The sequence below is a fragment of the Lathyrus oleraceus genome, chromosome 2, assembly GCF_024323335.1.
Source record: "Lathyrus oleraceus cultivar Zhongwan6 chromosome 2, CAAS_Psat_ZW6_1.0, whole genome shotgun sequence".
Classification (NCBI taxonomy): Eukaryota; Viridiplantae; Streptophyta; class Magnoliopsida; order Fabales; family Fabaceae; genus Lathyrus; species Lathyrus oleraceus.
This window is the reverse complement of record NC_066580.1, coordinates 25,291,140-25,363,228: the sequence shown is the minus strand read 5'-3', so window position 1 is coordinate 25,363,228 and position 72,089 is coordinate 25,291,140. Positions and strand designations below refer to the sequence as shown.

Below are 72,089 nucleotides of genomic sequence, written 5' to 3'. Positions count from 1 at the left end.
GCCGGCGGACATGCAATGGCTAAGAAATTGTTGAGAGCGGGTTATTACTGGATGACCATGGAATCCGATTGTTTCAAGTATGCTCGGAAGTGCCATAAGTGTCAAATCTATGCTGATAAGGTGCATGTACCACCAAGCCCTCTGAATGTCATGAATTCGCCTTGGCCGTTTGCCATGTGGGGCATTGATATGATTGGGAAGATTGAGCCTACTGCTTCGAATGGACATCGCTTCATCTTGGTTGCGATCGATTACTTCACCAAATGGGTAGAAGCAGCTTCCTATGCTAACGTTACCAAACAAGTGGTTACCCGGTTCATCAAGAAAGAAATCATATGTCGTTATGGAGTTCCTGAGAGAATCATCACTGACAATGGTTCGAATCTCAACAACAAGATGATGAAAGAGCTTTGTAAAGATTTCAAGATTGAACATCACAATTCTTCTCCTTACAGACCGAAGATGAATGGTGCTGTAGAAGCGGCAAACAAGAATATCAAGAAGATTGTGCAGAAGATGGTCGTTACGTACAAGGATTGGCATGAGATGCTGCCTTTCGCTTTGCATGGGTACCGTACCTCAGTACGTACGTCGACCGGGGCAACCCCTTACTCCCTTGTGTATGGTATGGAAGCTGTCCTACCTGTTGAAGTGGAGATTCCTTCTCTGAGAGTTTTATTGGATGTCAAGCTGGACGAAGCTGAGTGGATTCAAACAAGGTTTAACGAGTTGAGCCTTATCGAGGAGAGACGGTTAGCAGCTGTATGCCATGGACAGTTGTATCAGCGAAGGATGAAGCAAGCCTTTGATCAGAAAGTGCGTCCTCGAAGCTATCAGATCGGTGATCTAGTTTTGAAGAGGATCCTCCCTCCCGGTACAGATAACAGGGGCAAGTGGACTCCTAATTATGAAGGTCCGTATGTTGTGAGGAAGGTCTTCTCCGGTGGAGCCTTGATGCTTACAACTATGGATGGTGAAGATTTTCCGTCTCCTGTTAACTCAGATGTAGTCAAAAAATACTTCGCATAAATTGACCCGCTGGACAAAAAGAAAAAAAGAGTCCAGACAAAAAAAGGGCATCCCGACGAACCAAAAAACAGAAAGAAAAGGTTCGGGCAAAAATTAGGGATAAAATGAAAAGAATTTGTACACCCGGTAAGTCGAAAACCCGCAAGGGCGGCTTAGGCAAAAAAGGGTATCCCGGTGGATTGAAAACCCGAAAGGGCGATCCAGGCAAAAGTTAGGGATTAAAGCGAAGACTACAGTCTGAGTTGTCTGCACTTCATCGAGCTTTGTCGTCTGCCATCTCGAAAGATGTGATCTGTCCAGTCATTCTTCTCAGAAAGCAAGGAGTTGGGAGGAAAACTGATGATCTGTGAGTTATAACAGAATTGGGAAATGGTGGATGCCGTGTTCACATTGCCATTAGGATAGATTTTTTCCTTTTGTGCGCAATTACCTCTTTCTAGGAATTGCTTCCCAATGTAGTTGCCTCTTCAGGCACGTGTTCAATCAATAAAAATTGTTATTCAGATAAATAGCTCTTGTTTTTATTTTTACTGTTTTGTTTGCAAAAATGTCCGAATTTTTGATAAGCATTGCATATAAGAACATGGAGGCTACACAATAACGTGCAGAAAGATAAAACATTTGAAAATCATTTTGAATGTCGAGGACACTTGAGCGTATCTTGTCCATGTATCCCCTGGGGGCATTTTGTTGTGCTGTTTTTCAGATTGGCATCTGTGAGGACGTTTCCTCAACAGATATTTTCCCCAAGCAAGTTTGGAAGCTACCAGAGCTATGTTCCCCCGCGAAGACGTCTGTGGATAGTGCCTTCTATTCCCCAACAGATCTAGGGATTGCCTACCCCCAGCAGGCCTGTATTTGCCGATTTCCTCCCCAAGTGAGGCAGGTTCATTGAAATTTATCTCCAGCATTTATTCTACCTGTGGATTGAAGGGTATCCCCAGCGGAGTTTACTTTTCCCCAGCAGCAGTGCTATTCTTCAACATGAGTGTGAAGTCGCTTTACCATTCCTCAAGCAGAGTTCCCTGCAGAGTATTTCCCCAAGAGGAATCTCCCCACAGAGTCAGAGTATCTGATCATTTCGGCTCCCTAGCCAGGGTTCATTTGCATTTCGCATGTAGTAATCATTGTATCCTCAAATTGCGTAGCATTCCCATTCAATATGGAGCATTACGCCATAGAAAAATTCAAACATATGCATTCATGTGTTAACTTCACCAGACCGTATCCCCGGCAGAGGCGGATCATTTCTTTCAACATCAGCACAGCAAGTCTGCTACAGTTGCTCTTGACAGCATTCAGGATTGATATCCCCATAGAGATTTATTTCCTCGCCCGATGGCGACAGAAAGTTTGTTTCTCCCCAGTGAGACCCCCAGCAAATGATCAGCCTTGCCTTGACATATTTAAGATGTCGTTCTTGTGATACCGGTAAGTGTCATGCCAACACCCGCGTGTGTTTTTATTTGGTGTCGGTAAACACCATTGTTTCGGTGTCTATAAACATCGGATATTTTATCCAGTCATCAGTAAATGTCTGGTCATTATTTTTGGTGTCGGCAAACACCATTGTTTCGGTGTCTGTAAACATCGAGTATTCTCTCCAGTCATCGGTAAATGTCTGGTCATCATTTTTGGTGTCGGTAAACGCCATTGTTTCGGTGTTGGTAAACATCGAGTTCTCCCCAGTCATCAGTAAATGTCTGGTCATCATTTTTGGCGTCGGTAAACACCATTGTTTCGGTGTCTGTAAACATCGAGTCTCACCCCAGTCATCGGTAAATGTCTGGTCATTTTTTGATGTCGGTAAACATCGAGTCTCACCCCAGTCATCGGTAAATGTCTGGTCTTTTTTTTTGATGTCAGTAAACATCATCTTTCGATGTCGGTAAACATCGAGTCTTTTCTGCAGTCGTCGGTAAACGTCTGATAATCCCCAGCCGGAAATCCCCAGTAAAGTCATCGGTAAATGTCCTATCTGGTTTCCAGTTGCAAATATTTGTATCTCCCCAATAAATTTCTCATTCCCAGTCATCGGTAAATGTCTGGTCATTCTTTGGATGTCGGTAAACATCATCTTTCGATGTCGGTAAACATCGAGTCTCATCCCAGTCATCGGTAAATGTCTGGTCATTCTTTTGATGTCGGTAAACATCATCTTTCGATGTCGGTAAACATCGAGTCTCATCCCCAGTCATCGGTAAATGTCTGGTCATTCTTTGGATGTCGGTAAACATCATCTTTCGATGTCGGTAAACATCGAGTCTCATCCCAGTCATCGGTAAATGTCTGGTCATGCCTTGTTTCCTTGTTAACAAAATCAAGATCCCCAGAAGTCGTCGGTAAACGTCTTGTCTGATTACACCACAAAGATTTTGTTCCTCCCCAAGTGGAGATGCCATCGGTAAATGGCCCCGTTTTCTTCGATATCGGTAAATATCGGATCCCCAGTTGCAGTAGCCATCGGTAAATGGTCGAGTTGAAGTTGATATCGGTAAATGTCAAGTTTCTTTGAAGCCACCATCGGTAAATGGTCTTGCTTCCTTTTACATCAGATTTGTTTCCCAACAGCCATCGGTAAATGGCCTTGCTGAAGTTGATATCGGTAAATATCAAGTTTCCAGTTTCTAACCATCGGTAAATGGTTTCGCTTTTCTGAAGTTGTCAATTGCAGGCGTCATCGGTAAATGACGTGGTTCTTCTTGTATCATATCCAGCTGTGCAAATTCTACGGTTCTTGGTATTCAATCCCTGTTTACCCTGAAAGTCTGACAGCCGTTGCTCTCATCCATTCGGGTTCCCAGCTGATTGAATAGGGGCAGCTGTAGCACCTCAAATTTGCACCTATCATTGTACATACATTTTCATATTAGGTCATAGCATATCATGGTCCATTGCATAGCATTGCATTGCCTCTTTTGCCTCAAGTGCAAGCCAATCAAGAAATCAGGTCAAACTGATCAGGAGATCAGTCAGTCAAGCAAGCAAGCACAATTCTCAAGGAGCCAAGGCCCTAGGGTTTGTCCAACAAGTTCACATGACTTGGAGGTCCATTTGAAGTGTTAAAGTCAAGGGTTGAAGGCTCAGAGGTCATCAGTTCATGCACAGACAGTCAAAAGTCAAAGAAAGTCAACAGTCAGTCAAAGCAGTGGATGGTGACCATTCTTGTGGAATTTGGGCACCATGATCAATAATCAAGAGTTCATACAACTTGGGACATCATTTGAAGTCAAGTTCTCAAGGAATTAGGGTTTGGAAGTCATCAGTCAATGTTCAGTCAGGCAGAAACCCTAAAAGTCAACTGTTGGTCAACCGTCCATTTAATCAGTGATTTGATGAATGGAAATGGTTTGGGAGATCTTATTCATGTCCAAATAGTCATCATATATCATGCCAAACACCATCATGGAAGAATTTGAAGCCAAATCAGAAATTTCCAAAAATGGAAACTGGACCTGTAACTGAAACTTACCAAAAATGGAAAGTCTTGATCCTCAAACTTACATCATGATACAAGCCTAAAATGAATTTTTGTCCAACATGAAAGTTGAAGATCTTGTTCTCCCATTTCCAAAAAGTCCAAGAACTCTCAATTCCCATGTGTGGTTGGCAAGTTATGATCGAATCGATTTCAGAAAATCTTGAACTTCAAAGGGCCATATCTCTCAAACCGTTTGGCCAATTTTGGTGGGGTTTTTTCCTACAAGTCACATTTGATCCCCTCTTTCCAAAAATATAAATTTCATGAGCCAAAACTTCACCAATCAAAATGGCATTTTTTGACCTATCTCATTTAAATGCAAGTTTGACCAATGTTTGACTTTTTGATATAAACATTTTTCTAACATTTGGCCAATTGGAATAGCTCAGAAATATCATTTAGAATGTGTTTGCAAGCTCAATTATGCAGTACATGAAGCCATTCTTTAACTTGCTTGAGTTGGAAGGAAAGTACAATGTCACCATACTACCCCATACATCCCACAACCATGCCTTGTACCTCAAAGGAACAGCAGCATTATGCAGTATTTTTTTCTGTCATTATGAACACATTTTGCAGCCATAACCAACAGTACAAGGAGGCCATGCCAAGTTGCTTGGATTGAGGAAAGGAAGTACATGTTCTCACCAAATGCATCTCATGAACCATACTTGTACCACTCTCACATAGCAGAATTTTTGGCCATCATTTTCTGTCTTGGACAAGCACATTTGGACAGCACAAACCAACATAACAAGACTTCACTCATCCTGGCTTTGCATTTTTTTTCTGTTTTTTTCTATCCAAAAAGCAACCATGACAGCAGACCCTTCATCTTCTTTCTGTCATGAGTAATGCCAATAGCAAGAGCAAAACCATTTTTGATGCATCATCCTGCTCTGCATCTTCAAAGAATCCTGTCCAAAACACCAAAAAGCCTAACTCATCCTAAAACTGCCCTCACCTTGCTATTTGATTTCCAATGCTTCTGTCCAAACACAATGAACTAAACCTGGCTTGACAACATATCCTGCATCATTTCCTGTCACTTGTAGACAACAGCTGCATAACACAAAGCCATGGCTCACTCATCCTAAAACTGCATTCATCTTGCTGTTTGCATTCAAAAGTTTTCTGTCAAAAGAATTCCCAAGGAACAAACCCTGCCATGCCAAGAGCAACATCCAACAGCAAACCAAACTTCATTTTCTGTCACTAACAAACTCTGCAGCTAACCTAACCAACAAACACAAACCATTGTGCACTCATTCTCCAAAAAATTCACTCACTTTTGCTCAAAAAACACATTTTATGCATTTTCCAAAATCTGTTCAAGAACTCTCAATGAACTGAACCTGGCATTGCTATTTCATCATCCATTTCATCACTGGAGAAACCTAGCAGCAGCCACACACGACCAAGCTCTCTCATTTTCTCTCAAGGCTATTTTTCACATTTTGAGATTTTTCTGCTCAAAGCTCCAAAACCCTCAAGCCTTTCTTCATTGTTCCATCATATGGACATCATCTGAAGCCTTTTGCAAGAACCATTCATCACCTGTGCAGCCTCCTTCTCACTCTGTTTTCACCAAGCTCCAACAATGGCAAAACACGATTTGGACATTTTCATGCATAGCTGAGCAAAAAGGCATCAAGCATCCATCATTACACACCATTGTCTTCATCTGTTTGCACTTGTATCACCAAAAGAAGCCCTGTTTCACCATTTTCTTCAGATTCAAGTAAGACTTCGAGTTCCACTTTTCTCAAATTAATGCCATGTGTCTTGTAGTTCTTCCCATGCTTGTTCCATTGCAACTTGAATCATGCTAAATGGTTGACCATGCTGTGTTAAATCTGAGTTTTCATTTTTGTGTACAAATGTGTTTTCCATCGATTTGCCATGCTTGCAATGATTTATTGAAATTTGATGCTATATTCTTGTTGCTGGATGTCTGATGATGCTATTGATATGCTTGCCATGGATTTCTGGACATTTCGAAATTTCAAGTTGCATGATGATGATGAATACTGCTGCTGTTTTAAAACCCTAAGGCTGCCCAGAAATATTGAGCATGATTGGCTGTTGATTGCTGTATGTTGCATGAGCATTTTGATTGTGTTGCCATTTGGTTTGTAGCATTTGTTTTGAATCCATTTTGCTGTGATCAACGTGAAACCATGCTGTTAAACCCTAGGGTTTTTAGAAACCCAGAATTTGAGCTCCATTGGCCGAGTCACTGTTCCATTGGAATTGGACCAATGAGAACATTCCATTCTCCTTGCCAAAACGCAGTGTTTAAGTTAGTGACGCGCCTTATTACCAAATTGCCATTCAGTCAACCATTTTGACCATTATGCCATGTTATTTGATCATGTTTCATCCAATTATTCACTCAACTTCAACAATTCATTTCTCCTTCATTATTCATCCAAAAATCATGAAAATTTTTCCATCATCTTCACATGGATGTCTAGTATTTGATTATGATTTTTAATTAATTTTTCATTGGCTGGATTTTAATTGGTAATTGTTTTCCTAACATGTATGCACATTTGATACCTTGTGCCAATACCTTTGTGAAATAATGAGAATGTATCCATTGCCCCTGAAGTTTTTTGTGGTGAAACTAGACTCACTCATCTTTGTTTTGATGTAGAGTTTATGCATTTATCATTTGTGGTTTGCTAGATATGAATTTTTGAACTAGGGTGTGACAATTTGTGTCACACCAATGTTATACAAATTCATGATTTTTGTTCACATGTCTCCTGGCCTTCAAATAACTTGAAATTTGGCATGAATGATCTCTTACATGTCTAGTTTGTGTGTGAATTTTCTTGGATTTAATCATGCTGTTTTCCATTTATTTGAGAATTTTCTTCCCTGCCTAGTCAATTGTTGACTTTGTGTGATACATGATGCCAAATCCTTTGTGAAATCCTCATACCATATTGAATGATCATGAAATTTCGTATGTGATAACTAGACATCTTGAGCTTTGCATTGGTGTTAATCTCATTCATTTCTCATCTGTTTTCAATTTGATATGATTTTTTGAAGTTGACCCATGTTTGTTGTCCTTCATTGTGCATACTTGAAATTATGTTGACTTCATGATTTTCATTGACTGCCTTCCTCTCATCCAAATGCTATGAAATTTGACATGCTTACCATGCTAGATGTTAGGATTGAGAGTGATTTATTTGATAATTTTTGAGATTGTTTGGGTTGACTTTTTATGCAAGTCATTCTGTTGACTTTTTTGTGCTTTCATTTGCCTTACTTTGACTTCAAATGTTCATGAAATGATAATAATGCATGATTTGAATGTGGGCCCAATTGTGATAGCTTCTTAAATGTTTGACCTTGACTTTGGTTGACTTTTCTTTGATGTTTTAACTTTTTTTCTTTCATCCTTGACCCTAGGCTAGTCCTAGTGGTCTTTTGTACTTACAATTGAGTTAATGTTTCAGGTTAAGCACCAATGGCTCAAATATCATTGCCTAACTTGTTTGTTTTGTAGGTGGCTTGGCTCACATGCCCTAAGCCTTGTGCCTTGCACATCCATGTGCCTCTAATTAACTGTTGGTGTCTGTTTCTTTTTGCTTTGTTTGAACTTACATACTAACTGTGCTTGACTGATTTCAGGTACTTTAGTTGCTTTTAGTTCCTTGTGAACTTTTGCTCTGCTTTGCTTGTATAAGCAATTTGCATTGAGGTATGTCTCTTTGTCTTCATGTAGTCTGGAAGACCTGGCCTGTTACTTGGCCAGGCAACTGTCTGAAGTCCTCCTTAAGAGGCAATGTTTGTGGATGTTTAATCTTGTCCTTGCATAGAGTCAAAGTCCTCCTAAGTGAAGAGGCAATTGGTGGAAGGTAGGGATATGCAATCTATCCCCCACTATTCAGTGTGTCATCTGCTTTGCTCACACCACTGTGTTGATGCATTACAGATAAAAACCCAAGATCTTGTACGATTGTACAGTTGAGTCAGTTTCAAATGTGTAGAAGGGTTCCCACTTTCTGAACCCACACATTCTTGTCTTGAGCTCTCCCAGGCCAGGGATAAGAGCTGTGAAGTCATATCTTCACTCACCTTTCATCTGCTTCACCTTAGCCCCTCAATGGCAAGGTTAAGAGCACATTCACCCAGTTCCAGAGGTTTGTTTGTCGAGGTTGATATGACCCCTTGACTAAAACCTAACCCTTGTTTGAGCCACTTGTTTGTGTATAGCGTGTGCTATCTGTGTTTGTAGGATTGTTTGACTTGCTTCCTGTGCAAGTTAGGATTGTTTGACTTGCTTCCTGTGCAAGTTAGGATTGTTTGACTTGCTTCCTGTGCAAGTTAGGATTGTTTGACTTGCTTCCTGTGCAAGTTAGGATTAGTTTAGACTTGCTTCCTGTGCAAGTTAGGTTTTGCTTGGCTTGCTTCCTGTGCAAGTTAAGTGTGTGTGGCTTGCTTCCTGTGTGAGCCATGCTTAGGATAGGTTGGCCCTTGTGCCATTTAGCTAGAAACCTTAACTTAGGGATGATTTTGCATGATAACATCTAGGCTCGAGTCGTAGTCTCCCTAGTTGTGTCTCCCTCTGTTATCTGGTTAGGCTAGTCCTTTATCCCTCCGTAGGGGAACTACATCGCCCTGATCTTCATACCAGATGAAGTATGTAGGCAGGAGATTGAGCTGATCTCTCCGGGCGCCCTTTTTCTTCTTTGTGTGTGTTGTTTGACAATTGCTAGGCTCGAGTGCCTGACTCCTTAGCAATTTGTTGTTTGTCTGTTTGAGTGTGTGCTTGACAGTTATAGGCTCGAGTCCCCGACTCCCTATTAACTTATTGTGTTGTTGTGTGCTTGGAAGCTGATGTAAGTCCATCGAGTGGCAGTTAGGTTCCAGTGTGCGTGTGTTTGGTTCGGATGCTGATGTAAGTCCAACGATTGGCATTCAGGCTCCACGTTTGCCTTTGCCTGTGTTTTGTTTGTGTGCGTGTCAGCCGAGCTACGAATGCTCTGATTCTTCTCTCGTCCGAGAAGATACGTATGCATAGGATGCGATATCCTAGCGAGCATGTGTCGTTTCCCCAGTCCGAACTACTTCGACTCTGATGTCTATGCCTGATAGACTAAGTAGGCCCAGGATGCGACATCCTGCCGAGTCAGTTTCAGTCAGTTTCTTTTGTCTCTTTCAGCCAGTGAGTGTGAGTATTTGAGCAGTGTTATAGCAACCAATTTCCTTCCTTTTGTGCGTGGATCCCGTAGAATACTACGGATGCGTAGGGGTGCTAATACCTTCCCTTCGCATAACCGACTCCCGAACCCATCCTCTTTGGTCGCGAGACCATGTTCTTTCCAGGTTTACTCTGAGCGTTTCCTTTCCCTCTTTTGGGATAAATAACGCACGGTGGCGGCTCTGTTGTTTCTTTCTTTTCCCGCCGGTTTTTCGCGCGATGCGACACTTGGCAATCATTATCCACCTGACCGTTTGCTCTTTTTCCGTTTGCTTTTTTTCGGTTCAGGCCTTTCTCGTATTGCTTTTTCCTTTTATTTTCTTTTCTTTCTCTTTTCTTTTTTTTCTTCTCTTTTTTTTAGCAGGATCGACCTCGATTCCTCTTTCGCTCACAATAAGCCTCGACAACTTACCGGACAGCACTCCACAAGTGTACTGATTCGGACTCAACCTCAGTCTGAGTTGTCTCAACCGATCAAACAACTTGGCCAGATCCACCAGATGCCCCTCTTCTGCTTGGGATTTTGCTATCATGTCATCAACATTGTCATACCCCAAAATTTGCCCATTTATCTTGCAAAACATTTCTCGAAGTACTCCGACTTATTCTGCAAGGCACTGACATTAAAGGAACAAAAGCCCAGCTCACAACAGGCCCAATCCAGAAAATGGCCCAAACTAGCTCGCTCGCTAGGCGAGCAATTCCTTCGCCTAGCGAATCCCTCGTTATGACACTCGCCCCAGCGAAGCACCAGATCCAGTAAAAGCCCAAACTAGCTTGCTCGCTAGGCGAGCAATTCCTTCGCCTAGCGAAGCTTGCGAATATCAAAATTTCTGGGCTTCATTCTGAGCCCATTAGGTCATCATAATCACTATAAATAGCCAAGCTTCAGCCACGAAAATGAACACAGAGAAAGATGAACGGAAACCCTGGCATAGAAACCCTGGAGCCTACTTTAGAGAGTTCCGAGTAAAGAAACCCTGAAGGCCGCTCCTCCGCTCCGAAGCTACCGCCGCCCAACTCCATCCGATACCAAAAGCGATCAGTCTCTTCAACATAGCAGCTTAGTTGCAAGCAGGTTTGCGCATCACTATTGTTTTATGCTGTCAATCGGTAATCTCTATATACATGAGGCATCATGATTGAAGTTTCGAATATGTAATTTGATTCCACATGCGAATTTAAATATGCTTGAATATCATGTTTGTCTATGCTATGCCTATAATCAAATGCCATAAAAGTTCAGGTTTCCGGAAATCATGCTGCTGTCAAACTCAAAATCTGTCGCCGCTCGCTAGCACGTCGCTAAGCGAGCCTGGAGCGAGCCCTCGCTAAGCCTTCGCTAGGCGAAGCAGGGGCGAATGGGACAGTGGCTGTTTCATTTTCTTGCTGTTCTATCTTATGTTCGTCTAATCATGAGTTATTATGATGCTGCGTCATTTGGCCTGAGTTCATGACTGTTGTGTTTATTTTATGGTGCAACTTTCAATTATACTTCATCTCGATGCTCTAATCTGTGTGTTGAATTGTGTAAAGGCTTATATGTTCTCGAAGAAATGGCCGGCTAGGTATTCCACCTTATGTGTGGGATACCCTTATGGAGATTCACTCTGAATTACTCAATTGATTTTAATGTATTAATTTTATGGCGAAGATCCACCCTAATGGCTTAATTGTTCTTAATGTATTGGTTTTAATATGGACCTAATTACCTACTTGATGACGGCTACCTAATTAATTGTAAAGCCTTGCCTTTAAATAAATGATCTCGGACCCCTCTTTGTTACCCTATGATATCACGGTATTATGGTCTTGTCCCGCGAATGTGGGGATGCACTTAGCAAAGACCCAAAGACCCTTCGGTTAAATCATCATAGTCCCTCGAATGTTGCCTTTGTCCCTCGATGACCCTTCGGTATGGCCTACGGTTAAATGATGATCGTCCCTTCGAATGCTAAGGTATCCTCACAACTGTTGCCTTCGATGACCAATCGACGACCCTACGATGACCCTTTTACATCCAAAGGATAAAACTACTTGCTTCTCAATAGTAAGGACAGTTTTACCCTCATAAGGATAGGAAATGCCCGTAAAGACCTCGGACAGGTATAACCCTTAATTGCTCATTCATAACCTAAAAATACTTTTCACACCTCACACATTTCAAACATCCCTTTTTTAGAAAAACACCACTTAGCATACATCCGTACTAGGATCATTGCCGAGTTATATTTTTCTAAGCAACTTTCAAAACTAAACGAGATAACCACTTTGTATACATTCATACAAGAATCATTACAAAGTTAAATTCTCCCTTTTAAAACACTTTCTACACATTTTTCAACACTTTTTTTTCAAAATGATAAAAACATAAATGATTGAGCAATTAAGAGCCCATGGATAACCATGGATACAAAGGGTGCTAACACCTTCCCTTTGTATAATGTACCTCCCGAACCTAAGAATCTAAATTAAGGTCTTTCCTGTTCTTTTCCACCTTTCCTTATTGGATAAAAGAAAAGTCGGTGGTGACTCTTGCTAACCGCGACATTGCGATTAAAAACACATAAAAGTCAGTTCACCGTATGACAGAACTGGCGACTCTGCTGGGGACTACAAAGAGAGGTCACCTTAAAAAAAAAAATCATTTATGTTTTCAATTGTTCCTTCTTTTAAGGGTGTTTTCGAGTGCAAGATCCTACACCCGGATCTAGTGTACCTTAGGTAAGTAGCAATAGATCATCGCGACTATCCGGCGTATACTGGAATGGTTAAAATGATGGCTACGGTTAATGTGACACTTTGGATGTCCTGATGTTCCTCATGTTTACTTGAGGAAAAATTTGGCTTTCGCGTGGTGTCATCAAAGCATTAACCAGACCTTTAGAACCCTAATTGACTCATCCTAGCCATTAGAAAGTAGTGAGATGACTGGCTTCGGTTCCGACTGAGGTTGGTTGATACTCGATACTACACTCTTTGAGATTGGACTTTAGGGAAGCTTTGGTCAACCACTTGGTGTTGCACTGAAGTGGACTTAAAGAAAGGTCGATGATTTGAGATCCTTCTAGAACCCGGTTACTATTCTAGGACAGGTTGAACCAACCAAACTTCAATGGGGAGGGTACTTACCTATGGAACTCACGCAAGCCTTAAAACCTAGGAATGATTGTTGTGTGATTTGCTTGTGCTTGTTAACCGCATAACATCATAACATCATGACATCATGGCATTGTACTAACCATTTCAAGGACTTAGGAATTTAGTTTTGCTCTGTTAAACAGGTTATGGCTTCCAGGAGGACTATCCAGATTAATCTTGTAGCAATCTCTCCTCAACTCAAGGATTTAGTGTCAGAACTTCCCGATCATGCTCAGTTCAACAAGAAACATGGTCATCTCCTCAATTTGGTTACCACTGGTTTCAAAGAAGATATGATGAGAGTTCTATTCCAGTTCTTCGATCCTAAACATCATTGCTTTACTTTCCCAGATTATCAGTTGGTACCCACATTAGAAGAATTCTCCAAGTTGCTTGGGATACCTATCCTTGATCAAATATCTTTCAGTGGTCTGGAAAAGATTCTGAAGTCTGAAGAAGTTGCCGCAGCTTTACACATGACAAAGTCTGACATTGAAACTAATTGGGTAACAAGAAGTGGAGTTAAGGGTTTACTTGCCAAATTTCTGATGAATAAGGCCCGAGAATTCCTAAAAGTTACGAATGTCCATGCATTCGAAGATGTTCTAGCATTACTAATCTATGGTTTGGTGTTATTCCCTAATCCAGACCAATTCATAGACATGAATGCTATTAAGATATTCCTCACTCATAACCCTGTGCCTACCTTGCTTGGAGATGTCTTGCATTCCCTTCACACCCGTACTATGAAGAGACAAGGGACTCTCATGTGCTGCGTACCCTTATTGTCTAGGTGGTTTATTTTGCACCTTCCTCAATCAGTCTTGAAGAATGATCAAAATCTGAAATGGGCTCAAAGGATAATGGCACTCTCCCATTCAGACATCCGTTGGTGTTCTAATCTTAGAGAAAATGTTGTCCTCATCGACCGTTGTGGAGAATTTTCGAACGTACCACTCCTGGGGATAAGAGGGGGTATTACTTATAACCCAGCTTTAGCCCTACGTCAGTTTGGGTATGCGCGAAGAGATGGTCCACATGAAATGATTATTCAAGGTACAGTGTTTGACTATGACAATGACTCTCAAGGTCTCCGTCAAAGGTTTGTACGAGCTTGGGGCATGGTGAAAAGAAGCACTTTAGGACAGAAAAATTCTATTCCTATGGAGCCTTATCTCAGATGGGTACGAGCCAGAGCTCGTGAACTTGTCATGTCATATCTTGCAGTCGGGCCATTGATTATTGAACCAGGAGTTGAAGGAAGTACGTCTCAGATCATTCCTTATCCAGATATGCCTATCGAGGTTGAGGAATTGAAAAGATCCTGGACCCAGTTGAGAGAAGAAAGGGATACTTTCGAGGCTCGGTTCAATGCAGAAAGGAAGAAAGTACTAGAGCTCACCAGCCAGCTTAATGAGGAACGAAGACTCAATGCATATCTTCGCCCAAAAAGAAGCCGTCCCTGGGAAGCTTGAGCTTTTATTTTTTGTAATGAACATTGAGTAAAGAAATTATTAATAAAAATCTCTCTCTTTTGGTAGTTTACGCAAAGTTAAATTCCAAAAGTCCTTGAAAACATTTCATGCATTGCATAGCATAACATAACATTGCATAACAGGTATTCCAAAGGACCATATTCTCACGGTCTGCTTCTTAAGCAGAAAAATGGCTCTCGAACAAACTGTCAAAGATCTCCAGACTCAGAATGCTCAATTCTAGGAGATGATGCTGAGCTTATCCAAGGGGCAGGAAGAACTGAAGGCTCTCTTGCTCGAAAAGAAGAAAGACCCGAAACCTGTGAGTTACATTAACCCGGGAAGGAGGCGTAAAGGACAGGCTGCAGGAATCAAGATTAGAATTCTGAATGGTCCAGAAGAGGGGACGGATTCAGAAGATGAGAATGTTGATCCTTCCAACCCTGAGGATGACGATGAAGACTATGAAAATGAGCAGTACTCTCCAAGAGATGATAAATATAAGTTGCTGGAAGAACGTATGCTAGCCATGGAGGGTCAGAAGGTGCCCGGTCTGGATTTCGAAAGTTTGGGTCTGGTCTCCGATGTGACCATTCCTCGCAAATTCAAGATCCCCACCTTCACGAAGTATGATGGGACATCTTGTCCTCAGATGCATCTGAGGGCTTATGTGAGAAAGATTCAGCCGCATACCACTGATAGGAAGCTATGGATCCATTTCTTCCAAGAAAGTCTGTCTGGCACTCAGTTGGAATGGTATTATCAGCTCGAAAGTTCTGACATCCGCACCTGGACTGATTTAGCAACAGCTTTCTATAAACATTACCAGTATAATTCTGAGCTAGCGCCTACTCGGCTACAGTTGCAGAATATGGCTATGGGATCTAAAGAAAGCTTCAAAGAGTATGCTCAGAAATGGAGAGATTTGGCCGGCAGAGTCAAACCCCCTATGACTGACCGAGAATTAGTAGACCTGTTCATGGGTACACTGACTGGCCCATTCTACAGCCATCTGCTGGGAAGTTCTTCATCGGGTTTCACTGAACTTATACTGACAGGTGAACGGGTGGAGAGCGGCATTCGAAGTGGGAAGATACAGGCAGCTACCTCTGCAAGCAGCAAAAAGTCCTATCATGGGAAGAATGAATCAAATGCTGTGTACGGTCAAAGGAGTCGTAATAAGAAAAATAGTGACCAGGCCGTTGGAGCAGTTACAATTGCAGCCCCGCCAGCTCAAAACTTCCAGCACAGACAAGACAGACCAAGAAGGCAGTTTACCAAGATCGATATGACTTTAGCACAAGCACTGCAAAGTATGCTAAAGGCGAACTTAATCACTCTCAGAGGTCCTCCTGCGAATGTCAACACTACTTCGCCTCGTTATAATCCCAATGCCAGGTGTGCGTATCACTCCGATAGCCCCGGGCATGATACAAACGATTGTTGGTTGTTGAAGAACAAAATTCAGGATATGATCGACGCTGGGGAAATCGAATTCGAGCCTCCGGAGACTCCTAATGTCATCACTGCACCTATGCCTAATCATGACAAGGCTGTTAATGCTGTCGATGACGATTTCCTCATCACTACTGTAGCGGACTTAACGTCTCCTCTCCTGGCCATCAAGAAGAAGTTGTTGCAAACTGGTTTATTTCTAGGTTGTGCTGAAAATTGCGATCTCTGTGTATTCCGACCCAATGACTGCCTGAAATTGAGGAATGGTATTCAACAGCTGATAGATGATCGTACGATTCTCTTCGAAAGGGTTCCTAAGGGGGAAAACACTGTTGAAGAAATATCTGTGATTGCAAGGTCCAAAGTTCCAGTGAAGATTACTGCTCCCAGAGTACCCGTGAAGATTACAGCTGAACCCAAGGTAGCTCCCCTAATCATTACTGCACCTGGCCCAGTACCGTATTCTTCAAGCAAAGCCATTCCGTGGAATTATGGGGGTGATGTTTACATCCATGGCGTAAATCAAGTTGGTAATTCTGCTAATCCTAATGACATTGTTGGGACTAGTAAAGTTACTCGAAGCGGAAGGATCTTCTCTCCAGAGATCTCACCTCCAGTTCCCGAAAACCGAGGGAAGGAACCAGTCAACCCCTCTCAGTCAGAGACACCGGTCGAAGTTACTCCTGAAGATGTTGCCAAACAGGAAATGGAAGAAGTGATGAAAATCATCCGCAAGAGTGATTTCGATGTGGTAGAACAGTTGGGGCATACCCCGTCTAAGATCTCGATGTTATCCTTGTTGTTATCTTCTGAATCTCATGCCCATGCCTTGATAAAATTCTTGAAGACTGCTCATGTACCTCAGGAGACCTCCGTCGATCAGTTCAAAAACTATGTTGCTAATCTGACTGTGGACAATGGCCTAGGTTTTTCCAATGCTGACCTGACACCAGCAGGGAAGAATCACAATAAAGCTCTGCATATCTCCATTGAGTGTAAGGGGATCACCTTGTCTCATGTGTTGATCGATAATGGCTCTTCTTTGAATGTGCTACCGAAAGCCGTGCTCGATAAACTTGACTGTAGAGACATTGAGCTGAAACCTAGTGACATTGTGGTGCGTGCTTACGATGGTGCGAAGAGTGTTGTCCGTGGTGAAGTGGTTCTCCCTATCAAGATAGGACCTCAAGTCTTCGACACTACCTTTCATGTAATGAACATTCGTCCTGCCTATTCCTGCTTGCTGGGACGCCCTTGGATTCACGGGGCAAGTGCTGTAGCTTCGTCTCTCCATCAAAAGCTGAGATACCCAATAGAGGGTAAGATCGTCACTGTGTGTGGGGAAGAAGAGTATATCGTCAGTAGTGTGCATACCTTCAGATACGTTGAGATGGATGGTGAATTCTTCGAGACTCCGTCTCAGTCATTTGAAGTGGTTCCTCCGCCCAGTCTTGTCCTTAAGCCAACTCCCCTGGTGCCCGAGGTTGTTCGTGCTCCTCCTGCCATGATTTCTCTGAAAGATGCTCAAGCTGTGGTCAAAAATGGTGGTTGTACTGGTTGGGGTCAGCTGATCAACGTACCCTACAAGTCTGATAAATCTGGGCTGGGATTCAACTCTGAAAAGAGGGTCAAAGATCAAATCAATGCCGTAGAAGATGCTGATAGCGACTGCGACCTGGATAGCTGGATTTTCCCAACAATTGGCGACGGACTCAATAATTGGAAGGCTGAAGACACTATCCCGATTACCTTTAGTCAAGAGTAATTGTTATTGTCTATTTAGTGCTGCAAATTTTAGTTTTTCATTGAACTTCTTAAGGCATTGTGTCTATGCCCTGGGCACAATAGCTAATTTGTTAAGGGTTTTGTCATTTTCATAAGCATATTCATATTCAATAAATCAATGGACTTTTTGCATTCAAATATTGTGCTCTTTATCTTTCTTGTCGTCTTTCAAACAAGTTATGCTTTCTTACACACACTCACGTAACAAATTGCAGATCCGTATCCACTCTGGATCCTATTGATAATAATTCCGCTACTGTTCATTATGACTTTGAAAATCCGATCTACCAAGCCGAGAATGGAAGTGAGGAGGATTGTGAAGTCCCTGGAGAACTTGCCAGACTGTTACTGCAAGAAGAAAGGACTATACAGCCGCATGAAGAGTCAATCGAAATGGTGAATCTGGGTACTGAAGCAGACAGAAAAGAAGTTAAAATAGGAGCAGGCTTGGAAAACAGTGTCAAATAAAGATTGATTCAGATGTTACATGACTATGTAGAGATTTTCGCTTGGTCTTATGAAGACATGCCCGGATTGGATACTAATATAGTGGTGCATCGGCTGCCGATGAAGGAAGATTGTCGTCCTGTTAAGCAGAAGGCTCGTCGCATGCGCCCTGAAATGTCTGAGAAAATCAAAGCCGAGGTTATGAAACAATTCAATGCCGGTTTTCTAGCCGTTACTTCTTATCCTCAATGGGTTGCTAATGTGGTACCGGTACCGAAGAAGGATGGTAAGGTGCGAATGTGTGTAGATTACAGAGATTTGAACAAGGCGAGTCCCAAGGATGACTTTCCACTTCCGCACATCGATGTTCTGGTAGATAACACCGCTCAACACAAAGTATTCTCCTTCATGGATGGATTCTCAGGATATAATCAGATTAAGATGGCACCTGAGGACATGGAGAAAACTACGTTTGTGACGCAATGGGGCACTTTCTGTTACAAAGTAATGCCATTTGGTTTAAAGAATGCAGGAGCAACGTACCAGCGTGCTATGGTGGTTTTGTTCCATGATATGATCCATCATGAAATAGAAGTGTATGTGGATGACATGATAGCCAGATCTCATGCTGAGGGAGAGCATCTCGATCATTTATACAAACTGTTCGAGAGGTTGAAGAAATACAAGTTGAGCTTGAACCCGAACAAATGCACCTTTGGAGTAAGATCCGGCAAACTCTTGGGCTTTATTGTCAGTGGTAAAGGGATTGAGGTTGACCCGGCTAAGGTGAGAGCTATCCAGGAAATGTCAGTGCCCCGTACAGATAAGGAAGTCAGAGGTTTCTTGGGACGTTTGAATTACATTGCCCGGTTTATCTCCCATTTAACTGCTACCTGCAAACCCATCTTTAAACTACTAAGGAAGAATCAAGAGATGATATGGAATGACGAATGTCAAGAAGCTTTTGACAAAATCAAGAAGTATCTCCAGGAACCTCCAATTCTGATACCACCAGTTGAAGGAAGACCTCTAATCATGTATTTGACCGTGTTAGAAAGTTCAATGGGGTGCGTGTTGGGGCAACATGACGAGTCTGGTCGAAAAGAGCATGCCATATACTACCTTAGCAAAAAGTTTACCGACTGTGAAATAAGATACTCACTGCTCGAGAGAACTTGCTGTGCTTTGGCTTGGGCTGCTCGCCGACTAAGACAGTATATGTTGAATCATACCACTTTGTTGATTTCTAAGATGGATCCCATCAAATACATATTTGAGAAACCTGCCCTCTCCGGAAGAATAGCGAGATGGCAGATGATTTTAACAGAGTATGATATCCAGTATACTACCCAGAAAGCAATCAAAGGAAGCGTGCTGGCCGATCATTTGGCTCATCAGGCGGTGGATGATTACCAATCTATGAATTTTGAGTTCCCAGATGAGGATGTCATGCTTGTTACTGATCATGAAAAACCGGGACCGGATGAAGGACCCAAACTGGGATCCCGATGGACTATGGTTTTTGATGGATCTTCTAATGCATTGGGCCACGGTGTTGGTGTTGTAATTATCTCTCCCGGGGGGTACCATACACCTTTCACTGCTAGACTATGTTTTCATTGTACCAATAATATGGCTGAGTATGAAGCATGTATTTTGGGACTCAAGGCTGCTATAGACCTGCGAATCAGGTTTTTGAGCGTGTACGGGGACTCAGCGTTGGTAATCAGTCAGATCAAAGGAGAATGGGACACTAAACATCCGAATCTCATCCCTTACCGAGAATGGGTGATGACATTAATCCCATACTTTGAAGAGATTACATTTGAACATATTCCACGAGAAGAGAATCAGTTGGCGGACGCACTGGCCACCATATCATCTATGTTCAGAGTCAGATGGGACGATGAAGCTCCCAGGATCGCTATTGAACGATTAGATGAACCAGCATATTGTCATGAACTCAACACTGAGGGAGTACAGGAGAAACCTTGGTTCCACGAAGTAAAAAGATATTTAGAAGCTCAGGAATACCCTGAAGGGGCATCCATCAATGACAAAAAATTCCTGAGGAAGTTCTCCGCTAAATTCTTTCTGAGTAATGGAGTATTATACAAACGCAATCATGATTCGACTCTGCTTCGCTGTGTGGATAAAAAGGAAGCAGAAAAGATTATGGAAGACATGCATGACGGTATTTTCGGGACTCATTCTAGTGGACATACAATGGCCAAGAAGATTCTGAGATCAGGGTATTATTGGTCTACCATGGAAGCTGATTGCCACCATCACTCCAGAACCTGTCACAAGTGTCAGATCTATGCGGACAAAGTACATGTGCCTCCTGCTCCATTGAACGTGTTGACAGCACCTTGTCCCTTTGCAATGTGGGGCATCGATATGATTGGAGAGATTAAACCTACGGCTTCTAATGGACATCGCTTCATTCTCGTCGCTATTGATTACTTTACAAAGTGGGTAGAGGCAGCCTCATTTGCTTCTGTCACCAAGAATGTGGTGGCACGGTTCATCAAGAATAGTCTCATCTGTCGGTATGGCATCCCTGAAAGAATTATCACTGACAATGGTACTAACTTGAACAACAAGATGATTACTGAACTCTGCACGCAGTTCAAAATAAAACACCATAACTCTTCTCCGTACTGGCCTAAGATGAATGGCGCCGTAGAAGCTGCTAATAAGAATATCAAGAAGATCATACAAAAGATGACGGTGACGTACAAAGACTGGCATGAGATGTTACCGTTTGCTCTTCACGGTTATCGCACTTCAGTACGCACTTCGACAGGGGCAACTCCATTCTCTTTAGTTTACGGAATGGAAGCCGTTTTACCAGTGGAAGTTCAGATTCCCTCTCTAAGAATCATGAAAGAGGCAGGTTTAGACGAGGATGAATGGATTCAGACTCGGCTCGATCAGATAAATTTGATTGACGAAAAGAGACTTGCGGCTGTTTGTCATGGGCAGATATATCAGAAGCGCATGACCCAGGCATTTAACAAAAGAGTCAAGAGACAGGTGTATCGAATTGGCGACTTGGTGATCAAGCGTATCATTCTACCACAAGGTGATTCCAGAGGCAAATGGACCCCCACATACGAAGGGCCATTTGTAGTTAAGAAAGTATTCTCTGGTGGAGCCATGATGCTTGCTACAATGGATGGCGAGGATTTCCCGCATCCCGTGAACGCAAACATAGTCAAAAAATACTACGCATAAAAAAGACCCGCTAGGTCGACGTACCTAGGCAAAAGTAAGGGCATCCCGGCGAACCAAAAGGGTTCGGGCAAAAATTAGGGATAAACATATAAAAATGTACACCCAGCAAGTCGAAAACCTGAAAAGGCGGCTTAGGTAAAAAAAGGTATCCCGGTGGACGGAAAACCTGAAAAGGCGGTCCAGGCAAAAATTAAGGATTAAAGCGTATGACTATGTCCCGTTCTCAGACAGCTTCATCCAAGTTCAAGGGACTGAACAAGCCAATCACTTCTATCCGACAGCAGGAGATGAGATGCTTAAAGACATAATGACAGTAGCGAAGCTAATATCAATAGGACTTTTTCTGCATAGCTTTCTCTTTGTTTTCTTGACAATTTCCTCTTACTAGGATTTCTGTCTCTTTGTACACAAATTGCCTGTTTATAGGCCCTTTTTCGAAATCAATACAATGTCATTTCCAAAAAGATGATTTTGTTTTCACTTTTTCTGTTTTGTTTGTGTAAACGTCCATTGATTTAATTTGAATTGATTTATGCATTTGAATATGATCAATGTTTACCAAAAAAATGCCGGCCTATAATAGTAATAGCAATTACTATACGACTTCAGGATCGAGGAGAAGGTCTAACCATGCCTCCCAATGAATCCGGTGCCAATTCATTCCCCGGCAACACCAGTTATTCTCCCGAAGAAATTGGCATCACTAGACCAACTGGTCATCTTTTCTACCCCGACCAAGCTCTGCCGAATGTTTCTACCATCAGATAAAAATCAAATACCCCCCAGCTGAGACAGGGTCGTCAGTACAAATATCTCCGACCAGAAGACTGGATTTATTTCCCCAGTAGAGTCCCCTGGAAGAACGTTTCAGACGCATATGCATTCATTACATCATTTCACATCACATACCTGCAGACAATGTTCACATTTATTTCATTCCGCATCATATACATTATGTCGTTTCGTAGCATGCACACGCATACCACGTTCGCAGGCATAAAGCATCTCATGCACCATGACATTGCATGAAACTAACTTGATCTTTCAGGTTAATTATCCTCCTGATCACATTCAAGATTCGAATACAGCTCTCGGATATAATCCATGTGACAGACTCTCTGACATTCTCCTAATGGTGGCATCTCTAAGCCCATCCCAGATATTCATTGCAAATACGACCACAAATATTATCAGATACAGCCTAACGTACGGTTCATTCTGATTCAGCCCAACATATGACTCCTTCAGCTCAGATACGATCTAACGTACGATCCATTCTGACACTCGGCAACTCCAACACGGTCTAACGTACGACCCATTTGGATCTTCAAACCCTCGGATACTGCCTAGCGTACGGTATATTCCAAGGTGTAGTCTAGCGTACGACTACTTTCTTCTTCAGATACAGCCTAACGTACGGCTCATTCTGCGACTCCAATACGGTCTAATGTACGACCCATTTGGACCTTCAAATCCTCAGATGTTGCCTAGCGTACGGTACATTCCGGGGTGTAGTCTAGCGTACGACTACTTTCTCCTTCAGATACAGCCTAACGTACGGCTCATTCTGCAACTCCAATACGGTCTAACGTACGACCCATTTGGACCTTCAAATCCTCAGATGCTGCCTAGCGTACAGTACATTCCGGGGTGTAGTCTAGCGTACGACTACTTTCTCCTTCAGATACAGCCTAACGTACGGCTCATTCTGCAACTCCAATACGTCCGTACGACCCATTTGGACCTTCAACTCAGATGTGATCTAGCGTACGATCCATTCTGATTCCACCTTCGTCAGATACAGCCTAACGTACGGCTCATTCTGCAATTCAGACACGATCTAGCGTACGATTCATTCTGATCTTTCATCCCCAGCAAAGTCATCCGCCTAATGAACAACTCACTCTAGTATTCGGATATGATCTAGCGTATGATCCATTCTGATCCCTTATCCCCAGCAGTATATAATGGATGATTCACTATACGGTCTAGCGTATGACCCGATATGACACCCATGTCTCCAGATATCGTCTAGCTTCCTGGATGGCATCTTTAAGCCCATCTCCATCAAGACTGGTTGACAAGTGCAAATTTTTGGGCATTCTAGTGTTCAATAATCTTCCACCTCCAGACCACGAACGGCATACTCGCCGTCCTAACTCTCTCGGTTCAAGAATATTGAACAGGGGCAGCTGTCATACCCCAAAATTTGCCCATTTATCTTGCAAAACATTTCTCGAAGTACTCCGACTTATTCTGCAAGGCACTGACATTAAAGGAACAAAAGCCCAGCTCACAACAGGCCCAATCCAGAAAATGGCCCAAACTAGCTCGCTCGCTAGGCGAGCAATTCCTTCGCCTAGCGAATCCCTCGTTATGACACTCGCCCCAGCGAAGCACCAGATCTAGTAAAAGCCCAAACTAGCTTGCTCGCTAGGCGAGCAATTCCTTCGCCTAGCGAAGCTTGCGAATATCAAAATTTCTGGGCTTCATTCTGAGCCCATTAGGTCATCATAATCACTATAAATAGCCAAGCTTCAGCCACGAAAATGAACACAGAGAAAGACGGACGGAAACCCTGGCATAGAAACCCTGGAGGCTACTTTAGAGAGTTCCGAGTGAAGAAACCCTGAAGGCCGCTCCTCCGCTTCGAAGCTACCGCCACCCAACTCCATCCGATACCAAAAGCGATCAGTCTCTTCAACATAGCAGCTTAGTTGCAAGCAGGTTTGCGCATCACTATTGTTTTATGCTTTCAATCGGTAATCTCTATATACATGAGGCATCATGATTGAAGTTTCGAATATGTAATTTGATTCCACATGCGAATTTAAATATGCTTGAATATCATGTTTGTCTATGCTATGCTTGTAATCAAATGCCATAAAAGTTCAGGTTTCCGGAAATCATGCTGCTGTCAAACTCAAAATCTGTCGCCGCTCGCTAGCACATCGCTAAGCGAGCCTGGAGCGAGCCCTCGCTAAGCCTTCGCTAGGCGAAGCAGGGGCGAATGGGACAGTGGCTGTTTCATTTTCTTGCTGTTCTATCTTATGTTCGTCTAATCATGAGTTATTATGATGCTGCGTCATTTGGCCTGAGTTCATGACTGTTGTGTTTATTTTATGGTGCAACTTTCAATTATACTTCATCTCGATGCTCTAATCTGTGTGTTGAATTGTGTAAAGGCTTATATGTTCTCGAAGAAACGGCCGGCTAGGTATTCCACCTTATGTGTGGGATACCCTTATGGAGATTCACTCTGAATTACTCAATTGATTTTAATGTATTAATTTTATGGCGAAGATCCACCCTAATGGCTTAATTGTTCTTAATGTATTGGTTTTAATATGGACCTAATTACCTACTTGATGACGGCTACCTAATTAATTGTAAAGCCTTGCCTTTAAATAAATGATCTCGAACCCCTCTTTGTTACCCAACGATATCACGGTATTATGGTCATGTCCCGCGAATGTGGGGATGCACTTAGCAAAGACCCAAAGACCCTTCGGTTAAATCATCATAGTCCCTCGAATGTTGCCTTTGTCCCTCGATGACCCTTCGGTATGGCCTACGGTTAAATGATGATCGTCCCTTCGAATGCTAAGGTATCCTCACAACTGTTGCCTTCGATGACCAATCGACGACCCTACGATGACCCTTTTACATCCAAAGGATAAAACTACTTGCTTCTCAATAGTAAGGACAGTTTTACCCTCATAAGGATAGGAAATGCCCGTAAAGACCTCGGACAGGTATAACCCTTAATTGCTCATTCATAACCTAAAATACTTTTCACACCTCACACATTTCAAACATCCCTTTTTTAGAAAAACACCACTTAGCATACATCCGTACTAGGATCATTGCCGAGTTATATTTTTCTAAGCAACTTTCAAAACTAAACGAGATAACCACTTTGTATACATTCATACAAGAATCATTACAAAGTTAAATTCTCCCTTTTAAAACACTTTCTACACATTTTTCAACACTTTTTTTTCAAAATGATAAAAACATAAATGATTGAGCAATTAAGAGCCCATGGATAACCATGGATACAAAGGGTGCTAACACCTTCCCTTTGTATAATGTACCTCCCGAACCTAAGAATCTAAATTAAGGTCTTTCTTGTTCTTTTCCACCTTTCCTTATTGGATAAAAGAAAAGTCGGTGGCGACTCTTGCTAACCGCGACATTGCGATTAAAAACACATAAAAGTCAGTTCACCGTATGACAAACATCATTTGATTCCACGATGAATCATACCATGAAGCAAAGTCACTCTGATACGTGGCACTGGCGTTCTGTTTCTCTAGAGGACAATCTTCTCTCCATGGTAGCTTGCGTATAACGACATTGGTACCCGACCTTGGCATATCCTGACACGACCAGGCAAAGGTATCCACATGCTCTTTCAACAGGGCTACCATTCTGTTCTCGACTCGCCTCTGAAGCGGCTCCAATTTTCACTTCCTTTCTGACCTTGGCGGTGCCTGGAATAACAATCTTGAATCGCTCCTCGTGCGGTTGAATCACCTTCTCCTCTTGTTTCAACAACCTGGCTAATTTCAGCAGATCACAATCTTCTTTGCCTTATTCTTCGGCATGATAGATCGGATTGTCGAAGTCATACAAAGGTGTAACCGAATTGTTATCAATGAGATCAGGAGGATAGTCACTTTTGAGGTCGGAACAAGACAAATCAAAAGGAAAGAAAATGAAAACAAACATTGCCATTTTTATTTTTTTATTTTTAAATTGCAAAAATAAATGAAAGACAGGGAACACCGCTTTTAATCACAAAAACATCCATTTATTACTGATGCAAAATGTTGCACAATGAAACACATGAGATGACCCTTACAATGGACCATTACGTTTCGGGCAAAACGTATGGCTTTCATGCAAACAAAATTGAAAAACAGAAATACTACACTTCAGGATGAGTGACAGTGGTAATCTTTGAGGCCTTCCAGTTTCCCGGTACGCACGATTTTATCCACGAGTCAAGCTCGCGGTCACGGTCAATCTCTTCACCCACTGTACAGCCGTGACCTGGATCCAGCATTCCGGCACTGACGAATGTGAATGGTTGACGACGTCCTCTGTTTTGTCTAGACGAGTCTTGATCTGGCTGATAGCCAACCCTGAACATATCCGCTTTCACCACAATGTCTATGATCTTCCCCCAGCCTAGGGCTTCTCCGTTCTTCACCACTTCCATGGCCTGTTTGTAAGAAGAAATGGACAACTTCTTCTCTTTGTCAACAACAACGGCGTTCTCCACCTTGACGGTTTCAACTGCCTGACTTGGCGTTTAAAATTTTTCACCGTCCATTTCTACTTCCGACATCTTCTGAGTCACCTCCCTCATCATTGCACACCCATTTGTGGCACTCTTTATCAGATATTTCGGGACCACAGACACGAGAGTTTTTAACTGATCCCCATCAGTCACATCTGTTCCTCTCTTGTCTTTTGACATCACTTTCACTCCCACGGGACCTGGCACGGGGTTAGGGTTAACATTCAGTGTTGGCGCCAAACTGATGGCCTTAGAATCCACCATGTCTTGGACGACGTGCTTGAAAGCTCTACAACCCTCAATGTTATGCCCTGGTGCCCCAGAATGGAACTCGCACCTGGCCTTCTCATCGTAATTTGCAGGCCTCTGATGCGGTTCTACAGGAACCAATATCCTCGGCCGAACTAACTCAAGATCCCTCAACCTTTTGAACAGAAGGGTATAAGTCACGGGTGGCTTATCAAACTGACGATTTGTCCCCTTCTTCACTTGGCTCTTAGCTTTCTGTACTTTCTGTTGAGGTGGCGGTTGCTGCTATGGTATAGGTGGATTACCAACAGAAGTGGTTACAGTGGCAACATAAGGGTGGTAACGATCTTTACCGTGTTCCTTTCGGGTAGGCACACCACCTAATTCAACCTCCTTCTTGAGCTGACCACTGTCGGAGGACTTCTTTACTACGGATGACGGACCCTTTCCCTGAACTTTCTCCTTTATCATCCAGCTCTCAATCCTCTCCAACCTCTCAGTAATTGCCTTCTGCCCCAAGGCGAGCCCCTGCACGACTTTGAACAAATCTCCCATCATCTCTTTCAACTCGAGAATGTCGGCGTTGGGTGGATCCATTAGCTTGGATTTGTTGAGTCTGGCCAAATATCTGAACGGAAGAGCTATGCACACCAGTTAGACACCTATAAAACAGCAAATAGGTTAGTATGACTCACAAATGCAATGTTTATCCGTGTGAGGAATGTCCTTTGATCCTAGCTTCATTGAGACGGATAATATTTCAACAACAACATTCTGACACCCAGATATCTCTCGACCAGAATCTCAATCAAAAATGGACCCTGAGTACGGATAGACATGGTTTAAATGCAGATGAATGCGAAATGGGACTTATGCAAATGCATGAATACAGGTCACTGTGCCATCTCCAAGTCGTCTGAAGACCCATTAAGTCTCTGAACCAGTCACAGTCATCTGAGGACCCATGTAACCATAAGTCCAACTTGGAAAGTTCCAAAATAAACGGAACAGGGGATATATCACCCTCATCACAGGACAATCTCTGGACAGGTAGCCACAAGATCCTCTGAACAAGTGCCCTCAAATTCAGCCTAGGGATCCGAAATAAACGGAACCCTCTGATAGATATCACGGAAAGAACTCCAACGTGTCAGAGATAGATATCCATAAGTCCATCTAAACCATAGTCACCATCAGTACCTGCAAATGATTCAACCCCTCCCCACTCACGGGTGTCATCTAGGCCAGGGTAAGGTCAAGAGAAACGCAGGATAAACAACCCTTTCATAGAATATCATCATGTACACACCCGAAGTATGTAACGATAATACCCCATCAGAGTCTGAACTGCTCGTGATATCAAGTTCCGCTAAGTGGCGCAATACCACCCGCTTCCCAAGAATCACTCTATTCCTAGGTTTCCTAGAGTTCACTCGTAGCCTGGGTATTGGGCCTTTTACCTCATGTAACTCCCACCCCAACAGAGAGATAACACAACACAACCAGATGAACAGATGAATGCAAACATAAATGCAAACATAAATGCAAATATAAACAAATAAATGCAATAAACGAAACAGCAAAAGCAACCAAACCCTATCCTAGAGAGCGCTAGGAGAGACTCGCTTAGGGAAGATGGACCAGCAGGAGGTCAACTTCTCTATGTCCCCAGCAGAGTCGCCAGCTGTCGCATTACGCGAAAAACCGGCAGGAAAACGAAACAACAGAGTCGCCACCGTGCGTTATTTATCCCAAAGGAGGGAAAGGAAACGCTCGAAGTAAACCTGGAAAAGACATGGTCTCGCGACCAGAGATTAATGGGATCGGGAGTCGGTTATGCGAAGGGAAGGTATTAGCACCCCTACGCATCCGTCGTACTCGACGGGATCCACACACAAAAGAAAGGATAAAGGTTGCTAAAAACTGCTCAAACACTGCACACACAGGCTGAAAGGAGACACAGAAAGACAACAGAAACTAACTCGGCAGGACATCGCATCCTGGGCCTACGTAGTCTATCAGGCACAGACATCAGAGTCGACGTAGTTCGGGACGGGGAAAACGTGCTCGCTAGGATGTCGCATCCTATGCATACGTATCTTCTCTGACCGGAGAAGAATCAGAGCACTCGTAGCCCGGCTAACGCACGCCAAACAAAACACAAACAGGAAAACCTGGAAACCGAATGCCAATCGCTGGACTTACATCAGATCCGAACCAACAAACACACACAGGAAACCAACTGCCAATCGCTGGACTTATGTCGGACTCCAAACAAAGAAATAAGACACAGGAAACCAACTGCTAATCGCTGGACTTACGTCAGACTCCAAACACACACAAAGGGGTTAAAAAAGAAAAAGGGCGCCCGGAGAGATCAGCTTATCTCCTGCCTACATACCTCCTCTGGTATGAGGATCAGGGCGACGTAGTTCCCCTACGCAGGGAAAAAGGACTAGCCTAACCAGATACAAAGGGAGACATAAACTACTAGGGAGACTACGACTCGAGCCTAGAAGTTGTCATGCATACGATCCCTATGTTAAGGTTGCTATCTAACTTGCACAGGGAGCAAGCTATCTTAAACAGCACAGGCAAAACAGACATACACACAATTAGCACACACTATATACAAACAAAGTGGGCTCACACAAGGTTAGGCTGTGAAACACAAGCCAACTGGAATCGGGTGTAGTTAGCTCTTAACCCTAACATTGAGAGTTAGGGTGAAGCAGATGAAATGGGAAGTAAGGATAAGGCCTCACAGCTCTTATCCCTGGCCTGGGAGAGCTTTAGACAAATGAAAGTGTGGGAGTTCAGAAAGTTGGAACTCTTCTCCACAGATGACTGACACAACAAAGATCTTGGGTTAATATCCACAATGCATCAACACAAGGTGTGTGAGCAAAGTGAATGACACACTGAATAGCAGGAGATGGATTGCACCTCTCTTTTATCTGCCAATTGCCTCATAGAGGTCTTTTCCTGCTTGGCACAAAAATAAACAAACACAAGCATTGCCTCTTAAGGAGAGCTTCAGACAGGTGCCTGCCCCCATAACAGGACAGGTCTTCCAGACTACATGAAGTCAGAGAGTTATACCTCAATGGTTAAGCAACCAAGCAAAGCAAAAAGCAAGTTCAAAAGAACTCAAAGCAACTTATGTACCTGAAAAAAATCTAACTCAATCAGTATACAATTCAAACAATCAAACAGACAGTCAATCACACAATCAGACATATAAGCAAGCAATGTGCAAGGCACAAGCCAATGGGCACAACACAAACAACTTGGCATCAACCTACAAAAAAATTCAAAGTTAGTCAACATCAACCACTTAATCAACTCAAGAGAGTGAACCACTTCAATCATGGCAATGTGCTTCTTAACCTGAAATCCACAACCCAAACAGTGAGTCCAAACCACTAGGTCAAAGCCTAGGGTCAAAAGAGGGTCAAACATTCAAAACAGAACATGAAATTCAACATGAATCAACTTCATTCAATCAAGAACACAAGCCAAAAAGTCCCATATCAATATCATTAACCAAATTCATTTCATGAACCAAATATGGCAAAGTATGCAAGTTGTGACCACATTGTGACATCAGAAGAAACAAATGCACATCAATTCAAAAATGATTCAAATAATCTCAACAAAATTCATGAGTAAACAGGACATACAAAATGATCATCACACAAAAAATTAGGAGCATTGGACATCAATAGGCATGGTAATCACATTGCATAAGTCAAGGCAAACATAAACAAGCCCATGTGTGACACTAATTGTCACACCAACTTAGCATAAGCATAAAACAAAAATGAATCATGGTAAAAACCTCAAACCAAAGCCAAAACACCATTCAACATGTCTAGAAATAGTGTGCAAAGTTTCACATCCATTGGATAAACCACAAGAATTTCATGATCAAATGAAAATCAAGGCAATTCAAAAGCTCAAATATGACCATCCAGAATGAAAAATCTCAATTAAATCAGAAATCAATCCAAAAATTCTAACAAAAATCATGAGCAATCACAACATCCATATCAAGCATCATGCAAAAAATCAAGGCATTTGGATAACATTTGGCATGGAAAATTTATCAATCAAGTTGAACATCACAAGGTGTGACACACATTGTCACACCTACCTTAATATGATCGTAAAACAGAAACTACAAATGGTAAAAATACCAAATCAACACCAAAATGTCAAGCCAAGAGTCTAGTTTCAACATGTAAAATTTCATGAGCATTGGATAAACAACCAGCATTTCACAAAGGATATGGCAAGGCAATGTCAATAATGGACACATGTACACAAACCCTAGCACCAAATATTTTCCAGCCGTGCACAATTTATGAAAAAATGCTCATAAAATACTAGACAGGATAAGGAACATCATGCAAAAAATCTCACAATTTTTGGATCATTATTCAATTATTTATGAATTTTGGAAGGTGAAGAAAAAATGAAAAATGATATGAGAAGCATGTATGAACATATGGAGGGAAAAGGAAAAAATAAGCAAGGCATTTGAATTTTTGCATTGAGCCGGAATCGAATGGAGTAGCATTTCAAATGTTAGCGCGCCAGCATGAAACGATGACGTATCACTTAAACCCTAAACAAACGTGCATGCATGGCCTTAAGAAATCCGCAGGAAACAGGATGAACTGGCAAGTAAATTCGCAGCAAGGCTTATGCGTTTCAAAGGAAAATTCGCAGGTAATATGCAGCCATGAAGAACACATGAAGATCTTCATCAACCAATTTCCAGAAAAATTAAAAGTGTCCAGAAATCAACATGGCGCATATCATTGTAAAGATCATTCAACATACATCACGAATCCACAATTATTTCATCAAGAAACAACAAATTATGCACGGATCGAAGAAAAGAAAAATCATCAACCAAACTTCAATCCATCGAATCTCACTCAATTTGGCACGGAATTGCACGATTTAAAGCTCAACATCATTAGCATTCAAAGATCAACAACAATAGCACAAGAATTTTAAGAAATAAGAGATTCGATTTTGTGACCTCTTGAAGAAACAGAACTGGAATTGGTGGATTCACGCCTTGCAATGCTCAAACAGATCTTCCAAAGTGCTTGTGAAGTTGATTGGATGAAGAATTGAAGCTCAACTGCACACGATTTGGTCAGAATTTTGATTTGCCATGGATGAACTCAAGCTTCAATATGCTGCAAAAAGGCACGGATTCTCTTGGATCTATGTTCAATCTTGCTCCATGATGCTTCCAAATGATGAATTGATCAAGAAATGTGGACTATGTTTGAAGAACTTCAAAGAAATTTGAGAGAAAAAGTTTGAAGAATTTTTCTAGATCTGAAAATATGGTTGTGTTCATTATGAAAACAGTTAGGATTTTAGGCTTTATACTTCCTCCTAATCATGCTTTTAATCATGTTTAAGCATTGGTAATGGGATTAGCAAGAAATGAGGTGCATATGCCAATTTGATATTTCACCTTATGCATGAAAATTATGGATGAACAGTACACGGGTTTGGGCTCAAATTCACTTAAAAACCCATTTTTGAGCTATTGGAAATGATAGAATGCTTAAACAATGCACCAAATTTAAACTTTAATTTTCCCTCCAAAAATTAAGTGAAATACCAAATGTTCATGTGATCATAATTCATGAAATGCAATGCATGATTTAGAAAGTATAGGTCAAAAGAAGAATGTTGCAAAAAGAACCACTTGAATTGAACTTTTGGTTTGAAAGTTATGCACATTTGAAGTTCAAGTACACCTTGCCATGATTGATCCATATCTCTTCAACCACACATGAGAAATCCATGATCTTGGACTTTTTGGAAATGGGAGAGAAAGATCTTCAACTTTCATGTTGGACAAAATTTCATTTGAAGCTTTCTTGATGATGTAATCTTGAGTTGAAAACCTTTCCATTTTTGACGAATTCAAATTACAGGTCACCTGCTATTTTTGGAAAGTTTTGATCTGACCTCAAATTCTTCAATGTTGATGTTTGAAATGTCAAATAAGACTTATATGAACATGAATGAGGCATCTCTAACCATCTCCCACCTCCAACTCCATGGTTGAACTGATAGTTGACTTTTGTTGACTTTTTAGGGTTTCAGATGAATTGATCATTGACTGATGAACCTTGAACCTTCAATTCTTGGCCAAACCACTTCCAAATGATCCTTGAATCATATGAACTCAATGTACCAACCCTAGGGCTTTGATTCCATAGAAAATGCACTTGCTTGCTTGCACAGTTGAATCTCCTGACCAGTCTTGCCTGATGACTTGATGGACTATACAATGAACAATGCAATGTTAATGACCTAAAAATGAAAATGTATATACAAAATGGGAGGTGCAAATTTGAGGTGCTACACTAGGATTGAAATGGTGGAAAAAGGACCACATAAATCAGTATGGAAGATTTCAAAAGGTGCAGATGGAAAAGTAATGCTATTAGGGGATGGTAATTCTTTTATTTACCAAAAAGAACAAGAATCACAAGGAATGTTATTACTTTTATAAGGAATGAAAGGAAAAGTTTTGGATACATTGTGTAAACCTACTCTAGATATATGGTCTAGCCTTAAATGCCAAATAGTACTAGGAGATTGAGCTATAGATAGCATGCATGAGAGTGTTTTGAGGAAGTATGAATATATAATCCTCTTTGTAGGTTAACTATACCAATCATTATCTTGGAATGATTCTGCAGAATTTGACATGAATCAACATTGAAATCCACAAAATCACCCTACTCCTATTGAATCTATGAATAATCCTTCTACAAAACACTTTTTCCTGTCTATGATGACCCTCTGAACATAAGCCAAATCCCTAGTTCTACTGACAATTCTTGTATCCTACTGATAACGACCATTTATCTACTAGTCCACAAAACCCTACTCCTACTAAATTTCACTTTTTATTATAAAATTTATTATAAAATCTGGATCTAAGTCCATTTATTTAGAGTATCAATCTAACACACATTTGAGAACGTATATATAAGTTATATAAACAATTATATTTTTAATAAAAAAATCGATATGAAACAAAAACAATATAAAAATAGATTTCAACACAAACAGTTCTAAAGAAAGTGAGATGTATCGTCTTCAGATCCATTTGTATCATGCTCAGATCCATTTTGCAGTGGGTCAAAGACTCTGCGTTAGGATGAAACCATATATAATCTCTCGAGTTGGTTGGAATTTTGCTAGTACTACTACTACTCTGGACTTGAATGTCTGCACTATTATCATCCCTTGTAAAAGCTCTACCAACTATGCATAGATGGATAGAAACCAGAATAGTAATCCCAACGAATAATATTACCAAAGAAATGACAATTTCTATTACCATAGGGTGTAATTACCATAGTTTTCGGTGTAATCTAGTTTTAGCTGGTGAAAAAAAACTAAGACAAGGTTCAAACATAATTATGATACAATTTGTTTGTTCCTCAATGACAACACGACAATACAGAAGCTCAAAATCACATAATTAATTATTATTTTTAATCGAAAACATTAGAGAAAATCACTACTAATAATTATGAATTTTGTATTATTAAACACAGAGATATAAAATTTAGTTGTGGTTGAATTTAGTTCTGTTGTTAAATTTCAATTCCTTAATTAAAGCCTTAATCATATTCAGCATATGATACTAAAATGAAAATATCAACTTTGTTCGCTGCGAAATGTTCAAATCTACCCGTTTGTATTGTTGTTTTCATCTTCAAACTGTTTTGAAATGATGGAAATTGTGCTTACATTGATTGCAAGAGATACAAAATTATGTCCAGTTAGGAAGCCATGACAAAGATGAAATCCCACATCATTTTATTATTACATAAATGTGTTTGAAATGAAAGAGGACCATCGGTTAAGAATTAAACATATGTTTTAATAAAATGGACTATAGATCCGATATGTTTCCCAAAATTTTAATTAATTAATTTATTAAATAACATTTAAATAATAATTATATAAAAAAATATTTAAAAATAAATTATCATAATTAATGATTCCACGATAGTATCGCACATCTTATATTAAAGAGACCAATAATTATATTAAAGAGACCAATAATTTAAAACCCTCAAACTAAAAGGATCAAAAATATATTTAAGAAAATATATTTAAGTTTAACAAAAAAATATCATATCAGATAAATATATATAACTAGATGGTCACTTCACTATAACTTAACTTACCATAAAGATCAAATATTACGGAATGAAGTTAAAAGTAACATTTTTTAATTAAGGAACTAAAATAAAATATTAAATTAAATTAAGATTTAGAAAGAAACCTACGAGATCTTTGTTATGTTCACATCACATCTTTCTTTTTTTTCTAAATAAAATCATAGCTTAAAAGTATTATAGGTTAAAAATATGAGTTTGAAAACGGTGTTAAAAACATAACCACTACACCAACACCAAAAACAACACCAGTAACCACAAATGTCAGCGTTGGTGTCTGACACACTTTTTTCAATCTTGCGCAAAGATTTGCCATAACAAATTCTCAACCTAACTAGAATAGACTCCCTGCCACTAGTATTGACAGATGACACTTGATCTGAGATGCCAAATTATTGTACTAATATTTCCCAGATTTCCTATAGGTATGATATGTTCCATGTTGATAAAAACAGAATATTGGATTCAACCTTCAGATCAACGTCTTAATTGTCCAATGTTTAACTTGCAATTACTGATATGGCTATTCATACATCATATTTCATGGAGCTTAGCAGAAAGATGGAGAAAAATTGATTGAGAAACAAGCAAACACAAACACAAATATAGAATTTCTTAAAACATGAAAACACACATCATATCTCTTATCTAGTACTTTGATATTAAACTATCCACCACTTTGTACACATCATTGTTTGCTCCATTCTTTAAAAGCAGTAAGATGCAGCAAAATCACAGTACCATATATGTTTTCTTCTTACACATCATCTGCGATCATACGCTTAATAGAAACGATTCTGTCACCTTTTACGAGATGCGGCTGCTGCAATCCCACCAGCAATCAGTCCAACGGCAGTTGCAGCCACAGTTGCAGCAATGCCTAAGCCAATGACACCATCTACAACGGAGGAATAGAAACAATGTCAGTGTTAATTAGAGCCCAAATCAAGTCACTACTCATTGGTCTCAATATGATAAAACGGGCAGAAAAGGCATGGGGAATCGTCAATAATTGTTGAGAACCTTTTGTAATCCGTTCCTGAATCGCTGACTCAAGTGTCAATGCCTGCCTCCAGTCAGGTGCAATCTGCAGAAGAAAAAATGTATGATAACATATCAAATGATGCTATGTTATGTTGGTGTCAAAGATAGATTGAATATTTATCTATGATGCATAGGTACGGATACGATACTGGGTGCGGATATTGGTACCGGTATAGGATACGGCACTTCTAAAAATATCAAGGTACGTGTACGTTAATAAGAAATAAGAATTTTTTATAAAATATGTGAGTAGAGAACTAAATTGTTAGGTTCATAACAAAACACCCCTATAAAAAGTTGAAAAAACCAAAAATAATGATAAGATACAATAACAAAAAAATTAAAAATAAAATACCACGAGTATGGTACGACTACCCGGTACCGGTACTTCGCCATTTTAGAAGTACCCGTGCTTCAGAGATATTTATCTAGTCTTTGAGGAAAAAAACATCAAAACATTGTTTCTAGTGTTTCGAAATTACATTCTAGTTAGATTTCATCTTCAAACTATCACAATTAAAAAGAATTTTTTTTAACTGAATCATGCAGCCGCCACCCGCATATAAAGTAAAAATTGAAAATATTGTTATGAAGTAAATAGACCAAATTAGGGGAACATGATTTAAAACATCGGACGAAAACACACCTACGTGATTTTTTCTACATAAGAAACTGATGAAATCATTATACAACAATAGTTAAAAAGTGGATGAAGTGTAGGATGTTAAAGAATTAGAGAGGTGGAAGGCTCGGTTCTAATATTTCTTTAGATAGTTGGAAGTGTTAGTAGGAGCCGAGCCGAAAGTGATTCTACAGGTAATAAAATCGATTTTAACATGTATGATTTCATATTTGGAGCACATCCTGAATTGATTCTTACATGTTTGGTTGCTCTTGAGTAGAATTGATTATGCTTTTCAGAATTTATTCTACTTGAAACTAGAATTTGTAGCTTTTGAGTCTAAACATGATTTTTAGACAGAAATTTACTATTTCATTTTTACAAAAATTTATCCAAACATAAATAACTTAACCTTCAAATCACTTTTAGCTAAAATCAAGTTTAGATAATCAATTCACTTAAAATCAAATTTCTTCCCTAGGCCAGACAGAGGTCTAGGGGGAGTCTTGTGGATAGAAACAGGTTAAACGAGAAAAAAAAAATTCTTCTCAAGTTTTGATTAAAAATAAGGATCTTGATAGCGATACAAAAACCGCAAAAGCAAAAAATCAAACATACGCTGAATATTGTAGCTTTTGATACTAGAATTGAGTTCAACATTTTAATTTATTATTCAACTCACTTTTACATGTATCCAAACATAAATCATTTAATAGTCAAAATGAATTCATCGAAAAATAATTTTCACCACCACTGAACCGAACACACATCAAGTAACAACCACCACAGAACCATACACACACCAAGTAACAATAAGGCCATAGAAAGAAAACCATACCTCAAGGCATTTCTCAACAAGATCCCTACTCTTTGAATAGTCACCACTTCTATAATATCCAACCGCCAGAAGATAAAGATTCTCCCTTTGCTGCAGCGGATCTACTGTGCTAGGTAATGATGCTGCCATAGGATAACAAGAGTATTACTTTGCTGAATACATTGAGTTACAAGTTAGGTAAAATAGATAGATAGAGAGATTGTGGGTTACATTGAAGCATTGCTATCCCACGCTGCACATCTTCTGGACGTTTTGAGTGGACAAGAGCCCATGATAAACGCAAGAGAGATTCTTGCATAGACTTATCAGAGGAGGGTTGTTTCTCGGCCTCAGCAACCTCTCTTTCACATCCCTACAAGTTCAGCATCATAATCAAAATCCAAATAAAAACGAAAACCCTAACAAAGGAGAAACGGTGCTTTTGATAATCGATAATCGAGAAGAGAGACTTACGGCGATGATGTCGGAATCGCAGGAAGGGAGATGGTCGGAGCCGGAGAAGAATTGACCGACTTTGTCAACGATCATTCCTAGCTTAGCTTCAAGTTTCGCCATTGAAATTGAATTGAATTGGATTGAGTTGAGAAATTGGTATTGGAGTTGTTTGATTGAAATTTGAGAGCACGCAGAGTTGTTTAAGTTTGGTTGGCTCGCACGCCGACTCAGAGTCGGACACGGAGTGGCGGTGTCTTACTCGTTAAGGAAAATGCACTAGATTTGTGTAAGCCGATACTACTATAATACCCTTACCTTTTTTTTTTGTCTTTGTTAAATAATTATTTGTTTGAGTTGCGTTCATTCAATAATACTAGTACTAGTTAACTACCGGATTTGATGATATCTATAATTTATTTTAAAAAATTATATTCTATCAGATGTTTGATGAATATAAATTAAATTATTAATTAATGTATCAAAATAATTAATTAATGTATTAAAATAATTCACTTGTTCATTAACGATTTATAAAAAATTTCTTAAAAATATTAAATTCAATTCATCCATTAAAGATAAAATTAATAATCATATTTTTAGTAGATCGATATTTAAAAAAATATATTTTTTTTTAAAATTTGATTTTAATTTTGAAAAAATCGATAATTCTTTTTTTCAAAAAAAACGGTTTTTTTTTATTTTTGAAAATAATGTTTTCAATTTTTTTTACTTTTGAAAAAAAATATCGGTTTTTCTTTTTCGAAAAAAAATGATTTTTTGTATTTCCATTGTTTTTTGTTTAAGATTTTTTTTACGAAAAAAATCAATTTTTTTATGGTTTTGAAAAAAAAAATTGTATTTTTTAAAAAAATGGGAAAAGAATATTTTTGAAAAACATATATATTTTTTAAAACATTTTTTTATATTTTTGAAAAAGATTAATTTTTTGTATTATCGTAAAAAATTGACTTTTTCAAAAATAAAATTGATTTTTTATATTTTGAAAAAAATGATTTTTTATTTTCGGAAAAAATAGTTTTTTTGTATTTTTTAAAAAAATGGTTTTTAAATTTTAGGAAAAAGTCAGTTTTCTTTATTTAAAAAACACAACTTTTTTTATTTTAAGAAAAAATTCATTTTTTTAATTATAAAGATAAAAATAATTTATTAGATCACTAAAATATGTTGGAGAATTTAGTTCATATGTTGGAGAATTTAGTTCAATTCATTAACTTAATTTTTATACTGTGGATCAATTATATAATTTTTTTTAATAGATGGATTAAATAGAGTTTATCTTATATTTTAAATTGGATACTAAAAAGTTATAACTTTAATTTGTTTAACTTTTAAAAAGTATTTTAAATTTATATTTTATATACTAAAATGTTTATATATATATATATATATATATATATATATATATATATATTATATATATATATATATATATATATATATATTATATATATATTATATATATATATATATATATATATATATATATATATATATATATATATATATATATATATATATATATATATATATATATATATATATATATATATATATATATATATATATATATATATATATATATAATCAAGTCATTTGATAAAAGCAATTTAAATTATATATAGCTTTAGATCAGCCAATTTGATTGACAAATTTAATGTTCCAACTCATTTGCTTATATGAAATTTAAGCAATTGTTGAAGTTTAATTCCATCTATTATCGGTCTTGTTCTAATTATTCTCTTATATTTTAAGAGTTTAAATTTTATCTTTTAAAAATAAATAAGTAGAGTTACATTTAAACTCACACTCTACCATTGAATATCTTGAATATTTGTGCTGCTGTCAATTAACTTTTAAATATTAGATGAAATGTGATTTTTTTACGAAAATAAACATATTAATTAAAATTTGTACACTCCATTTAAAAAGACAAACTGGACATATACTTTTTTTACTTTATGAAAAATTTGATTATACCTACATTAAGTTCCTATAATGATCTTGTGGCCAAGCTTTACTTAATATCAAATAAATATCATTGCTTCATATTAGAAACATTGAATCAACACAATTTTATTAAAGTAAAAAGAAATTTCTGAAACATTTTTGTGTTGAAACAACATTCTATTATGCTAAAGTCTGAGAATGTTCAACTATTAGGACAAAGTGATACAAAGAAGAGACATAGCTAAGGAAGGACTAAGGAAATTGCATGATGTACAATATCTTGGATTCTTCAAAAATGTACAATTATCATTCTCCTTCAAAATCCATAGGATGCTTGCTTAAGCATGTAAGAACGAGAACATGTTCTTGAATAAGAACAAAATTTCTTATATTCATAGGAAACTACAATTTTTAACTTTGCACCGGAGAACCAAATTGCACAACAAATCTATAACACGAGTATCCGAAGACACGCTGTACAGTATGCACCTTGCAAAAACTAGTTCGAAGAATATCTTCCTAAGATTCTCACAATGAATCAGAGATTAATTTTTATACACTATCGGTGTAAAACTTTTTACACTATCAAACAATCAGAAACTAGATATAATATACGTCATGATTGATTGACAGAGTAAAAACCGTTAACACTCTCGATGCATATCAATTAAACCCGCGAAAGAATAGCTTCAGAAATCTCCCACCATTCGATGATGGTATCATATGAGAGGGTTCTGATTAAGACCTTTAATGTGTTCTGTCCTATAAAACCGTCTAACTCAAACCTTGTCTTCTCTAGCATGAATTATCAGGAGATTCATTTTCTTCATCTTCCTTGAGTAACAAGTCTCCATTTCCGGCATAAAGCCGGACAGATAATGTAGGCGACGTAGGCATGCTACCTCTAAAAGAATGGCTTCTCTCGAAGTCCCTGGTCAGATGTAACATTATTGTGCCAGAGAGGACAACAATAAAGCCACATATTTCTGATACAATAGTCGAAAAACTTTGGCCATCCCAGTCCTGCAAGCATTATTTTTTGAAATGTTATTACGTTTTCGCACAATTCGTAGACATCTGTAACAACATTTTATGCATCCGACGTAAATTGCGAAAACTTTTTGACGGTACCTTGAACATTATAACACTGGCCAGTATAGTAAGCATTGTAAACATGACATAGTATATAGGAGACACGATTGCTGTGTTGAAGGTGTCAAGAGCCTGAAATATCGTAATCGTGTTAGCAAAACATAACTGATTCAGTATGCACATGATAAATCTGATTAAGTAACAAACCTTGTTAAGATAATTCATTTGCATGACGACGCATATGGCCACGACTAACACGAAAAACCACGTCTCGGCATAAATTAACTGATTTTTCCCCTCAAAAGTTAATTTCAAAGAAGTGCCAAGTGCTTTGACACTCATCACCTGCCAAAAACAAGTAAAACATAAATTAAGTTACATGAAAGACAAAGCTTGATTTATGAAATTCACTGCTAGAATCCAGATTTTGCTAGATAGTGTTAACGAATAGAATATTGAGCATAAAAGACGGTAGTTAATTTACTTACAGAGAGGGAACCCATCAATGAACAAATGCCGGTAAAAACCAGCACATTGGTATGTCCACATCTTGGTGCAAAATGGAAAACCAGAATGAACACCAATACTACTACAGACCCGGCATACGCTAGAAACGCTGCGTGCAGAAAATACCTGTTATCATGGAACCAAAATAAATTGCACTTAGAAAACACGCAATGTAGTCTAACCTGGTTGAGTAGCCATATTCCATATCTGCAGCACCGATGTGATAGGTTCTTCCTTAGGAGCATGGATAACAATAATGAAAGAACCAGCAATGCACATTACACAGCCCAATATCCCGAGCTTATGTAGCCGCTCTTTCAGAATTATGTCGGCTAAAACAGCACTGGATGATGGGATACCAAGCAAAGATCATTGAAAACACATTCATGTTACCAACGTGAAGTTGTGAAGTAGTGATTCAACTGAGGAGGAAATAAATTAAGACCGAGAATACCTCACGATAATACTTAATGCGCCGAGAGGGGTAACTAGAACGGCGGGAGCAAAAGCATATGCGACAAAGTTTGCAATCTCTCCGACAATCACTGAACAAGAGAGATCAGACAGAAACAGATTCTGCAAGAAATCAGATAGTCGAAAAGGAAAAGAAAAATCTTCCATAATAAACTAAAGGCAAAACAACACTAAAGCATGTTTGAAGCATTAAATCCATATTCCAATATTCTCATGACTGTCTTTGAAAAAAGGTGTCTATGTCAGAAATTGACACCGACACTTGTGATTACATTTACTTTATTAATAATTCCCAAATTATTATCGGTGTCGACGTGACGTATCAGTGTCAGTGTCATGTTTCTGGTGTCAGTGCTTCATAGGGCCTCAAACTTGCCACATCTAAATTGTCGCTAAAGAGGGCCCGTGATAGGTCTGTCAGAGTTAAACCATGACTATATAGATCCCTAATTGTTTTGTCACGGAGCCTCCAAAAACTTAAGATGACTATTAGTTTCTAATGAGCAATGCTAAATGACATTAATTCAAACCTCGCTTATAGGATTCAAAAACTCACCAATAAAACAAAATCCAATAAATTTCATGCATTCATTGGATGAAACCATCGAATCAAAATCAATAATGAAGACAAAATCCATCCAAGTACAACAAAATCTAGACCTAACCTAACCCTCAATAAAAACAAGCATAGGAAGAACACAAAGAGGGGATGAAAAAAGCTTACTTGTTATCATCCCCACCCACCATAGTGGTTCCAATAGATAATAATACCCACCAACACCTGCAAAATGATAAAGAACAATTCAAAACCAAGAATCATTAATCAACAAAAAACCATAAATCAAGTCCTCCAAAGAAAGGAAAAAAAAAACTAACCAGCCCTAACACCAAAAGCAGAAGCTGCTCTTCTAAGACCTTGTTTTTTAATGATGAAACTTGACCCAATGAAGACACTTGATGCCAACGCTAGAATAAGACCTGTTACATTCTCTTTCGACAGACCCATGTTGAAAAATCTTTACTTTGTTCGGATTTTGAATTTTGAATAACTTTTTCTTCATGGATGTGCTCTGAGACAAACGAGGTTTCTCAGATCATCATCATCGTCATTGATCGTACGTTGTTGTCCCAATAGAATTTGATGGAAATGATAGGGTGTGAACCACCTCAACTTAATTATTATCTGCGAACACGTTTTTGGGCCCACTTAACAATTTTTCATAGTGTATCTGAATTTATTTAGGACCAAATTAAATGAATACAAAAAAGTATAGTATATAGTACTATCTTTTAATGCACTTTTGATTTAATTCTTTTGAACCTTTTTGACAGTCAAACATATATCATATTTTTTTCACCAACCTTTTAATTTAATTCTTCTGTACTGATTAATTTAATTTGAGATCAATTCTAATATCAAATAATTTTGATTCACATCACATTTTATCTATGATATTTTTTCTCTAATAATTATTATGATTTTTCTTACTCAATTTGAGAATAATCCAAATATTTAATTTATTAAAAAAACTATTTTTTAAAAGAGCCATAAAAATATAATCTTTTATATTTATCTAGAATATTCTCACCTTAAATCTTATCTTCTCTATATAAAATTTTAAAAAAAATTATTCAACAAAATTTTAAGTCAAAAGTTAAAGTTATTTTTTATAATTATTTATATTTATTTGATTATTGAGTAAATATTAAGGGCAAAGTTCAAACTATTTAAATTCATATTTTTCTTATCTAAAATAAAATTTAACTACATCAATTAGTAGTAAAGAAGTAATGATTTCAACTTAAGGCTCCTTATGTCGCATTATTACCAGCTTTATGTTTTGTTAAATAACTAGTATAATCGTTTTCCTATCTAAGAGTATAAAATAATTGAACTCACCATTCTATAAAGAAAAATTCTTTAATATTGTGAATTATAAGCTTGATAACATAGTTGAAGTTAGAATAACACATCCGGTATTTGATACCAAGTTTCAGGTTATACACAAATCACGGTAAAGCGTTTGTTGTTGCTAAAATTAAAAGGTTGACTTCCTTGTTATTAGTCAAGGAGAGTCTAAAATGATTGGTTAATGTGTTTGTGATTGATATAGGGGAATGAGGTGGTCGGCTCCATTTTTTCATCGTGTTCTTCCCCATTATTGTTGGCCTTAAAAGCTTTTATGGTCATAATAAACATAACCGCTTATAATGATTTAATAAGTACCTGTAACTGTTTATGATCATTAGTGATATGTACCTTATTTATAAATCGTTCTATAACGGTATTCGACCCTTAGCTTACCTCTTAATTGCTTTAAGGAACCCGACCGCTTGACATCGGGGGTCGGTCTATGTGTGGCGGTTTGAGGTTCCTACATGATCATATCGACCAAAAATGGATATCTCGGCTAAGTTAGAAATTCCAATTTCATACCTCGGTCGGTCAAATAACTTTCGAGATGTACATAAGCCCCCCAAGCATAAATCCTGAAAGGATGAAATGTCAGGACAAAAGAAGTCTGGAACATTATTTTCCATTGAAGATAAGTTATAACTCGGCCTATTATTACTTGCATGCACTTTCTAAACTGGCACTATGATGTGACCGGACGTGGAAATTCTCTTATAACACGGGGCATCCCTTTTTGCCAGATTTCTCTTTCTCTCTCTCTCTCTCTCTCTCTCTCTCTCTCTCTCTCTCTCTCTCTCTCTTATGTAATATGTTACGATTATATTGAGGTCCTTGAATTTATGACAATGATGTATTTTGTCTTGCCAAGGAGAAGGGTAAGCCCCAAGGGTATCTTGGGAAGATCTACGATTTTAATGATGTCGGTAAACACTACGTCCTTAATAAAGAAGCTGGAGATCCCTAGTGGGATCTCGAACTTTTGGGGCTTTGTTCTGTCGTTAGTCATCCTTCTCAGATGCATGACATTATAGATGATTTTCCTTGAAACATTTCACGCTCATCTGAAGTTTGTTGACTATTTTGTTGTTGCCTAACTCCAAAGGTTTAAACCTACTTTCCTAAAAATATCCTACCCAAACATAAGTTAAGTTACAACCTGAAAAGACCTCTAATGTGTGTGTTGTGATTTCTGTGATGAACTATTTTAGAACATGATCAAGCTAAGCATAATTGATTTTGCATGTTGATTGAGAGATCCCCTTATCGATTGAGTGAGCCAAAGTGAGTTGAGAGACAGGTTGAATACTCGTCAATGTTGAAGACGTTTTTTGAATTTGCCGAATAGAAGTTAGAAGCTAGAACAATGGTCAGGTAAAAGAAATATTTAATTTGGTGATGTTCGATTATTATTGTGTGACTGGTTTTCTGTTGAAATGTGCAGTTGTAAGCAAGTTACTTAAGAACAAGCAATGATTCAAGTTTGGGATTGTGATGACAGTTTGTCATTGCATGAATTTAGTCAAAGAATCGGGTCAAAACAAGCGAAAGATAAGCCAAAATGAAGAAGAAAGACCAAAGAATGAGGAAAAAATAGCTAAGTGTGAAGATTTGTGGACTTAGTGAAGATTTGAGAGTGAAAGGAGCAAAAATGTGTGTAACTTTGGAAATAATCACATGCACCATCATGTAGTATCGCGCGTGTGATAGGGCCATAAAAGCTACATTGCGCGTGAGCAAGTCATCACGCGCACGATGGTCCCATTGTCTGGGATTTTTCTGACGCATTTGATCCATTCTGAGCTCTTTTTAAGGGGATTTTTTGAACTTTGATAAGGGTTAAAAAAATTGGAGAGCAAAGCATGATTTTGAGAGTATCATAGGTGATTTTTAGGGAATTTGAAGTCATTTGAGGCCATTACTTTAAGGGAATTCATATGTTAGTTTCATCTACCAATTATGGTATTGTTATCTGAATTATGAGTAACTAAGCTCCTCCAAGTTAGGTTGTGTTATAATGGACCTATTTTAATATTGTTGGATTTTATGTTGATTTGATTTTGTATGAACCTTTTGATCTATAATTTCATTCAATTGCTTATTGTTATTAATGCTTTTTATGTGAGATAGTCTTTTAAATTTATTTTGGGCACATAGGGAATACTGACCATTAGTCTATGTGTTGGACTTAGGGCATTTGTTATACTTACACTAATTGAATAGGAATAGGAGATCCCGACTAGTGGATTAGGGAATTAACATTATGTATATCTCATAACCCTGCTTACGTTGGCGAACTAGAGATAAAAAGATCCGATTAGTGGTTAGTGAGTTATTTCATGAGGGATCGACTATAACAATTTTGTTAATTCTTCGTGGGGTTATAGTGATAAGATTATGCGTACAAGGCATCAAGCATCAACAATGGCGAAATAGGGGATTCTAAAATGTAGATGTTTTTGATTGGCTGCATTTTATGTTAAAACACTTACTGTACTTAGATGTCTTGACTGATGTCATGACATGCTTACGTAGTATGTTGCAGGATTAGCTAATACAGGATTTACTGGATGTCAAACTGAATGTTATGACATTCATTCATGACAGCATTCTCTGGATGTCAAACTGAATGTTATGACATTCATCCCTGACAGCAGATGCTAAAGTATAGGCTAAGTTTTCTGTTATGTTTCAGTATTTATCTCAGGCTGATTTTCAGGAAACTAACAGTTGTGCTAAAATTCAGGAAACTAACAGCTGTGCTAAAACTAAGAGACCTAGCATATAGCCTATTTGTTAGCATCCTAATGTGTGGAAATTAGGTTAACTTGCTTAACCTTAATTTTAGGAAATTCAAGTACAAGGCCCAAGTACTTCATTATAAAAGGATGGCAATCCTACTTTCAGCAACTCAGGGATTTGAAGCGTGAAGAATTTAATATATCATTATATATCACTGTTGTACTTTCATTGTGTCTTGGATTAGTTTTTACTTGTGAGCCAAGCAATTATCACCTAGATGATTGCATTGGACTAGGGTGTTTATTGAGTTGTAATTGTTGTGTCACTCCAAGATTTTAAGCGCGAGTGCTGTGTTTCTTGATTAAAGCTTTTAAGCATAATCAAGAGTTGTTTGAAGTATATCTTCACCACTGACTTTAAAATTCTTAATGGTTGTAATCACTGTTGTGATTGAGGGGGAGTGAGTAGGTACTCAGGTCTTAGTTTAGATTGAAATTGCATTGGATAGGTCTTAAGTGATAGGATTAAACTGGTGGTTTAAGTCCTAAATTAATACCTCTTATAGTGGATTTCCTCCCTGACTTGGTAGCCCCCAGAGTAGGTGTGTTTGTCACTGAACTTGGTAAACAATTCTCTGTGTCATTTACTGCTTTGTGCATTTACTTTCTGCATACATTACTTGTCTGTGCAGAATTGGATGTCATAACATCCCGTGTGACATCGATAGTCTGTTACTAGAATTCCAATTAGCATCAGAGCAGGCACCCTGCCTGTTAATTTCTGGGTGAGATCTAGGGACGTTACTTTCTAGTACCATGGACAAGGATGTAGGATTCTCAAATAGACCACCCATGCTGGATGGTTCTAACTATGATGACTGGAAACCTCGTATGATAGCCTTCTTGAGGTCTCTGGATAGCAAGGTCTGGAGAGTTGTCAACAAAGGATGGGAACATCCAACGAAGACAGGTAAAGATGGAATCATTATGCAAATTCCTGAAGAAGAGTGGGACAAAGAGCAAGAGGCATTAGCCCTTGGAAACTCTAAGGCTTTGAATGCACTGTTCAATGGGATAAATAAGAACATTTTCAAACTAGTGCATCACTGTGAACTGGCTAAAGAAGTTTGGGATACTCTCAAAACAACTCATGAAGGTACCTCCAAGGTAAGGATGTCTAAACTCCAGATGCTGACTACTAAGTTTGAAAATCTGAGGATGAAAGAGGATGAGACTATTCATGACTTCCACATGAATATTCTTGAAATTGCCAACACTTCTGGAGGCTTAGGAGAGAAAATGTATGAAGAAAAACTTGTAAGAAAGATTCTCAGATCATTGCCCAAGAGATTTGTCATGAAGGTTACTGCTATAGAAGAGGCTCAAGATATCTGCAATATGAAGGTTGATGAGCTTATTGGTTCTCTCCAAAATTTTGAAATGGGTTTGTGTGAGAATGTTGAAAAGAAAAACAAAAGCATAGCTTTTGTATCAAATACTGAAGAGGATTCAGAAGAAGGAAATATTGGAGGTGATGAAAGTATATCAGAAGCTATAGCCATGCTTGGAAGACAGTTCAACAAGTTCATTAAGAAGATTGATAGAAAAGGTAGACCAAATGTCAAGAACACTTCATCTGACATCAGTAGAAGATCAAAATCTGAAGAAAAGTTCAACCAAGGCAAGGGAATCCAGTGTCATGGATGTGAAGGTTTTGGACACATTAGATCTGAATGTCCTACCTTCCTCAAGATGCAAAAGAAGGGACTATCTGTCACCTGGTCTGAGGGAGACTCTGAGAGTGAATCAGAAGGAGAATCTGCAAAACATGTCACTGCACTAACTAGTGTTTGTGCCTCTGATGATGACTCAAGTGGAGATGAACTTACATTTGATGAACTTGCTGCTTCATATAAAGAGTTATGTGTCAAAAGTGCAGAAGTGTGTCTACAAGGAGAAAAGCAGAAGAAACTTATCAAGGAGCTGGAAGCTGAGAAGAAGAAGCATCTGACAGTCATAGATGATCTAAATGGTGAAATAGCCTTGTTGACCTCTAAGCTAGATCAAATGACAAAATCCATCAGAATGCTGAATAAAGGAACTGACACTTTGGAAGAAATTCTAAAGGTGGGACAGAAATCAGGAACCATGTCTGGTTTAGGATTTGTTAAGGAATCCTCATCTGAATTCAGAAGCTCAAAGGCTGAAGTTCAGAAAATCAAGCAGAAGTCACAACCAATGTCACAACATCATGGAAACAGGAGGATTAACCATCAAAAGAAGAAATTTCAAAGATGGAGATGCCACTACTGTGGAAGATTTGGTCACATAAAACCCTTTTGTTACAGGTTGCATGGTTATCCTAACCAGAGCCCTCAAGTCAGACCTAAGCAGAAGACACCTAAGCATAATGCCCCTATCAAGAAACAACAATGGGTTGCTAGAATAGCTCACACATCTCTAAGGGCATCTACCAAAGAAGACTGGTATTTTGATAGTGGTTGCTCAAGACATATGACTGGGATGAATAACTTATTGGTAGATATACAACCTCATACTACCAGTTATGTGACCTTTGGTGATGGAGCTAAAGGAAAAATCAAAGGTGTTGGTAAGTTGGACAGTCCTGGAGTTCCAGAACTGAATAATATGCTGTTAGTAAAAGGACTAACTGTTAATCTCATTAGCATAAGCCAACTATGTGATCAAGGCTTCAATGTACAATTCACTAAGGAAGAATGTGTTGTGACAAATGGAGAAAATAAGGAAGTTATGAGAGGATCCAGATCCAAAGATAACTGCTATCTATGGGAACCTAAAGTCTCATACTACTCCTCAATGTGCTTCTTAGCCAAGGAAGAAAAGGAAGTGAAGCTGTGGCATAAAAGACTTGGACATATTTATTTAAGAGGAATGAAGAAGATCATATCCAAGGAAGCAGTTAGAGGAATCCCAAAGCTGCTTATTGATGAAGGAAAAGTCTGTGGAGAATGTCAGGTTGGCAAGCAAACCAAGATGTCACATCCTAAGCTTGGAGATCCTACAACATCCAAAACTCTGGAACTTTTGCACATGGACTTAATGGGACCTATGCAGGTTGAAAGCCTTGGTGGGAAGAGATATGCCTATGTGGTTGTTGATGACCATTCCATATACACATGGATAAGCTTCATCAGAGAAAAATCAGATGCATTTGATGTCTTCAAAGATCTATGCATAAGAATACAAAGAGAAAAGGATAGTAGTGTTATCAGAATAAGAAGTGACCATGGAAAGGAGTTTAAAAATTCCAAGTTTGATGATTTCTGCTCAACTGGAGGAATAAGTCATGAGTTTTCCTCACCTATTACTCCTCAGCAAAATGGAGTAGTTGAAAGGAAGAACAGAACTATTCAAGAATCTACTAGAGCTATGATTCATGCAAAGAAGCTTCCTATGCACTTTTGGGCTGAAGCTATGAATACAGCTTGCTATGTTCACAACAGAGTTACCTTGAGAAAGGGAACCTCTTCCACTCTGTATGAAATATGGAAAGGCAGAAAACCTACTGTGAAGTACTTTCATATCTTTGGAAGCAAATGTTACATTCTTACAGATCGTGAACAGAGAAGAAAAATGGACCCCAAAAGTGATGAGGGTATATTCCTGGGATACTCTACTAACAACAGAGCATACAGAGTTTTCAACTCCAGAACTAATGTCCTGATGGAATCCATAAATGTTATTGTTGATGATAAAGATGAAGAATCCAATGTCATAGAGGATGTTGGAACATTTCTTGAGACTTCAACAGAAGATGTACAAGATACTCCTCCTGGACTTGAGTTAGAAGCATCCAACAAAGTGCCTTCTATCAGGATTCAGAAAGACCACCCTAAGGATCTTATCATAGGAGATCCCAATAGTGGTGTGATTACCAGATCAAGGGAGAATAACTCAAATTCCTGCTTTGTATCCAAGGTTGAACCTAAAAATGTGAAAGAAGCTCTGACTGATTAATATTGGATCAATGCTATGCAAGATGAACTGGAGCAGTTTAAAAGGAATGAAGTATGGGAGTTAGTTCCAAGACCTGAAGGGACTAACATCATTGGTACCAAGTGGATTTACAAGAACAAGTCTGATGAGAAAGGAGTAATCACTAGGAATAAAGCAAGACTAGTGGCACAAGGGTATACTCAAGTTGAAGGGGTTGATTTTGATGAGACTTTTGCACCTGTTGCAAGACTTGAGTCAATAAGGTTGCTATTAGGTGTTGCTTGCATTCTGAAGTTCAAATTGTTCCAAATGGATGTGAAGAGTGCCTTTTTAAATGGCTACTTGAATGAAGAAGTCTATGTGGAACAACCTAAAGGGTTCAGTGATCCTAATCTACCAAAACATGTGTACAAGTTGAGGAAAGCTATGTATGGATTGAAGCAAGCTCCTAGAGCTTGGTATGAGAGGCTGACTGAATTTCTAACTACTAATGGTTACAGAAAAGGAGGGATAGATAAGACTTTATTTGTGAAGGATGAAGATGGAAAAATCATGATTGCCCAAATATATGTGGATGATATTGTCTTTGGTGGAATGTCAGATAGAATGGTGAAACTTTTTGTTAACCAGATGCAATCTGAATTTGAAATGAGTTTGGTTGGGGAATTGACTTATTTTCTTGGACTACAAGTTAAACAGATGGAAGATACTATGTTTCTCTCCCAAAGCAAATATGCCAAGAACATAGTTAAGAAGTTTGGTATGGATAATGCTAGTCACAAAAGAACTCCTGCACCTACTCATTTAAAGTTAACTAAAGATGAAGGAGGTTCTAGTATTGATCAATGCTTGTATAGAAGCATGATAGGTAGCCTACTATATCTAACTGCTAGTAGACCTGATATTGCATATGCAGTTGGTGTGTGTGCTAGATACCAAGCAGAACCCAAAGTGAGTCACTTAAATCAAGTCAAGAGGATTCTCAAGTATATTAATAGGACTTGTAATTATGGTATGCTCTACTCTCATGGCTCTGAGCCTATCTTATATGGGTATTGTGATGCTGATTGGGCTGGGAGTGCTGATGACAGAAAAAGCACATCAGGAGGATGTTTCTTCTTGGGAAACAATCTCATATCTTGGTTCAGCAAGAAACAAAACTGTGTATCATTATCCACTGCAGAAGCTGAGTACATAGCAGCTGGAAGCAGTTGTTCCCAACTGGTATGGATGAAACAGATGCTAACTGAGTACAATGTCACTCAGAATGTCATGACATTGTTCTGTGACAATCTCAGTGCCATCAATATTTCAAAGAATCCTATCCAACACAGCAGGACCAAACATATTGACATTAGACATCACTTCATAAGAGTCTGGTAGAAGACAAAGTGATTACATTGGAACATGTGGCAACTGAACTACAACTTGCTGACATATTTACAAAGGCTTTTGATGCTACTCAATTTGAAAATTTAAGGGGCAAGTTGGGAATATGTCTCTCTGAGGAATTATAGCAACTAATGATGTTAGGAATTTACTGTTTAATATTTCAAATTATTAAACAATTGAGAGTGTGCTCTGATTGGTCAACAGATAATAGCTATTACTCTTGTAACAAGCGTTACCTCTTCCATCTTTTCAACTTTCATTCACGCAAGCCTCCTCTCAGAGAAACTTTTCATTTCGTCTCTAAGATACTCATCATGTCTCAACAATCCAACTCTTCTCCTTCCAAGAACATGCCTTGTTCTCCTAGCGTTGAACCAAGCAACCCTAACAGAGAAGATCCTGTTGTTGACTCTACGAATACCCCACATGCAAGAAGACCTAAAGAAACTGTATCAGGCTTCTCCTTAGCCATCGCTCTTGAGGAACGAACCAAAGAAGGTTCCAGGTATGTTCATAATGCCATTGCCATGGTGACTGGAATACTGTTTGGAAATCATAAGGTCCTTGGGGTTTCCATTCCCTTAAACACTATTAAATTTGATAGTGTTGCTTATCAAGAAAATACTGAGTCTTTAAGAAAGAATATTTCTGATGATGTTGAGCAAACTGATGCTCATAAGGAGTCAAATGTTGACAAACCCTTAGATAATGTGGCTGGTGAGGAAGTTCATGTCACTCATGATGTCAGTGACAACCCTAACTGTGAGGCTGAAATAGTAGACCTGGAGGAATTTTCTAATAATGAGTTGTTGTCCTCAGTCCTCCCTAGCATAGCCAAAAGGGTTAGGACTAGGAGAGAAAAGAAAACTGTGGCTCAAAGGTCCCCCAGAAAGAAGATTGGTGTTCCAACCTCTTCCAAGACAAAGGTGGCAGTCGAGAGTTCCCTCAAGAGGAAAGGTCATGGTCCAAACAAATCTTGGAGCAAAGTGGTGCCCAAGAAAAAGAAGACCAAGTTTGTTGTTGTTGAGTCTGACTCAGATGTTTCGTGTAATGTCTCTGACACTCTGTCAAAGAAGAAGCCGACCACTAGCAAGCTTGCAGCTAGTGTCCCTGAGGTACCAATTGACAACATATCTTTTCATTTTGCTTCAAGTGTAAACAGGTGGAAATATGTTTATCAGAAGAGGCTGGCTTTGGAAAGGGAGTTAGCTCAGAATGTCCTAGACTGTAAGGATATTATGGACCTTATTCAAGAGGCTGGTTTAATGAAGACTGTGACTCAGTTCTCAAAGTGCTATGAGATGTTGGTAAAGGAATTTATTGTTAATTTGTCTGAAGAATGTGCTGATGGCAAGTCTAGGGAATTCAGGAAAGTGTATGTGAGAGGCAAGTGTGTAAATTTCTCTCCCTCAGTGATCAACAAGTATTTGGGAAGGCCTGATGTAGCTCAACCTGAGCTTGAGGTGACTGACAACAAAATCTGTCAAGTCATCACTGCAAATCAAGTAAGGAAGTGGCCTCTCAAAGGAAAATTGGTGGCTAGTAAACTGAGTGTCAAGTATGCAATGCTGCACAAGATTGGAGCTGCTAACTGGGTGCCCACCAATCATAAATCTACAGTTGCTGTAATGCTTGGAAAGTTTATATATGCTGTTGGAACCAAAGCCAAATTTGACTATGGCTCCTATATTTTTTATCAAACTTTGAAGCATGCAGGAAGCTTCAGTGTGAAGGGTCCTATAGCCTTTCCTTCTATCATCTGTGGTATTGTTTTGAATCAGTTTCCAAACATCTTAACTGAGAATGATTCTATGAAGAAAAGAGACAACCTTATGTCCTTCAATCATAAGCTGTTCCTAGGCACCCATGTTCTTGACATTGTCATGACAACAGGTGAGACATCACGTGTAAGCAATCAACCAGGTAAAGCTGTTGTCATTGCAATGCTCAAAGAAACCTGCAGGGAATTAGAGGCAAGGAAGTTGAACTTGGAAAAATTGATTAGCACTTTGGAGATGACTGAAGGTGATGTGCTAGCTGATGGTGGAGAATTTGGTGAAGCTGCTGCTATTGCAGAAGAAGATGAAAGACAAGGTAAAGAGGGAGAAGCAGATGCAGTCCTGATGATGGCACAGAAGATGATGATGATGCTGACTCTGAGTCAGATGACTAGAACATCTCTTGTGTTTCTGAAAATTGCTTGTATTTTTATTTTCTTTTGTCAGTAATATTAAGTGTTGCTTTGGCAACATTTTTGACAAAAAGGGGGAGTAACACTTGTACCCCAGGACAACAGATTTCTTTGAAGTTGAAGGTCCTCTAAACAAGAGGTTATGTTGTTGTTTGCTCTCTGCTTGATCTTCACTTGTGTTGTTGCTGTTTGAAGTTTAACTTCTATGTTTGCTAAGTGTATTAGCTAATTTGATTCTCTGCTTGGATGTGTGATTTCTACTGCTGTGAACTCTGTTGTGATGCCAAGTTGTTTTAGCTAAAAAAAAAATCCAAAGGGGGAGTTTGTAGATGTTTTTGATTGGCTGCATTTTATGTTAAAACACTTACTGTACTTAGATGTCTTGACTGATGTCATGACATGCTTAAGTAGTATGCTGCAGGATTAGCTAATACAGGATTTACTGGATGTCAAACTGAATGTTATGACATTCATTCATGACAGCATTCTCTGGATGTCAAACTGAATGTTATGACATTCATCCTTGACAGCAGATGCTAAAGTATAGGCTAAGTTTTCTGTTATGTTTCAGTATTTATCTCAGGCTGATTTTCAGGAAACTAACAGCTGTGCTAAAATTCAGGAAACTAACATCTGTGCTAAAATTAAGAGACCTAGCATATAGCCTATTTGTTAGCATCCTAATGTGTCAAAATTAGGTTAACTTGCTTAACCTTAATTTTAGGAAATTCAAGTACAAGGCCCAAGTACTGCATTATAAAAGGATGGCAATCCTACTTTCAGCAACTCAGGGATTTGAAGCGTGAAGAATTTAATATATCATTATATATCACTGTTGTACTTTCATTGTGTCTTGGATTAGGTTTTACTTGTGAGCCAAGCAATTATCACCTAGATGATTGCATTGGACTAGGGTGTTTATTGAGTTGAAATTGTTGTGTAACTCTAAGCTTTTAAGCGTGAGTACTGTGTTTCTTGATTAAAGCTTTTAAGCACAATCAAGAGTTGTTTGAAGTATATCTTCACCACTGACTTTAAAATTCTTAATGGTTGTAATCACTGCTGTGATTGAGGGGGAGTGAGTAGGTACTCAGGTCTTAGTTTAGATTGAAATCGCATTGGGTAGGTCTTAAGTGATAGGATTAAATTGGTGGTTTAAGTCCTGAATTAATACCTCTTATAGTGGATTTCCTCTCTGGCTTGGTAGCCCCCAGAGTAGGTGTGTTTGTCACCGAACTGGGTAAACAATTCTCTGTGTCATTTACTGCTTTGTGCATTTACTTTCTGCATACATTACTTGTCTGCGCAGAATTGAATGTCATAACATCCCGTGTGACATCGATAGTCTGTTACTAGAATTCCATAAAACATAACCTGACCACTTTCGTAATTTTGTTTAATCTCTTATTTACTTTTCACACTGAAACTCGAAACTCCCCATTTTTTAACTAGTTTTTATACATTGTACGGATCTTTTCTTGTTAGAAGCAGTCCATGTGGATTCGATCTTTTTATTACTTTGACATTATCGATACACTTGCTGAGAAGTCATCAAAGACATAATAACCATTCCTCCTATCTCCCTACCAAAGGGAAGTTGAATACTTTCAGTTTAACTTGATCCTCTGTAATACCCTATGGTTGACACATCGACGTTGTCTCGTAGAACCTTTCTAGATGTTCCTATGGGTCACTAGTTCTGTTCCCGTCAAATTGCTTATCCCTCAGATCTGAAAGCACGAAGTATTTGATGTTAAAATTTATGGGAGTTGTTGGGATGAACCCCTGTAAGATCCCAAATTTTGACCCTAATATCCCTCATGCTATCTCATATGCATCATGAGGTATCTTAGGGACCAAAATTTGTTCCTATATGCTGTTATTAAGCCCATTCTACTGAGTCGACATGAATATTTTAACCTTCACCTCCTTAGTTAGAATGTCCTTAAATAGGGGCAGTTGTAAGACCCCAAATTTTGACCCTGAGATCCCTCATGCTATCTCATCATATGCATTAGCATTGGGATCATACCTTGGCATCCTCCTTACCCCTCATTCATTGGGTTTGTATTAGGAGAGATCATCAAGCACTATGTGATTGTATCATACTTTGTAATTTATCATCTTTACTAACCAAAATACCAAAAATATGTCTTTGTATTTGTTTAACTCTTTTATAGGTAGGGCACTTGATCACCTTTGATCTATCAATCACACATCCAGGGTTTAAGACCCTCTTTGCTAAGATCTCAACCAAGAAATGATTCATAATGGCTCTAAGGCATCATATATGAGTCCCTTTTATCTTCACATGATATTTTGATCAAGAATTCTTCAAGAGTTTGGAATTGGTTTGCAGTGGAAACCCTAGTTCATCTGGGCATCTTGTGTAACTTCTTCACCAAGCTTCTTCAACAATTGATCAAATATTTCAAGTTAAACTTTAAAATTCATCATATTATGCATATATGATCTTCTATGAGTCCCAAAAATTAAGAGAATTGCAAGTTAGCAAGGTGGTTGATGGTGGTTGACCAGAGGAATTCATCTGATCAAAACTTGGGTCCCCTAGACCCTATCTCCTACAATTTTCATCATATGAAAATGATTCCAAGATCAAAGTTACTCTAAATTACATTACAAACAACTTTCATGTTGGGATCTAGATATAGTTTTGCTTGGAAAGTCATTTTTTATATTGAAAGATTATAGGTCATTTTGTCTAAACCCTAATTTGGAGGTCAACTTCCCAAGGCCATAACTTGCTCATTTTTTATAAAATGAAAGATTTACAAGTTGAACAATAAAATTCAAGGTGTCTAATTCAACTTTGATGTTTGGAGGAAGATCTAATTCAACTTTTATGAGCATGTGATATGAGGATACATTATAGGTCATTTTGGACCAAGACCATTGAACAAGTGATTTTCCTCAACTTCAAAAATGCATAACTCATTCATCCCAAATCCAAATGAGGTAAATTTTTTGACCATTGTGAAGGTTTTTGAAAGAGATACAACTTTGATGAAGAGATTTTTCTCATTTGAATCTCACATAAAAAGTTAGCCAAGGTAGAACAATTGAACATATGGCTTGACACTTAGAATTTTTTTTTACATGTTAACATTTCTAAACTTCCACCTCAAATTTCATCATGATACAAGCTTCAAATGGAAAAGTGTTCAACATAAGAGTTGCTCCTCCTGATCTAACCTTTCCAAAGAGTCTAATTTCATCCATTTTGGACAAGGTTTGAGTGGTCTGCACATGGCTTGAACATGGCATCATCATTTGTCAAGAATCAACTTCAAACAGTTGCACACTTTTGCCTTGCATTTCAATTCATTTTCAGATTCAATTACATGTGATTACGAACTTAATTGAGTAACTTCATGGGTCTGTACACGCCAATGCAAGCATGCACCACTCATTTGCCAAATTTGGAAACAACTTTGAAAGGTGCAAATATCATTTGCTTCAGCTATAAATAAGAGTCCCTTGCATGAGAATTACAGACCCTTGCGCGCCAGCTTTGCCTCAACACTTCAAACCCTCACAATTGAAAGGAAAACCTGAGAATTTTCTTTTGAAAATTGAGTTTGAATCTTATTGTTTAGAGATTCAAAACTCCAGGGATCCAAAGATTTGTTTCAATCCTAAGCCACTTCTATAAGCTTCTTGAGTAAGATCAAACAAGAATCAAAGCAAGAGAGATCAAGTTCTGCACAACATTGAAGGTATTTTCCAGATTTTTTCTTTTCTTCGATTCTCTCTCAATTCTCATCAATTTTCTTGGATCCTTGGTTGTCTGAAGTCCTACCAATGTAGGCAAGAAGATTCAGTTGCTTTGAGGTCAAATCGAAGCAACTCAGTTCATGTACCTCAAATTTAAACTCCATGTATCTCTCAATATACTTGGAGTTAGGATGAATTGAGGCCAAATTCGTGATCAGTGCCATTTTTACTTTAAACTCATGTCCTTCTTTTTCATTTTTGTGATGGTGATGAGAGAACCAGTCCGACCAAGGTCGCCTGAGAAGACAACCGGTGGTTTACTCCGGCGATGAGCTGGATAGGTTTTGAGCCACAGGATCAAGTTATTTTGTTCTAATCATGAGCGTTCTTTTTGAATACCAACTGTGTGGCACGCTGACTCAAGTGCACGATGGAACGCATGTTTTGGTCCACTTGATCTGCCACCTCAATTAATGAGGGAGATCAAGTGGTCCACGTTTTTTCAGATTAATTGATTTTCATTTTATTTGTTTCATTTTCATTAATTCATATTAAATTTAATATTGATCTAAAAAATATGAGAGTTTCACCAAATTTTTTTAAATAAAATACTCTTTCATTTTCTGAATTAAAATTATTTTTTGGATCATTATTAATATTTTTCATGATTTAATTGATTTTCTGAATATTTTTAATTGTTTAAAAATACTTTTAAGTTTCCAAAAATTATGAAATTTTTTCTCCAACGTCCTTTGACCTTGTTTGACCTATGATAAATCTCATGGCTATTTCTTTGGTATTTTGATGAGATTTTAGGAATTTGACCAACCATAATTTAATTTAATGCATATTTTTATTATATTTAATTGTTTAAATGCCAAATAAATTGTATAGAGCCATTTTAATTGACTTTGTGAGTTTGACTTGTGTTGTTGGACCTTGGTCAAGGTTGATTTGACTTTGCTTGGTTAAGATCATTGGACTTAGGGGATTGATGAAATGTACATTCCATCTCCCAAAATGAATGAATGATCTTAATTTGGAAAAAGTCCTCCTTTGACCAATTTGTGTTTAATCCATTTCCTCTCCTTCTTCATCTCATTCCCCTTCTTTATCCATTCATGTCATGGACCTATGATATCTCTATAACCTAAGGCTAGTTGATTGCAAAATCAGCATAAGTATGGATGAGATTAGATCCCCCATTTTTGCATATTCTTTTTGTGTGTGGCATGTTTCATGAGCATAATTCATCCTACTATGTCTCTAACATGTATTAACACCAAAATTCTATTGCCTGACCTCAAATAGTTGTGACTTCTACATAAGTCCAATTACGATTGCTTAACATAGCGCTAAATTTGTGACACAAAAGGCATAACATTCTAGTTAGTGAGATTGTAAGTCTCCCATATTTCATGGTATTGTGTGGAAATTTGGCCTTTTTTCCTTTCTTTGGAAGATGTCTTAGTTCAAGGATCCATGTTTGTGATAAGTGAGTTAAGTATTCTCCAAAGAATGACTTAAACAAAAATAAAGCAAAAGCAATACTAACTTCTAATAAATTAACAACTAACATTTAATTTCAAGTTATTTACTTTTAATGCACTTTAATTTTTAAGCTTTATCCATTTGCCATTATTCATACCATTCAAGTTGTTTACTTTAATGTCATTTTCCCTTTGTCCACTTGGACTATATCTTGTGATATATTGTGTTTGTATATACTTGTGTGTTTGTGTAGTCTTTTAACCTTAATATACATAATAAGAATAAAAATCCTAAAAACACTTTGTGTGGACTGTTGGTTTGATCTGAGACCATTGGACTTAGAATTTAGGCAACACTCCCTATGTAAAGGACTTGGCCAATGCTAACTTTTATAAAATCAAGTACTTGTGAAGTGAACATTCATCTGATACAAAAGGGAAGATCCATTTGAGTTCATATGCAACATGATCATTATGAAGTTGTTATTTTGAACCTGTGTCTTATGCTCATCTTTGAAGTCATCTGATGCATGGGAAATTTTGAACAAGATCATGGGGGTTGATAAGCTTGGATGTGGCTATCTTTATTTGATGCCTTGCTCTTCATCATGCTATTTGTGTATTGATATTGCTTGATTCTAAAGTCCAAGGGAAATTTGGGTTTCTATATGACATTCTTGTCTATTGGATTGCAGCTCATTGGTCAGATCTTTTCAACTCTTAACTTTTAAATTTGTGCTTAGGATTAGTCTCTTCACCTCCTCCCTATTTCTTTAATTTCAAAATCTCTCCCCCTTTTTTAAACCTTCTTTGCTTGTGCTTGTTTTTTCTAAACTTAGACCATGCAAACTAGAAACCTTGGCCTTATGCCATTGCATTTTCAAACTTCTTTTCTTAAATAAACTTGTAATAAACTTAACTATACTTGACTTAAACTTTTCAAAAGACAAAAAGAACTAACACTCATTCAAACCATTTTAGGACTTTGGTGCCTTTGTTCAACTTAAAATTTTGTTAAAAGAAATGCACTCACTTTGAAATTGATATCACGAACTATGAGGTTTTGATCCCTCATTTTATGTTGGTACGTAGACACAATTCCGAAGGTTTTGTCAAACACAAAAATATAATTAATGAATTCTTTTCTCATCCCCACACTCTATTTATTACAAACATCTTTCATACCAAAAACACATATGCACACAAGAAATGGCTCCCTAGGAGTACCTAGGACACTTTGGGTGCTAATACCTCCCCTCTGTGTAACCAACCCCCCTACCTGTAATCTCTGGCATTTTATTAGTTTTGATTTGAAAACTTCTTATCTCTTTGGGTTTTGTTCGTACTTTTCCCTTTTCCCTTGGAAACAATAAAAGCGCGGTGGCGACTCTGGTTTAATTGACGTCTAGCTTATCCATAGTTTGATGGTCATGAATTTACCGCTATAACCCCTAAGGAAACCTGTGATGCGTCAGTAGGCCTATAGTAGTCCCCCATAGTTTGTGCTCTTGGTTCTTTCATGGTAAACTTTTCAACACATATGACTCGCACTTCACCAACAAGAACAAATACCCACAGTAGTATTTCTCAAAAATAGAAAGCAATAAAATAAAAAGAATTTAATTAAATGTTGTAAAAGTAAAAAAATAACGCATTGTACAAACATCGCTTTGTTGAAATATCAATAGTCCCCGACAACGGTGCCAAAAACTTGATGACCTCTTGGCAAGTGTACCAGTAGTGTCGCAGTAATAAAATATCGAATCAACAGTGGTTGCTTTTTAACAAGACAAAAAGTGTGCAATGCGTAGAAGATAGTAAATAGGGGAGGGGTTTCAGATTTCAAATCGAAGATAAACAAAGAGTTCAAACACAATTATGGAAGCAGCCAGGTTATGTATAGAATCCCCTATTTCTCTATTGTTGATGTTTGATGGCTTACATGGACAATCTTATCATTATAATCCCACATCGAATTAACAAAACCGTTATAATCACTCCCTTGTGATATAGCTCATTAATCACTACTCGGAGCTTCATATCCCTAGTCCACTAGCGTAAGAAGGATTAGGTGATGCAACAGAGTGTTAATTCACTAGCCACTACTCAGGGATTTCTATCCCTAGTCAACCAGCATAAGCATGTTAATTGTTTTAGGTCCAACACATAGACTAATGGTCAGTATTCCTTATGTGTCCAAAATCAGATTAAAAGAGTATCTCACATAAAAAACATTATGAATAAGAAACAATTGAATAGAATAATAGATCAAAGAATTCATGCAAAGTCAAATTAACATATTCTTTGGTCTTTCTTATTCATTTTTGCTCCTCTATAACTTTTTTTGATCTGTTTCTTTGGGTGAATTCATGCAATAGCGGACTGTCATCAGCCCTCAATCTGGGAATATATGACTTCTGCAAAATCGTTATCATTAGATGGTGGCAACACCAACAAAGCACCATGTTTCGTTGGTGAATACTATGATATCTAGAAAATTTGTATGCAAACATTTCTAAAAGCACAAGGTGTAGAAATATGGAATGTTGTAACAAGTGGTCATTTCATTCCTACTAAAATTATTAATGGTGAAAGTCAACCAAAACCAGAAGAAGAATTGAATGAAGAAGAGAAATAAATTCTACATGACAAGAAGGCAAATTTTTATATTGCATCACTTTAGGGATGGGCGATTTCTTTCAGGTGTTTAATTGAAAAACAACAAAGGAAATATGGGAAACCTTGGGATTCAACAACAATAAGGATACAAAGTCAAGAAGAGCATATATCATTGGGGAAGACAATGATGTAAGTACATATTATGAAAATAAAGAACACGCATGTCTATCTTTAATGGTTTCACATTACTCTGATGATGATGATGATGTTAGTGATTTTGACTCAATTAATAACCCTTCTTTTGATGAATTACATGATGTTTTTAGTGATTTATATGGTGAATGTATAAAGCTTTCTAAATTAAATGTCAAGTAAAAGAAGATTATTGTTATTTAGAAAGTAAATATAATGACATGCAAAGTGGATAACAGGTTTTTTCCAAGAATCTGGGAATTTTTTATGTAATTGTGGCTGACTTATGGGGAGTAATAGAAGGTTTAATCATAGGTAAGGTAATTGGTGTTCAATCTATTAAGATAAATAGAAATTCGACGGAGGTAGTCAAAGGGCTAAACAATCTCAAGGAGATTAATCCTGTGGGTAGAACTCTGATGGAAAAAAAATTCAAGATTACATTAAGTTGGATTGGAACATTTAGGTTCATCATGTTTACAAGAAAGAGAATCTGTGAGTAAATGCTCTTGCCAAGAGAAGCCTGGTGAACTCTAAAGAATTTTGTTTTTTTATTCATGTCCTTCTTGGATGGTGTATCTTGTGGAAGCTGATTTAGCGGGAACACCGTTTCCTCGGTTGGTTGTGTTTTAGTTTTCATGTTTAGGGCTTTACGCCCTCCTTGTAACCAAAAAAATCTAATGACATGCAAGAAGAGTTAGATAAAATTAAAGTAAAAGTTTACATTCATGCTAGTTTTTCAACATGTGATAAATGTGTCTCTCTTGAATAAAAAATTATTGATCTATATCAATTTATATACAATTATGAAAAAGGGAAAAATGGATTGGATAATGTTCTAAGTAGTCAAAGATATGTTAATGATAAAAATAGATTATGACTAAAATTGAAAATTCTAGTCAAATAAAAAAGACTATCTTTATCAAATATAGCAATGTTTCTAGCAATGTTCAATCTAAAAAAGTATATCATAATATGCATTGTAGAAAGACATATAACAAAAATTATTTTTATGATCATTTTCCCTATAGTAAGTTTCTTTGGATTTTACTCCTTTCTTATTGATAATGTCAAAAAAATGGGAGAAGAGGTATGGTTATTTTTGTTCATTATTCATGATACTAAAGACAAAACATGAACTGCAAAATAATGAAGGAGATATACAATATAAGGGATGCATCAATTGTCAAACAAAAACTTCCCATCAATATTTTTTGTCACCATGAAAAAGGGGGAGATTGTGAAGAAGATTTTTGTCATCTATTTTAGTTTAGTTTTAATGAAGACAAATGCTTATCAAAGAAGAAATATCAAAGAAGAAAAAGTTTGGAATCAAAAATCAGAATGCATAAGCCTATGGATATTTTGGAAGTAAAGAAAATTGATCTTGATGTTAAGATACTCAATTGCAATTGATTATGTATAAACTTTAGATGCTCAGAAAAACTTTCATACATTCATCTCTAAAGTTTTTCCAAACATTCATACATCAAGACATTTCATGCCAAGTCTTTTAAAATGTAAAAAAAAAAAGTTTTACTTGAGTTCAATCGATTTTACTATTCATGCAATCGATTGCACATCCATTCTGCTAGTTAAGTTTGAATTTATTATGTTTCCTTAACTGTGGCAGTTGGAAACCGTCGTAATTTACATATTTTTGAACCATTATTTAAATTTGAATATTTTTTTTGTAACTTGTGGTAGATTGAAACTGTCGTAATCACACTTTAAAAATCATCGTCTTAGCTTATTTCCATTGTTGTTTTAAATATGAAAATTATTTTGCACTTTTTAAATCAGGTATCCATTTTACTGTTTTAAGAAATGATGTATAGAATATAGAATTGTGTATTTTCATGAACCATTATCATTCTAAGTTATTGCAAACCTTCATAGAAATGTCTCAAACTTATCCATCTATTATAAGACGTTTCTTAGGTTGTAATTAAGATAAAATACATCATAATTTCAAATTACCACCTTCATGCAAAATTCACATACATTTCAAACAATTTTCAAAGTGTTCATACATCACAAAAGAATGAAACTTTGTGTATAAACTTTCATATCATTGAAAAAGTTTCATCCAAATTTTTGAGCACTTAAGGTTCATATATTATTAAACTGTACATTAAAAGAGAATATCAATTTTCTATTAAAATGTATTCAAGAACAACTTCATATATTCAAATTTGTTCAAGTATTGTAATTGATCTCCAAGTGTCTGGTGACTTAATTTGTAAAGAAAGTGTGTGTACTTTCTAAAAGTGTTTGCAAATAGAAAGTGATAGATTTTATGTTTGTGTTGTAAAAGGTTATTTGGTTCGAGGAGATTCAAAGTCCACCATAATTATGGTGTTTGTGAAAAGTTCCTTTGAATTGGATTGATTTAAAGTCCATCATATGTTTGTTGTTTATGTTAAAAGATTGTAAGAGAGGTATTAACGTGAAGATAAAAAGGATAAAAAGTCAAAAAGAGTATATATCGCTTTGGAAGATAATGATGTGAGTACAATATTCTTATGATGAGTTCCAGTGTGTACTTTAAATCAATGATAAGAAGACAATGATGAGAAGACAATGTTGTTTATGTTAGAAGATTGTTGTTTATATTAGTGTCATACCCCAAAATTCACCCTACCCCGATACAACTTTCATCAGATCCATGATCCTACTACACATGCATGCTTTCATTATTTCATTGTCATAATTTCATTGAACTTTCATAACCAAATACATATTACACGGACTCAAGGCATGATGTTTACACCCGGAAAAAACTGGGGTTATCCGGTTAAAGTTCTAAAAAAAATTAAAAAAAAATTGTCTGGGTAATCGATTACCCTAATCATGGTAATCGATTACCCAGACCAAAAATTGATTTTTTGGCTATTTTAGACTGTGTAATCGATTACCCTAATCATGGTAATCGATTACACAGACCAAAAATTGATTTTTTGGCCATTTTGGACTGTGTAATCGATTACCCTAATCATGGTAATCGATTACACCTGCGCAGACAACAGTATTAGCTCTGTTTTTTACCCAGAGTACCTTTTGGTTCACCCACTTCAACCCCTTTGCTTCCTCTATAAATAGAGCACTATCCCCACTCATTTTTCAAGCTTGAAAGCCACAAAACCTCTGTCCAAATCACATTCAAGCTCCCTCTTTTCAACCTAAACCCTAACTCACCCAAACCCTCTTTTCTTCTTTAAACCACCCAACCACCATGTAAAAATCCACAATCTCCACACAACATAAACAGTAGCAAACCTGTGACCTTCACTTAGATATTCATTCACCACCACCACATAAACATACAACTTCCTTCCCTTCTATTTTTCTACCACAGCAACCATAGCCACCCTCTTCCAAGCTTTTTGCTTCATTCTCAAACCCAAACACAACAACAACCTAGTTTTGACACCACAATCTTGGTAATATTTTGGACTCAAACTCCTTGACATTTTTTGGTTTTGTTTTGTGTTTGGAAATGGGTTTTTACTCTTGGTTTGTGTTTTGAGAGATATTTGAGTCAACTTTGAGACAAGTGGTTTTTGTTGGATTTACACCCTTTTGGGGATTTTTTGCTCTTACTACATTTTATCCACCATTTTCAATCAAACCTTGTTTCTTGTTATCATTTAATATTTATTGTTGACTTGTTGTTCACATTTATTTGGTTGATGAGATCTATTAGATCATGACTATGGTTGTTTAGAGTTGATAAAACCTTCAATGTTTCAAACCTATTAATGATTGATCAATAGATCCTTCATGATACTTTGAGGCATTGATAGGTTGCCTCTATTTCAACCATGTTTGGGTCATTTGATACATAGATGAAACCATTTTATTTACATTAACTTGTTATTCTATTTGCTTATTGTTATTATACTAACCACTAACTACTAACTCCTAACATTTACATTATTGCACTTTACTTCCTTGTAATTTATTTTATTGTTCATTTACATTCACTAACCATTATTATTGTGATATTGTCATTCTGTATCTTGTGATTTACTTTTATATCATTACCTTGTAATTTACATTCAAGTACTCATTATCATCATCATTGTATAAACTCATCATGCATGTTTATTTACTTGTTATTTATTTTATTGTCATCATACATTAAAAATAACAAAAACATGATAAAATGGTAAAACCAAAAATATTCACTCCACTCTTAAACAACTTGGACTTAGAGGATTTCATCTTAAGACCTTTTCTTGGAAGCCTTCCTTTACTATTTGTGATACTTTGTAAACACTTGGATTTTCATCCGTAACTTACATGCACGTTGTAAGAATGGCATCATGGCACCACCTTAGGGGGATATGTTTGTAAGACCATTATCCTTTGTTTAGCTTAGGTCACTTTTTGCACACAAAAGGCTTTCTCTTGGGCTACCTTACAATGAGACTCTTTAATTTCTTGTTGGTTACTTTGCATTCATGTTGCATAAGCCAAATTTCATAATCAAAATAAAATAAACCCTTGATTCAACGTCAAGTGGCATTTTCATAATCAAATTCAAAACACCTAATAATCACGCTTGTTATTATGCACCACGAGCCTTAAGTGGTGGAGAATGAGTGAGAATGAAGCATTCCTACCCTTACTCTGATTATTTTGGACGCAAGACGCTTGGCTTGTTGTCTAGAATAATCACCTCCGCCCATATATTTTAGTACAAAATAATCACAAATATTCTTTCATAAAACCCTTATTCAAGGTAAAAAACAATATAAATCATCAAACTCATTTTTGTGCCTTAGGGCATCATCCTGAAAACCCTTTTCTCAAAGGTAAAATCAACCAACACACAAACATTTTCTACTCCGAACTACGGAGCTCTGATTCCTCATCCCCGAATGAGTGATACGTAGGCACAAGGACCCCAATCCTTGGCGAGCACTATAATAACAAAAACACCCCCTTCTTTTTACACATTCTTTTGAAAATAAAACAATAATAGATAAATCCCATGTATGTAAAACAACCCAAATGGTTCCTGTAGTGGGGTATTCGTTACCATTAGAGATATTGACTAAATCTAAGGTAAACCATGCAAGTCGAGTCGCCACCGCACTTCTATTTATCCAAAGGAATGGTTAGAAAGCGAACAAAAACCTAAAAGTTTTATCGAATCAAAAACTAGTAAAAATGTCAGAGATCTGGGTAAGGGGGTTGGTTATGCGATGGGAAGATTTTAAGCACCCAAAACATCCTAGGTACTCCTAGGGAGCCCTTTTCACATTTGTTGTAAGGTTGGTATTTTGTGAAAAATTATTTGTGTAAACATGATTGAAGAGATGAGAAGAGAATATACAAGTTATTTACATTTTGTGTTTGGATGGATGAACCCATTGCCTACGTACCATCTTAAAAAAGATTAGGATCAAAACCTCGTAGTTCGGGGTAAAAATCTCAAAAAATGAATTGGTGAATTGATTGGTCCAAAAGCCTTAAGGTCTTTTGTTATCCAAGGGAGAAAACTCAAACTAAAACCACAAATCCACCATGTGAGGATAGCTTCAACATGCTAGTGAGGGGTTAACCCTATAATAAGCATGGAAGACTCACTGTCCATCACTAAGGATATAGGTCAGTATTACATCTACCTCAAGGATAACTCAAACCTAATAGCTAAAGGTTATGGAAAATTTGATTAAGAAAATGGTCATTGAAACCACAAAAGTATTTGAATGAGTTGTATTTACCAATGAAAAGTATTTACAAAATATGGTCAAAGTGGATTTAAGGATTCAATTCAAAATAAGTGTTATGAAAAGAAAGTTTGAAAATCAAAAGCATAAAGCTTAGGTTTCTAATGTTGGAAAAGAAATGTTAAATGTTTGCACAAAAGTTTTGGCTTGGGTTAGACTGGAGAGAAGAAGAAGAATGGCTAAAGTCCTAATCATACAAGAGATGAGGGATAAGAAGCAAGACCACAAATGAAGTTCCTCTCTTGAGATCATATTGATGATCCAAGTAGCTCCCATCCTTTGGAATATGCAAGCAAAATAATAGTAAGCTCAAGCAATCAAAATAATCAAACAAGCTCTTGGAAAGTTCCTCAATGGCTCTTAGATTTCTCTCTCTTAGAAGCTTATGGAAATGGTTCCTCTCTTAGGCCCAATGTTGGAATCCCTAGCACAAGAACAAACACATTAAAAAGTTCTATCAAACAAACCAAGAATGAACAAGAAGGAGTTTAGAAAGTGGTCTCTTCAAAGTTCTCTTTAGCAATTATAGCATTCTAAAGGCCCAATGCCTAGTTGCTCTTTGACTTTTATAGCACTCTAAAGGCCCAATGCCTAGTTGCTCTTTGACTCCAAATTTCCATAGGGAAAGTCCTAAAGTCTAAGTCCATTTGTCCATTTCTTTGTATTTGGTCCACAACAATCAAAACAAAACACAAGCACAATGATATATACACAATTATGTGCTCAAGTGAGCAAAAGGCAAATTGCATTAACATAAACATGTGCTCAAATGAGCAAAGGGAAAAGCAAATGAATAATAAGTACAAGAATAGTAAATTGCATAAATGTAAAGTGCAAAGAGTAAATGTTAATGGTTAATGGTTAATGGTTAATGTTAGTAGTTAGTGTGCCATAAGGCAAATTTAGCGCTATGTTAAGCAATCGTAATTGGACTTATGTAGAAGTCACAACTATTTGAGGCCGATCAATAATAATGTAGGCAACAACACAAGTTAGAGGTCTTGATTAGTGAATCAAACTCCAACAACTTGCCATGCCAAAAAGAAGATGAGAAATGATCTTGTATTGATTTAGGTTCTTTGCATGATTTAGGAAGCAATCTATCCTTAATGCAAAGCCATTCACTTGATCCATGATCAAGATGAATTAGATTTAAATCAAGGGAGATTAAACCTCCATGTATCAATGCTAACCACCAATATTTAACTCATTGATCAAAAAAATAAAAGAAGAAGAAGAAGAAGATGAAGAATATTAAAGGGCATTAATGGAAATGGTATGTATTAATCAACAAATGTTGACCAAAGATAGGGAAGATCAAGGTCAAACAATAGAAAACAGAAGCAAGATGGAGATTAGAAGTCAAGAAACAAGTCAAATATTTTTGGCATTTTTAATATTTAAAATAAAACTTGAATTAAAAATGTAAAACCCCAATTTTGTCCCTAAGATCCCTCATGGCATCATAACATTGCATTTGCAAAGCCTCAAGGGTCATGAGCATCTTGGTTCCCTTTGCCTTTGGGTGGGACTTATTATGAGTGGTTTGAGATCACCAAGCATGCTTGAATTGTATATCATTGCTTTTCTTATTTTGTTTACTAACCAAAAGCACAAAAATATGTCACTAACATCTTTTGTTTGTAGCTTGAGTAATCACAAGGTCAAGAGCTTCAAGGAGGTCCTTTGTGCAGAGGTATAGCCAAGTGAAGATGAGAGCAAGCATGGTAATGGTTCCCAAATCTCTCATCCATCAAGTATGCCTCCCTAGTATCTCAATTCATCATTTTGATCAAAGCAAGTCAAAGGGTTTGAGGTTTGTTCCCCAGAGAAACCCTAATTCATCTGTGCACTACAATGCCTTGCTCTTGAAGCAACCTCAACCCATGATCAAATTTAACCAAGGGAAGTTATTTAACTCATCATTTCATGCATATTTGAACTTATTTGAGTGTCCTTAATCATCAATTAATCAAGATATGAGTTGTGGACTTGAGAAGTTGATTAGTCAATTCATCTGACTATTTTGAAATGCACTGAGACCTAACTTTTTATGTGTTGGTCAAATGGAGATGATTCCAAAAGAATTAATGTTCTTAAGGACAATGTTAACAACTTTCATGTTCACCAAAAATTGATTTGAAGCTTGGAAGGTCATCATCCATTCCAAGACATTATAGGTCATTTTGACTGAAACCCTAATTTTAGGTCAACTTCCCAAGGACACAACTCATTAATTTTTTATGATTTTGAGGTGGGATCAAATGAATTGGAAAGCTTAATATGTCTACTTCAAATGTTATGTTAAGAAAAATTTCAAAATCTCAAAGGAAATACATGTGATAATGCAAGACATTATAGGTCCTTTTGGACCAAATGCATTGAAAGGCAAAAAAGTCCAACTTAAAATGCCCATAAATCTTTCATCAAAAATCCAAATGATGCAAAATTTAAGTCCATTTTGATTTTCTTGAAGAGATCTACAACTTTGATGTTGGAGGTTTTTTCATTTGAGGCTTGCATCATCAAAACAGAGGGGCTTGAACATTGGCCAAATTTAGAAACTTTGCCTTTACATGTTTTGCACCTTGCACTTTAAACTCAAATTTCACCAATTTCCACACTTCAAATGGATTTTTTCCCAACATAACAATTATTCCTTACATCAAAACCTTTCCAACCATTACTCACATGCTCATGTTTGGATCTGGCAAATAGCATTTTCAAAGAGGGGAAGTTTTTGGTTCAATTATGCATAACACCTCAAAACTCCATGCACAAGCCATTTCACTCCAAACCACGCGTCCAATTCATCTCACATTCATTTCAGATTGCATTTGACATTGAATTTGGGCCTTTTTCATGATCATGCAAGCCCATGCAATGAATATCCAATTCCATGCACATGGCTTTGATCACACTTACCTTGCCATTCCATCTATAAATAAGGACCTCACTCCATTCAAATTTCATCCATGAATCAACCTGAAATGCTGCTGAACTGAAAACCTAACCTCTTACCAAAGAAGCTATTTCACTTTTCTTCAAATTTTTCAGATCTAAAATTCAACTACATCTGGTTGAATCTTTGGATCTAAAGCTTCTAGACCTTCATCCTTTAGTTCATTGATCTTCTGTTTTGATAAAGGAAGCAAGGAATCAAGCTCAAATCTTCAGAATCCAAGGTTGTGCTTCAACTGGTTTTTTCTTCGAAACTCATCATCTATTGATCTATTTGCTTGGCTTTTGTGTTGGCTGAAGTCCTCTCAACAGAGGCATCATTACTGTGCATTTAATTTTTGAAATCCATCAAGTTCACATGAACATCACAGAATTTCCATCTCTGATTTCTCTCAATATAGAGATCTAGAGTGGAATTGAGTGATACAGGGATGATGTACATCATCCCAGCTTTCCAATGATGTATGGATCGTGTATTTTGGTTAAGTTTTTGAAACCTGCAAATGTCACCGGAATCTTCATGCTCACCGGAGAAGAAGGTGGCTCCGGTGGCCGTCCCTTTTCCAGATGCGTTGTGGATCGTTGGATTGAGTTTCCCAGATCTAATCCTGGCCTTCGCTTGTTATGACTTATTTTAATTCATTGTGTTACGCGTGGACTTTGGTCTATGGTGGAAGCGCGTTTCTGGAGCGTGTGATCTGCCAGCTCAATTAATGAGCTCAGATCTAACGCTCCTGGTTTTTTTGAATTTCTTATTTTCTGATTTTATTTCTTTTATTCTCATTATTTTCAAAAATTCATATCTTCTTCATTTTAATTCCAAAAAATATGGGACCAATTGCATTCTTATCCAAATAATTTCTAGTTTCTAATTTTGATTTTTAATATTTTTTATTTTGTAATTTGATATTTTTTGTGAATTTTCTCTTTTCTGGTTATTTTTAATTCATTTTAAATAGTTTTTGATATTCAAAAAATACAAAAATATTTTCCTAACCTATTTGAATGATGATGAATCTATGAAAAATATTCTCATCAATTTTTTAATTGATTTGAGATTTATTTGAGATTTTAGTTCAA

General features: G+C 37.7%; 3 protein-coding genes across 3 annotated transcripts; 1 reads left to right on the top strand and 2 right to left on the bottom strand.

Annotated features, from left to right (window-relative positions):
* Window positions 1–35,627: 35,627 nt before the first annotated feature.
* On the bottom strand, window positions 35,628–38,358 carry LOC127117828 (mitochondrial fission 1 protein A). Its single transcript, XM_051047943.1, has 5 exons — window positions 38,035–38,358; window positions 37,792–37,933; window positions 37,582–37,703; window positions 36,101–36,164; window positions 35,628–35,975 (listed from the first exon to the last, which is right to left on the bottom strand). Exons 1-5 carry the CDS (start codon window positions 38,134–38,136, stop codon window positions 35,878–35,880), a joined length of 528 nt encoding a protein of 175 aa, XP_050903900.1. The 5' UTR covers window positions 38,137–38,358; the 3' UTR covers window positions 35,628–35,877.
* Window positions 38,359–40,090: 1,732 nt separating this feature from the next.
* On the bottom strand, window positions 40,091–43,258 carry LOC127117827 (probable magnesium transporter NIPA3). The gene is made up of 8 exons (XM_051047941.1): window positions 42,934–43,258; window positions 42,782–42,838; window positions 42,038–42,128; window positions 41,766–41,926; window positions 41,565–41,692; window positions 41,284–41,421; window positions 41,116–41,208; window positions 40,091–41,007 (listed from the first exon to the last, which is right to left on the bottom strand). Exons 1-8 carry the CDS (start codon window positions 43,061–43,063, stop codon window positions 40,780–40,782), a joined length of 1,026 nt encoding a protein of 341 aa, XP_050903898.1. The 5' UTR covers window positions 43,064–43,258; the 3' UTR covers window positions 40,091–40,779.
* Window positions 43,259–52,394: 9,136 nt separating this feature from the next.
* LOC127121722 (uncharacterized) lies at window positions 52,395–54,308 on the top strand. The gene is made up of 3 exons (XM_051052168.1): window positions 52,395–53,037; window positions 53,119–53,543; window positions 53,658–54,308. Exons 1-3 carry the CDS (start codon window positions 52,395–52,397, stop codon window positions 54,306–54,308), a joined length of 1,719 nt encoding a protein of 572 aa, XP_050908125.1.
* Window positions 54,309–72,089: the final 17,781 nt, after the last annotated feature.

Bases quoted from the DNA above. Each gene is read 5' to 3' on its own strand.
- LOC127121722 (XM_051052168.1), top strand. From the start codon at position 52,395: ATGTCTCAACAATCCAACTCTTCTCCTTCCAAGAACATGCCTTGTTCT. The intron at 53,038-53,118 runs GTCATGGTCCAA...AGTCTGACTCAG, and splicing joins GAGTTCCCTCAAGAGGAAAG to ATGTTTCGTGTAATGTCTCT. The intron at 53,544-53,657 runs GTGACTGACAAC...ATGCTGCACAAG, and splicing joins TAGCTCAACCTGAGCTTGAG to ATTGGAGCTGCTAACTGGGT.
- LOC127117828 (XM_051047943.1), bottom strand. From the start codon at position 38,136: ATGGCGAAACTTGAAGCTAAGCTAGGAATGATCGTTGACAAAGTCGGT. The intron at 37,704-37,791 runs GTAACCCACAAT...ATCCTATGGCAG, and splicing joins TGGGATAGCAATGCTTCAAT to CATCATTACCTAGCACAGTA. The intron at 35,976-36,100 runs GTTCTCAACAAT...CCTCCGTTGTAG, and splicing joins TCAGGAACGGATTACAAAAG to ATGGTGTCATTGGCTTAGGC.
- LOC127117827 (XM_051047941.1), bottom strand. From the start codon at position 43,063: ATGGGTCTGTCGAAAGAGAATGTAACAGGTCTTATTCTAGCGTTGGCA. The intron at 42,839-42,933 runs GTTAGTTTTTTT...ATCATTTTGCAG, and splicing joins TGCTTTTGGTGTTAGGGCTG to GTGTTGGTGGGTATTATTAT. The intron at 42,129-42,781 runs GTAAGCTTTTTT...TCTCTTGTTCAG, and splicing joins GTGGGTGGGGATGATAACAA to TGATTGTCGGAGAGATTGCA.